Below are 72089 nucleotides of genomic sequence, written 5' to 3' on the forward strand. Positions count from 1 at the left end.
TATCTCTCTGATCAATAATGAATTGGAACACCTTTTCATATGACTAGAAATAGTTTCAATTTCTTCATCTGGAAATTGTCTGTTCATATCCTTTGGCCATTTATCAGTTGGAGAATGGCTTGATTTCTTATAAATTAGAGTCCATTCTCTATATATTTTGGAAATGAAAGACCTCATTTCTAAAATATATAATTGATTCAAATTTATAACAAGCCATTCTCCATTTGATAAATGGTCAAAGGATATAAACAGACTTTTTTCAAATAAAGAAATTAAAACCATCTGTAATCATATGAAAAATGTTTTAACTCACTATTGATGAGAAAATTATGACAGCTCTGAAGTACCACTACACACCCCTCAGAATGGTTAAGATGATAGGAAAAGATAATGAAGAATGTTGGAGGGGATGTGGGAAAACTGGAACACTAACACATTATTGATGGAGTTGTGAATTGATCCAATGATTCTGGAGGACAATTTGGAACTATGCCCAGAGGGCATACTCTTTGATCCAGCAATGTCTCTTCTTGGTCTCTATCCCAAAGAGATCATAAAAAAGGGAAAAAGACCTGCACTGCAAAAATGTTTGTAGCAGCTCTTTTTATAGTGGCAAGGAACTGGAAACTGAGTGGATGTCCATCAGTTGAGGAATGATTAAGTTATGATATGTGAATATTATGGAATATTATTATTCTATAAGAAATGATCAGCAGGATGATTTCAGAAAGGAGAAACTTACATGAATTGATGCTAAGTGAAGTGAGTAGAACCAAGAGAACATTGTACACAGCAACAACAAGATTATATGATGATCAGTTCTGATGGTTATATCTTTTTTTTCAACAGTGAGGTGATTTGGGCCAATTACAATAGACTTGTGATGGAGAGAGCCATCTACATCCATAAAAAAGACTATGGCAACTGAATGTGGATCACAACATAGTATTTTCACCTTTTTGTTGTTGTTTGCTTGCTTTTTGTTTTCTTTCTTATTTTTCCCTTTTTATCTGATTTTTCTTGTGTAGCATGATAAATGTAGAAATATATATATGTATATATATATATATGTATATATATATATATATATATAGAAAAATTGCATATGTTTAACATATATTGGTTACTTGTTTAGGGAGGGGATGGGGAGAAGGAAGGGAGAAAAATTTGAAACAGAAGGTGTTTCAAAACACAAGAGTGAATGTTGAAAATTGTCTTTGAATATATTTTGAAAATAAAAGAGCTATCATTTATATAAAAAAAGAATGATGCTCAGGATATTCAGAAAAACCTGGAAAGTCATTAAAAGTGAAATGAGCAGAATCAGAACATTGTATACTGTAACAGAAGTATTGTGCAGAAATCAACTATCAATGACTTAGCTATTCTCAGCAATACGATGATATAAAACACTTCTGAAGGACTCATGATGAAAAACGCTATCTACTTCCAGAGAAAGAAATGATGAAGTCTGAATTCAGATTGAAGCATACTTAAAAAAAACAACAATCATACATTGTCTTTTTTTTTTGGGGGGGGGTGAGGGTTCTATTTTTTTCTCACAATACAACTAATATAGAAATGTTTTGTATAACTGCATGTTTATAATCTATATCAGATTGCTTGTCTTTTTAATGAAGGGGAGGTGAAAGAAGCAGGAGAGCAAATATTTGGAAATCAAAATTTTAAAAAATAATGTTGAAATTTTTTACATATAATTAGAAAAATTATATTTTAAAAAGAGTAAATTGTGGATGTCCCAAGATCAAGTCTGCATTGTCTGCAGTGTTCCTTATAATTAACTGCAAATTTTTAGATTGCTAAGCTACATCTAGAAAACTATTATGGCAGTATGACAATAATAACTGGATTTAGAAGAAACTGAGTCATGTACTAGTCCTACCTCTGCTACTATGTTGCTGTATGATGGGCAAGTCCCTTTGCTTTTCCTGGCCTTTATTTCCTCCTCTATAAAATTTCAGTTTGGGACTAAATGATCTATAAAATCTTTCCCCCCTTTGACAAACATTCTATAGTATAAGGTGCCTTGTAGTTGGGAATTCCATATTCTAAAGGCCCGTCTAGTTCAGATATGTAAATCCAATATAAAATCAAAATTCCTTGTTGATTCCTGGTCAGAGAACATTAGAATAAATGAAATAAAGAATATGAACCCGATTGAGCTTTTCCAAAGCCAGGTGTGAAGTAAATGGAAGGTATTGCTATGATTATTATATGTCACCACATATTGGTTTTCTTTCCAAACTATGGCCTGGAGCTCTGTTATGAAATTGGTTTTTACCTTTTCTTTTTTATATTGCAGCTTTCTAAGCTCCTGTTCCATATTTAACTTGTAGGCAATTCAGCATTTGCTTCTTTAGAGATTTTCTCTTCCAAGTGCATTTAGAATTCCATGCAGTTGTAGTCACTTACATGTTCATATATGCAAGTAATGAAATGTCCTCTTACCCTAAGAAATGAAGTAATGTCTCCATGCTATTTTGGCTTGGGCTTGAGGCCATTTGTCTTATCTTTTTAGCTCCCTCTCTTTCACCTGGCAATCTCATCCTTTGTGTTATGGGAGGACTTGAGTGTATGTTTCAGCATTAGCTTGCTTTTAGTTTTGAGCAAATCACTTGATCTCTTCAGGGACTGCTGTGTTCATTATGTACTCAATAGAAATATTTGCTCATTTTAAGCATTAGAAAGGTTCCTGTGGATTCCAGGTGCTCACTTATCATTTCCTATCTTTGCATGTGACTAGTGTACCTTATCCATATCCTACAGATCCACTCCCATTCTTTGGAGTTTCTCATTATTTATTTATTGTAGCCTATTCTCAACCACCATATGCCTCTCCACTCACCATTCTGTGATATTCATTTTAAGTCTCCAAACTGAATAGTATCCTATGTTCTATTACAATACTATAATATTGATCAATTTTTAGTATTACAAAGATGGGTTTTTACTTTCAAGACTAGGGACAGGGACTTTAAGTGACAGATTCAAGGTCACACAGCCAATATGTGTCAGAAGTGGAACTTAAATCCAGGTCTTTTTTTACTCTGATTTTAGGCCATGCTATCTCTCCAATCTATACTTCCTTAGACTTACATGTCATTCTTCATCCACATGATCTTTCCTGTGTAGACCATCCCCTATGAATCATTATAGATTTCTGTCCAGAGATACTATAATTGGTTCTGAGCTTCAATGAAATTAGTATGATATTAATCCCAAACAGATATGTAGCACCTCATCATCTGTAGGGAATCCCTCTTTAATTTGGACTATATGCTGAATCTACTTTTATCCCATGGTGAATGCCCTAACAAATATATATCTACTTGTTCTATGCCTTGGCTAATATAATCAAAAGACCATTGAACAATATTATTTTTGTTATAATGAATTGTTATTCATTCCAAGGACTATTGAATAATTTTGATGTATATATGGGATTCACCTGTAATAAAAAAGCTTATAAGGTGATTTTGTTCTTACAGAATCAAACGCTTTTCATAATGAACAAATAAAACCACAATGTGATTTTATACTTTCTATATCTTGCAGTTAATTTGAAATGGTAACAATATGACCTATTGTTGAATAATGCTCATAAAACCCTCTTTGTTTTCTACTAATGCATCCATTACCCTACACAGCTCATCTATCAATACATATATCTGGTACAGGTAGTACAAATAGACAATGAGTTGGGCTTCAAATTGAACAAGAAGGAGGAAAATGGCCTAGATTACTTTTGGGAATTTGCAAAACTCCGTTATTGATCCAAACCTTCCCATGAAAGAAAAGACCCATCTTTTTAAAGCTAAAATTCTATCAATGTTACAATACTGTGATAGGGCATGGAATGCTACTCTCTCTGAAGAATGAAAAATGAGTGTCCTATAGAGATCAATGGAGAAACAAATGGTGGGTGTGAATGGGCAAATAAGTAATGAGGAATTCCGAAGAATTAGAATAAAAGACTTCATTAAGGAACTGTAGGATCTGAGGAAAAGATGGGATGGTTCCTCTGGTAAGGATGAGAAATGATAAATGAGAATCTAGAATATTCTATTGGCACCTTTCCAATGCCAAGAGAAATCAAGGAAGGCCTCCAGCTAGTGGTGAATTTAAAGGAGTTCATCCACAAAGGTGACTCAGGATGAGAAAGCATGAATGGATTTCAAGCTTTATCTTTGGGGGAAACTCTTGAATTGATGAGTGTTTAGGACCATTTGCAAATTATTTCTTATTGCTTCTCTTTATAGAACTTATATTACAGTCAAACCAGACCACTAAATCTTCCCTGAACTTAGGATGTCTTCTCCTACTTTTGCATATTTACATAATGTAGTTGCCATGTCTAGAATGTAACGCTTTCTCATCTCCACCTTTTGGAAATCCTACTCTTCCTTTAAGGTAGACCCATGCTATCTCCTCTTTGAAGCCCTCCCTAGCTTCCCCAGTTAAATATGTTTACTCCTTAATAAAAGATTTTCTATAGAAAATCTTTAGCACCTCTCCTTTGCCACCCATCACATTTTGTCTTGTATTAGGCATATATGTAAATAAATATATATGTGCATGACATACCTTCTTGATAGAATATATGTTCCTTTCAGGAAATGATTCTGATTTTAAAAATCTTTTATCCAGAATTTAGCACAAAAGACCATTCACAGATGTTTATGAAATTTAATCGAATGAGAAACTATGACTCAAAGAGGAGGAATGACTCCATTTGGATCACACAATTTATAACCTGGTGAATTGGGTGCCATGAGCCTGGTGATCCCCATTTTGTGGGTGAAAAAACAGGATCTGAGAGTCTAAATAGCTTACCTGTGGTCATGGTTTAACCTGAGTCTCCAACTTTGAATTTAGTTTTTTTTTTTTTTTTTCTGTATACCTTGACATTGCATAGGTATCCCTCTAGGGAAGTCAAGAAGTTCTGTGAGTACTGGGGATTCTGAGTTGGTACCCTTCTTATAAGCTCCACTTCAGAAAACTTAGACATGGTCCCATAAGACTATTAATGGGGGACTGAGTGTGAGATTGGGGTAATATTCCCTCCATCTATGTCTGTGTATTAGCCAATGAACTTTTTTATCTTCCCCCAACCATGATTATTGAATTTGTTTTAGAGGCTGGGCGATTTGAGGTTTCATCAAGGTAGAAGCATGATGGGAGGAAACTCCAAACTAACTGCCTCTCTTCCATGAAAGGTCAGCAGGCAATTAGACATGGGAAATCCCTGCTAGAGCTTGCCAAATGGGATTAGAAGCTAGTTGAAATGGGATTTTTAAAATAATTTAACTTATCACTGTGGCCAGAAGTTCTGGTATCTGATGACAAATTTAGCACATGAGGGAGAAGTATTTCACTCATTAAAGAAAATTTATTCCATTCCTCCAAAGGGCAAAGTATTATATTTTGAGACAAAGAAATAAATAAAGATCCCTGTTTTTTAACTAAATTTTGTCTAATTCAACTCGATTGTTGGAGACACAAAGGAGAGTAAGACCTTCTAGTTGATCTAATCCAATTCAATAATCCATTGTGTACTTATTATATAAGAGAATAGGCATATAGCAGTAAATAAACTATAATCTCTGGATTTAATACAATATCATCTAATAAGCATATATAAAATATATATATATAAAATATAAAAATATGCTGATTGTATCAGGTTTTGGGGTATAGAAAAGAATAAGACATGGCACTGCTTTAGTGGCAGCTAGATAGAACAATGAATAAAGTCCCAGAATAAAGTATTATGGGAGTCAGAACGTTCATTTTCCTGAGATCAAATCTGGTCTCAGAAACTTTACTAGTTCTGTGATCCTGGACAAATCACTTTATCCTGGTTGCCTCGATTATTCATCTGTAAAATAAATTAGACAAGAAAATTGCAAATCACTCCAGTATCTTCACTAAGAAAATCCCAAATGGGGTCATAAAGAATTGGACACGCCTAAAACAAGTGAACCATAAAAACTTCTTTCAGTGAAATTCTATATTTCAAACATTTATTAAGCATTCATTTAGAAATTCATTCATTCTATTCCAGGGGCAATCGTACATAAGCTTTTTGAGAACAGAGTTGTTTCACTTTTGATTTTGTATCTCCATTGCTTTGCACAGATCTTATCACATAGCAGGTGTTTTAATAAGTTCTTGTTGCATCATATCATTATCTATCCCTTTGATATTCCTTTTGCCTCTTTGCTTATTGTTTGACCCTCTTGTATTCCCAATTCAAATACTGCTCTGTTCTAAATTATAATCCTTTAAGCATAAGGAAATAAATAACTCAAATAGAAGACAAAACTAGTTGACTTGGATGGTAAATCAGGATCTTTCGTTGAGTTGCTGAATGAAAGCAACTCAATGACCCTGGTAAAATAATTTCTCACCATCCCAGGACTCTGTTTTTCTCATCCTTAAAATGGGGCTAACAATCTTTATCCTGACTCTCTTTAGGAGTTTTGTGAGGATTAAGTGAGGGCATAAAAAAACATTTTGAAAGGTCAAAAACATTTTATTGAAATAGTGTCATCTAAGTATAGATTGCTAGAAGGAAAACCTTCAGTGTCACCCAGCAATAAAACGAATAGCCATGGAAAACAGTGAATTCCATATCACTGCTGGTCTTCAAGCAGAGGATGGAAGACCTCTTATTAGGAACAAGCAGAACAAAGAAATTGCTAAGTTATTGACTGAGCCAAGTTAAATTAAAACCATCTGAGAAATAAATATGCCCACTGTCATTAGTGTTATTCACTGTTTTACTGGAAATCCTAGCAATGGCACTAAGAAAAGAAAAAGAAATAGAATCAGGATAGGAAATGAGGAGATAAAACTATCTTTTTTGCAGACACTATGATGATTTACTTGGAAAATCTCAGAAACAAGCATTTATTAAGCATCTACTGTGTGCAGGGTAGTTATCTAAGAGCTAGAGATTCAAAGAGAAATATAGAAAAAGTCCCTGCCCTCAAGGGACTTGTATTCTACTGAGAGGCTACATATGTAATAGATAAAAACAACAACAACAAAAAAAAAAAAACCAAAAACAAAAACAAAAGCATCCAAAATAATTGAGGAGGAAGAGAGTTTTAAGGATTTTGCAGATTAGGGCGGGGTTTTCACAGAAGTAGGAGCTGAGCTGAATCTTGAAGGAAGATAAGAATTCTGAAACATATAGGTAAGGAGAAGCATGTATTCTAAAAAAAGAGAGTACATTCACTATCTATGCTTTTCAACTATGCTCTTCACACTCTGAATACCTTTGCCCAAGTCACTCTGCTAAAAAATAACCCTTTGGTGATTGGCTCTCTGCTTTCAAACTAGTAAGATTCAAACTTATTAGACTGGTATTCAAGGCCCTTCATGATTTAATAAAACCTATCTTTCCTTATTTTGTATTACTTTCTTCCACTCACTCTATATTCCCCTCCAAATGTATTATGCTTTCCTCCGAATATGCACTGCTTTCTCCCTTTACCTTGATTTTGCTTTCATTGTTCCCTGTGTCTCTATCTTTTTATCTTTTGACTTTCAACCTTTTTTTTTTTTAAAGTCAAACTTCAGATTCTCTTCCAAGAAACCTTTCTTTAATCTACCTTAAAGAAAAGACCTTGGAACAGCTAGATGGTGCAGTGGAAAGAGCACCAGCACTGAAGTCAAGAGAACCTGAGTTCAAACCTAGCCTCAGACAGAAACTCACAGTTTCTAGTTGTGTGACCCTGGGCAAGTCACTTAACCCCAATTGCCTCAGCAAAGAAAAAATCTCTTCTCTTAAAAGTCACATAAACTTTTAAATACATTTCTCTATGCATTTACCATGTAGTATTGTATAGTATAACTATTCATGTTTGTGCATTACCTATTACTGCAGTGTACAGGGAGAAACCCTGGAGATAGAGAAATCAATTAGCAGGTTATCACAACAGTTCAAGTGAGAGAGATGATGAGGGTTTGAACTAAGATGGTGGCTATGTCAGTAGTGAGAAAAAGACAGATGTAAGATAAATTCTTGAGGTAGGATTTCTGGGGTGAAGTAAAGGAAAGGAAAGAGTAAAGGGTAACTCAAAGATAACAAATCTTTGTGAATGGAATGACAGTGAAGACTTCACTAGGAAAAAAAATTGGAATTTTTTGAAGAACGGCAGATTGGGAGGGAAAAACAACAATTTCTAATTTGGAAGTGTTGGACTTGAGAGAATGTCCAGGCAACTGGAGTGGGATTGGCAGATAGGGAAAAAGAGGAGAAAAGTGATAAATGAAAACTGAAAAATATCAATATTCTATGGTTTTCTCATCTCTTTACTCAAGTTTTTGCTTATGTTGTGTGGTGATTTCAGACTTGGTATATGCATTCAGCAGACAATTAGAGGTTTAGGCAATATTATTTTCAGAATGAAAGATTTAGAAAAACATATACTCATTTTGCCTGCAGAATGGGTTTCTGAACCCTGAGACAGGTGACTAAACAGTCATAGATTCTCTTCAATATATCTATTTAATATGTGGGGGAGATATTAATATATCTAGGATAGTTTAGCCCAGGACTTTTCTGTATCATGGGCTCCACTAGCAGTCTGGTAAAGCCTATGGACCCTTTCTTAGGACAATGTAAAAAAATAAAATTCATAGTATTATAGAGAAACCTATTAAATTGAAATATAAAAAACCAAGTTGACAGACTCCAGGTTAAAAACCTCTGGTACTCTGACCTGAAGGCTGAGACCTAGACACTGGTACCAGAAAGACTTCTAGTCCAGGGATGTACCAATTGCAGCAATGGAAGGCAGTACAGGGAGAGTCTATTAAAATCCACTCAGTTAAGAAAAGGTTCAATAGAAAGGCAGATAATGCTGTGTGACTCATGCCCTCTTGCTCACTTGACAGACTAAGTTTCTCAGCAATGGTCTGCTCTAGGAGCCCTCAGTGGCCTCTACCACTTTAACTAATGACTAAGTTTGCAATGCTTTTTCCTATAATGAATTGTGAGAACTAGTCAATTGCATTACTACTACTAGTCTACTACTGCTGCTGCAACTATGACTATAACTCAACAACAACAAATATTAATAATCCTTAATATACATATAATACTTTTCTTTTTTAGGATGAGAAAATGACACTAAGGTTTCTTCCTACTCTGACATTCTGTGTTCTATGTTCTTCTTACCTCTGAATTCTATGTCCTGCTATCTAATAGCTCTTGAGAGCTTAAAATTCTGTGGTTCTCACAAAGTGGGGAACAGGGGGAAATGGTTATCCAATTTGAGTTAATACTATGGTGAACTGGAGGTAGATATATTATGAAGTGTCATTAACTAGTTGGGTTGGCCATGGGAAGTCAGGCCTCATTTTTCATTTGTAGACTAAGGAGGGTAAACTAAATTTCCTCACCATAGTTTTTTCCACCTCTAAAATATTATAGAATAGAATTTAGAGCAAGAAGAGGATTTAAGAATTATCATGTTCAAACCCATTGCACAGATGAGGAAATAGGTATAAAGAAGTGAATTGCCTGGAATGACAAGACAAATTGAGTGAAAGATTCCATATCTCTTTGATTCCTATTCCAATACCAATCTGCAGCATCTACAACTTCTCTGAGTCCCCTCATCACTTTGGAGGAGCCTTTCCATTCTGATTTAGTCCATGTAGGCTTAGTTTAATTCAATTTGATTCAATTTATTTTGGTTCTATTCAATGAAGAGCAATATAATTCATCATAATTCAATGAACATTTATTAAACACCTTCAAATGAAGCTCCTGTGTCAGATTCTAGGGATATCAAGAGAAAAAAAGGACAAGGTCCCTGTCTTCAAAGAGCTTATTTTCTATCAAACATTAGTATTCCTAAGCAGTAAGAGTTGGCCCATAACCTTAGAAGGACCTCATGTTGGGCGTCAGCCCCATCTATAGTTCATTATGCAGTCATGAAGAGATGTCAAGGAATGTGCTGACCTTGTTATAATTAATGGAGAGTGGGGTAATGGCTCCGTGTGACTCATTAGATACCGAAAGGGATCCAGTGCTTCCACATTTAGTTTAATTGAAATTCTGAAACATTTATTACTTCAGGCACACTACAGTAACTTGGGTTTTTAAAACTTAAATTAATGATTTCAGCAATTTCCATAAAAGAAGAAAGGGCACATAGTCCAGATAGGGAGACTCAGAGTCTATCAGGTGATTCGAAACAGGACCCATCTTATCCTCGGAGAACAATTCAAGGTGTTATTAGGACAGACCACTGGAGAGGAACTCAAGAGACAAAGGTTTTAAATACCTTAATAACAACAATAACAATTTTTCTATAACACTTTAAAATTTACAAAGCACTTTACTCACAATATCTATGTTCACCACCAGTCTTTTTTTACAGTTGAGGAAACTGAGACTCAAACAAATAAAGAGACTTGCCTAGAGTTGTATTAGCCAACAAGTATCAGACTGGGATTTGAACAGAGTCCAATTCTATCACCTACTGTCGGTCTGACTTTTCATAAGTTTTCTCCCTTTTCTAGTCCCTAATTCCCTTATTTGAAAAATGTGATTTAGTGAAATGATTTCTACATCTCCTTCTGGATTTAGGGCTAGAAATAAGCCTTTAAATACACTGGTTTATTTGATTCTCACATCAATTTTAAATTAAAAAAATTAAAACTAAGTCCTCAGTTTAGTGAGATCAAGTACTTCCCCAATGTCACACAGAAAGTTCATAACAGAGATGGGATTTTAAAGCATGAATTCTGCATACCAGATTATCTCCTAAGAGATACCAGAAGGTAATATGAATCTCATAGAAAGCCCCACCTGAAATAAGCATTTTAGACATAGGATTTTTGATCTTTTCTGGGATTGCTTTACTAAGAGTCAGATTATTATGATACTATGGTGTCTCACTGATGGAATCAGTGCCTTTGCCAGAGCTGCACATATGATATAACAGAAAAAGAATAGACTTGGAGTCCAAAGACTTAAATATTGGGCTTTCCTCTGCCACTACTTAATTGGTGACCTTGATCAGGGTCTTTTCTCTGAGTCATAGTTTTCTCTTCTGTAAATTATTGGATGTGGCCTACATAGTTTTTAGAGTCCCTTTCAACTGCAATAATCCATGGCTTCAACATGACCATGAAAGAAGAAAAAAACCCAGCTTTTGGGGACCCAATAATCCAGTTTATTGACAGTATTGACAGTTCTACTTAGAGATTATTTCATGAATGTCACATGTAAAATGTCTGCAACTCAACATCGAATGGATGGATGAGGATACCCAGCCTATACCCAGGCTAAGGATGTTGCTGGCTTTTCTTCTCAGGGGTGGGGACAATCTTCTTGGATGTTCTCCATAGTACTGAAATCTTTCTTACATGATGCATTTTAGTTTTCCTACAACAACCCCAATGGAAACAATTTCATTATCTTTGCTGGTTTCTAATTCCTTGAATTAATCTTCTTATTTTAAATGTGAATTTTCTTGATTCTTGCCTGTCAAACCAGCCAAACCTTCTCAAAGCCACCATTGAATTTTGTTAGTTCTCTGCTCAAGATCCCCACTGCTCTGTTCAGGATAAAATATGTAGTAAATTCTTGTTCTTTCTTTTATATAACTAAATAACTCTGGAAAGGAAGATGAAACCTTATTGCTATTTTAGTAGAAATTCATTTCTTTCTTCATTCAGTAACCATTATTAAGCACCTGCTATATTTAGAACATGGTGTTAGGAGCTGGGGCTCATAAAATGTTTAGAAAGGACACAATCCCTGTTCCAATGGAGCTCACAGTCTAGAAGGGCAGTAAGATACAAAAATGTAAAACATATTTAATATTATAACAAATACATTATGGGTAGAAAACAAAGAATAGCATGAAGTCCCTAGTGGAAGGTCATTAGGGACAGATGAAATCATGAAAATTAACATGGAGACCTAGGCTTTGAAGGCTGCATGGGGATTCAACATCAAAGAGAAAAAAAATTTTGCTTTGTTGATGTCAGAGTCTGGGTTGAGAGTTTTAATGTATGTATAAGATTGTATCTCTTCCTGTAGAAATTTTAGAGAGTGGGGTAACAGGGGTGGTGGTATTTCAGAAGACTCATAGTATTGATCCTGCCAATATGTGATCTTGGGCAAGTGATTTCCCTTCTCTGAATCTGTTTCTTCACTTATAGAATGGAGACAACCCTCACACTACCTTGTAGTATCATTGTATTTTGTAAAGCTACAGAAATGGCAATATTATTTTGAGCCAGCTTAAACTTGGCCATATTTATTTTTCCTCTGGTCTTTCTGTAAGATTTGATGACTTTAACAAGTCAGAGCTTTCCAAATTGCTTTCCAGAAAAGGTATAGCCAACCTTTTATGGTACCATACTGAGAAAAATCAGATGAGAAGGAATAGGATCGAATATTTGGAAACAAGTAGTTATTTCTTTACTTCTTTTGGCCTCACAGGAGCATGGGTAATAGAGAAGTGAAATTGAGTAACTCTGTAGGATGTGGTAAATATTCATATGGATGGTTGTTGATTTCTTCTCTGTGAATACATAACATCTCTCACTGTAATTTTGAGCATGTTTACAAGCTCTGAAAATGTGGGAAACATGAAGACTGACCAGGCATGACCCTCTAAGTTTAAATCATCAATCAATCAGCTAATGTTTAGATCCATAAACTTAACATCAGAGTTGAGAAGTATTATGGACCAGAACTCTTGTTCTTAAAACAAGGATTCTTACAAGGTGTTAAGTCAGTGGGATTGATGAGATAATGGTTATCTAGTTTAGCAAGGTGCTTAATAGTTCTCCAGTTCAGTACATGTACTCAGTACTTAATATGGTTCCACAAGATTCATACCTATGATAAGGTAATTATAAGAGAGCATATAAGCTGGGAGCCTCAGCCAGATTCAGAACCAGAGAAGACAAGTGGAGTGGAGGCAGGAGCTCAAGCTCTGAGAGCTTGGTTCTGAGAGGCAAGGAAAGACAGATTCATTTCCATTTTCATCAGTTTTGTGGTGGTTGGCCTGTCCTCCTGCATTTTCTTCACTGAAACCAAGTCTCCTCTGAAGACCATGACAAAGCTAGCTGAGCACTAGGCAAAGGGTACAATAAAGACTTTTGGACTTTAACACCTGGCTATTCTTATGGTGATTATTGAACTGAAAGGAAGGCTGCTCCAAAGACCTCCAGAACCAAACAAGAATACTACAGAAAAGGACTTTATGACATAAAATATAAAAGGTTTGAGCTAGAAGGAACTTGAGAGCATAGAACCTAGGTGAGTTGGAAGCTTCTTTAGAAAACAGAAGACAAAATATTAAAACTAAAATAGGCCTAGGAATGTAGAAAAGTGATGTTAAACTCAAGTGGAAATTGGAGCCACTAAGTCATATATAGATAAAAATACTTGTGGACTGCATATTAACCATATATTAATATTATCTCTATTTTATTGTGTTTTATTTTTGTTACATATCACCCAATTTCATTTAAAACTATTTCATGCTTCATTTAGGAGCACTGTTGGTCACATTCCACCTGTGGGTTGTGCGTTTGATGTATCTACTTTCTACATTGTAGAACATGTAATCTCAGAATTGAAAAGGGCTAGAGCATAGAATATAGAGTGTCAGAACTAGAAGAATACCAAGAGATCATCTAGCCTAACTCTCTCCTTTACAGATCAGGAAACTAAATTCCAGGGAGGGCAAATGACTTGCCTAGGGACAATGGTTAGTAAGTGGTCAAGCTAATATTTCATACTAGGTCTTCTGATGCTAAACTTCTCTGTTCTTTGCTGGTTCTCTATTAGTGGAGTAACTTTACTGTGGTCTAAGGTTAAGTTACATACAATATACATATTTCAGAGGTTCAAATGAGGATATATGTAAACGGCTTTATAAGCAACTATGAAAGACTTGGAAACTCTGATTAACACAATGACTAAAAACAATACTAGATCATTTATGATGAACATGCTGATGACTTCTTGATAGAGAGGTGATAGGCTTAGAATTTGGACTTTGGAAAAATATGTATATATATAGATCTAGTTTCAGCTTGACTAACAATTTACCCCTCCACATATTAAATTTATCACCTCATACCTCATCACCATGCTGCTAACTCAAGTCTTAATTGACATTACTTCCCTCAGCCTCTTCTCCCTTCTGATTTGAGGACTTGAGGGTGAAGTGCCCCAATGCCCTTTATATGGGGTAGAAACTGAATTTTTGGCTCACTTTACTCTGCATCAAATTCTCTGTCTGATTTCAACTCCAGAGAATAAGATACCCTAGTATCTCCCCCTCTCATCTTTGCTTTTTTGTGTGTGTTTTCTCCTCCCATTAGATTGTAAACTCCTTGAAGTCAAGGATTACCTATCATTTTATTAATTGTATCACCAGTGCTTAGCACAGTGCCAAGCACCTAAGAAGTGCTTAAAATATTTGTTATTCCTTATTGGGGGAAAGAGGAAGATGAGGTGAGAGAAGGTGGATATTTTTTTGAAAAAAAAAATGTAGTTTTGAAAAAGTACATTGCAAGCCTTAAAGTGTTGTAGGAATACTGGCTATTATTTTTCTTGTTAGTGATTTGAACTATTATTTAATATGGTTTTTAATAGTTTTCAAATCTTCTTTGAGACTATTTATAAATGTCCTTTGGCCATTTATTCTTTTGGAAATTCTATTCTGTTTTGTCTTAAATGTTTGTTATCTATATATCTTTTATGTTAAATCTTTATCAGACATATTTAATGCAAACATTTTCTTTTTCAGTTGACTGCTTCTCTTCTTAGCCTAGTTGCATTAATTTTGTTTATGCAAAAGCTTTTCAATGTCATGTGTTTGAAATTATTTGTTATCTTTTGTAATCTTCTCTATCTCTTGTTTCATTAAGAATTTACCCTCTAGCCATAACTTTGAAAGTTAACATTTGCTTTGCTTCTAATTTTTCCCTCCAAATGCACTTTTGAATAAAGCTACTTTCTTTTTTCTTTCACTGTTTTATTTCTGGTCCCTCTTTGTTCTTATTCTCTAGGTCCACATCCATCCAACCACACCTGGGATAAACAGGGTTTTTTAAAATTTGTTTTTAAGTCATCTTGCCCACATGCCATTATCACTTGCATAAGATATTGCACATCCAAGTGCATGCACTAGAAATCATTTGGCCACATAAATAGAACTATATTCTGCTAATTGATTAAAAACAGGTTTCTAATATATTAGGGTAGCATAACTAATCATAATTAGATATGTAGTAAATCTAATCTAATTACTGAAATGTGAGTCAAGTAACATGGGTTAAAGTCTTTAACACTATCTTGAGGTTTGGTGCTGGATAATTCATTTTGCCTTTCTGACAGTTGAAAAATGACTAGGGAGGAGGGAATTTTTTTTTTATTATATATATATATATATATATATATATATATATATATATATATATATATATATATATATTTTATAATATTATCCCTTGTATTCATTTTTCCAAATTACCCCCCCTCCCTCTATTCCCTCCCCCCGACGACAGGCAATACCATACATTTTACATGTGTTACAATATAGTCTAGGTACAATACATGTGTGTGAATATCATTTTCTTGTTGCACAATAAACATTAGAATCCGCAGGTACATGTAACCTGGGCAGACAGATATTAGTGCTAACAATTTACATTCCCCTCCCAGTGTTTCTTCTCTGGGTGTAGCTACCTCTGTCCATCATTGATCAACTGGAAGTGAGTTGGATCTTCTTTATGTTGAAGATTTCCACTTCCATCAGAATACATCCTCATACAGTATTGTTGTTGAAGTGTACAGTGATCTTCTGGTTCTGCTCATTTCACTCAGCATCAGTTGATTTAAGTCTCTCCAGGCCTCTCTATATTCCTCCTGCTGGTCATTTCTTACCGAGCAATAATATTCCATAACCTTCATATACCACAATTTACCCAACCATTCTCCAACTGATGGACATCCATTCATCTTCCAGTTTCTAGCTACAACAAAAAGAGCTGCCACAAACATTTTGGCACATATATGTTTCTTTCCGCTCTTTAGTATTTCTTTGGGATATAATCCCAGTAGTAGCGCTGCTGGGTCAAAGGGTATGCACAGTTTGATAACTTTTTGGGCATAATTCCAGATTGCTCTCCAGAATGGCTGGATTCTTTCGCAACTCCACCAGCAATGTATTAGTGTCCCAATTTCCCCACATCCCCTCCAACATTTGTCATTATTTGTTCCTGTCATCTTAGCCAATCTGACAGGTGTGTAGTGGTATCTCAGAGTGGTCTTAATTTGCATTTCTCTGATCAGTAGTGATTTGGAACACTCTTTCATGTGAGTGGATATAGTTTCAATTTCTTCCTCTGAGAATTGTCTGTTCATATCCTTTGACCATTTATCAATTGGAGAATGGTTCGGTTTCTTATAAATTATGGTCAGTTCTCTATATATTTTGGAAATGAGACCTTTGTCAGAACCTTTGTTTTTAAAAATATTTTCCCAATTTGTTACTTCCCTTCTAATCTTGTTTGCATTAGTATTATTTGTACAGAAACTTTTTAGTTTGATGTAATCAAAATCTTCTATTTTGTGATCAATAATGATCTCTAGTTCTCCTCTGGTCATAAATTCCTTCCTCCTCCACAAGTCTGAGAGGTAGATTATCCTCTGTTCCTCTAATCTATTTATTATCTCCCTCTTTATGCCTAAATCATGGACCCATTTTGATCTTATCTTGGTATATGGTGTTAAGTGTGGATCCATATCTAATTTCTGCCATACTAATTTCCAGTTTTCCCAACAGTTTTTTCCGAATAATGAATTTTTATCCCTAATGTTGGAATCTTTGGGTTTGTCAAAGATTAGATTGCTATAGATGTACCCTTTTTTGTCCTTTGTATCTAATCTGTTCCACTGATCTACTGGTCTATTTCTTAGCCAATACCAAATGGTTTTGGTGACTGCTGCTATATAATATAGCTTTAGATCAGGTACACTTAGACCACCTTCCTCTGAGTTTTTTTTCATTAGTTCCCTTGCAATTCTTGACCTTTTATTCTTCCATATGAATTTTGTTGTTATTTTTTCTAGGTCATTAAAATAGTTTCTTGGGAGTCTGATTGGTATAGCACTAAATAAATAGATTAGTTTGGGGAGTATTGTCATCTTTATTATATTCGCTCGGCCTATCCAAGAGCACTGAATGTCTTTCCAATTATTTAAATCTGATTTTATTTTTGTGGCAAGTGTTTTGTAATTTTTCTCATATAATTCCTGACTTTTCTTTGGTAGATGGAGGAGGAGGGAATTTTGACTAGATCAGAAATTCTTAAATGTTTTTCATGGACTCCTTTGATAGTCTAGTGAAACTTACTGATTCCTCAGAATAACGTTTTTTAAAATTCATAAAATAAAATACACTGGCTTATGAAGGAAACCAATTATAATGATACAATTATTAAAGTACTTTTTAAATGTTTGTAGACCTCAAGTTAAGAACTCCTTCTGCTAGCTTGTTCTCAAAGAGGCCATCAAGTTTAACATTCTATGTTATATATTCTCAGGTCTTTTTCAGCTTCATTCCATTATGTTTTATTGTGTTAGACAGCCCTAAAATTCTATATTCTATGTTCTGAGATCTTTTTAGTTTTGACTTTTTATGCTCTATACTCTAAGGTCCCTTTCAGTTATATCATTTCATGGTCTAGCTTTATCCAGTTCTGATATTCTAGCCTATGTTCTAAGGTTCCCTTCAACTAGGACATTCTGTGATATCACATGCATATATATGTATATAAAGGTAAATATATACATACATGTAGCTGTATCTATCTAAATCTATTTATAAATAACTTGTACTTGCATATGAGTATGGATCTTTCAAACAAAAGCCACTATTTAGATCAGGCATTCTCCTTTCCCTGCCTTTTCTTTAGGGTCTCTGATCTCTTGTTGTCAGCATAAAGGATTCATGTCCCAGCTGGCCAAGGGTCAGCCCATCGCAACACAATTACTTTAGCTCAGGAGTTATGGGCTTGCCTGGGAATTGATTTGTCCTTCCCCAGCGTCACTAATTTATTTGAAACTGAGTCATTCCCAAGAGGCAACATCAGAGGACAGAGCAGAGCAGGGGCTATTATTCTGGGGGTCCCTGGGTGAAATCTCAGCTGGCAGCAGAGGAAACAGTGAGAACCAGGAAGGGTCTGCCATTCAGAGGTTCAGTGTGGGGAGCCCCAACCAACGCGGCAGCTGCAGTGTAGCGTGATGGGATTGAAATGCAATGGCAAGGAGCCGCCTGATAATGTGAACTGGATTCCAAACACCCAGAGACCAATTGGCCCTATATAGACCCTGGCTCAGGGCCAGGAGATGATGGAGGAGCATATCTCTAACTCTTCCTCCCTCCACCAAAAGAACTTCATCTACTCCATTTCCTTTCCCTCCTGCCCTCCCCCTCCTTCCTACACTGGAGTCATCAAACTCTGCAGTTTCCCCACTATAGCAAGCTCCCCACTGATGACTTTGTCTCAGCCAAGCCAGCCTGGACCTTACTACATCAGGCTCCTTAGACATTTTCCTTGTAGGAGGCAGCAAAAAAAATCACTGAATTTGGGGTCTAGAATCTAGAATTTGGGTCCTAATCTCATTCTGCTGCTTGATATCATTAATGTTACTTCAATTCTCTGGGCCTCAGTTATTCCATTTCTAAGATGGGGAACCTGGACTGACTGATTGCACTGGAATCCTCCAAAGCTCTGACATTCCATTATGAAGGTACTGACATCCTGAGGCTCGTGTACAGGCTGCATGCCCATACAATCTTTTCTACCCCTTTTTTATCCTGCAACTTTTATACTCTTTCTTTTACTGATCATTTTATCCTTCTTCTCAATAGGAGAGGTTTATTTTTAAGAAGCTAGACAGCTGTTCACATTTGTGTTTTTTTTTTTTTTTAATGAAGGAAAATCTGTTTTGCTTTCCCATGGAGAGCATGTTGTAAATTGTAGTATTTCCCCTAGCAGAACATATCCGCTCTTTCTCCTTTGTGAGAATCCTTGCTTGATGGTGATGACAGAGGAAAGTAGGCTAGGGGTTTGGGGTATGGAGGAGAGATCAAAGCTCTCTGGCAGTGCCACTGGAAATTCTTTCCTTATTGCTGGCAACAAGAAGGCAAGGGATTGATTTGATGGGACTTAGGAACGAGGCAGAAGGGGCTCATTAGCTGCTGCTAAGCTTTTTCACGTTGCTATTGATTTGTGAGGTGAATGGCTTGCTGTGGGAGACTGCCCAGCTCGGAGGTTCTCCTGTAAAAGTCACATGGAACATCCATCCAAGTACTGGGTTACAACCTAGAGGTTCTTGCAGGCACATCAGGACTGGTCTTACATAAAGAAGAATAAAAAAAGCTTACATTTATAAGTACTTTAGATTTTTAAAAAATGTTTTCCTCTGAGGCAAGGGGCCCTTGTTTATAACCTTCATTTTCTAGATGAAAAAATAAGGCTCCCAAAAGAAGAAATGTCTTAACCAAAGTCAAATAGCAAACTACTGGTGGAACCACATTTCAAATCCAGGGCTTCTGGGTATAGGTCCAGCATTCTATGTGTTCTGTCTTCTTCATGAATAGCTAGATCTAAAGTATGATGTAAAAAAGTTTTAGGTTTTATGAGGTAAAAAAAGTTTTAGGGAAGCTGTCACCTATAGACTGTTTGTAACTCAAAATTCCATCATTTAGAACTTTATTTCTTAAAATTTTAAGATGACACTCAAAACCATCAGTTAGGCAATGACTAGATAAATTACGATATATGAATGGAATGAAATATCATTGTGTCAACAGAAATTATGAATACAAAGTCAAAAAAGTAAGGGAAAGAAATATGCATTTATGTAGCACCTACTATGGGCCTAGCATTTTGTTAAGCACTTCAAATATTATCTCATTTGATCCATATAACAATTCTATGAGATTAAGCTTTATTATTATCCTTATTTTTACAGTTGAGAAAATTGAGGCAAACAAGATTAAGTGACTTGTGCATAGTTAGTAAATGTCTGAGGCTGATTTTAACTCAGGTCTTCTTAACTCCAGGGCTAGTGCTCTATTCATTGAGCCATCAATTGCTTTCATATGAAGGCATAGAACTGATTCAAATAATACAACAATCGAAAACCATATTAAAAAAAAAAAGAAAGAAAGAAAAGAAAGAAAGAAAAGAAAGTCATCACAACAGTATAAGTAGAAATTACAAGAAGAAACTTAAACTGAACACTATATAATTATAATGACCAAAATTGTCCCTGAAGAACTGATGAGAAAATGGAAGTATGGAAGTCTTCTTTACAGAGGTAGAATGACTATGGGTGTAAGAACACATGTACTGTCAGATCTGGATGATGTGTTCATAGTTTTACTGAACCACTTTCCTCCATTCTATTATTATTGCTATTATTGTCATCGTTATTTATTGTTATTTAAAATGATGACTCATTAGTTAGGGGATAAGGGATATATTTAGAGATGAAAGTGATATAAATTGATATTTTAAAAATACAAATAAAATGCTCATCAATCTGGAAAGCCACAAAATATCAGAGGCAAAAGGTACTACTAGCTCATATAATCTAACCCCTTTATTTTATACATGATTAAACTAAGACTCAAAGAGAGAAAGAGATGTACACAGGATCATATAGAAAGTTAGCAACTGATCCAGGAAGGGAGCTCAAGTTTTTCATTATAATAATAATTATAATAATAATAACGACCTATTTCTGATCTCTGGTCTAAAGGACTGAGACTCCAAGGCTGCTGTGACAAAATGAGGTGTGATGGACAAATTTTGTTGTGGGTGCATGTCGTTTGTTTTTGATTGCCTGTAGCTTGGGTGTGTTACATAGTCTACTGCAGAATTAGATACCATCCTACATTGTCCCCTAGACTTTTTTTCCCCTACCCTTTGGGCACTAATCTAGGACTAGGTATTTGGCAATGGGGCTAGCAATAATGATTGTTAAAACTCACTGCTTATTCTTGTTTTTATTTTTTTATTAGAATGTAACTGAAGGATCTGAGATATCTTTGCTAGAGTGGGATCGTTAGAAAAAGAACAGCGGCTGAGACTAGGGGAAAATATTGACAAAAGGGGTTAAAGAACTAGGAACTTATGTACTAGATGACTTGGTTTTTCAATGGATAGAATATTGGATTTGAAATCAGAAAGATCTGAGTTTAAATCCAGCCTCTGACAGGATTCTGGGCAAGTTTGCCCTTTGCATTTTCCCTTTTTATCACCTTCCTCATCTGTAAAATGGGAATAATGATAGCACCCAATTCATAGGGTTATTATGACAATCAAATGAAACAATATATTTAAAAGAATTTACAAACCTTAAAATGCTTTATAAATGTTAGTTATTATTACTAGCTATTGGAATGTCATGTATTCATTCTTCAAATGTTGGTCAAATTGTTAGGTTCTTACTAAGTGCTAATGAGATAATAGGTTCTTACTAAGTGCAAAGTCGGTACTTGACAATTCTCTAGTTCCGGCCTTTCCTGGGGAAGAGCTTGCATGCTTAGGAGGAGCAAGCTCATTGGTTGAAGTACTTCTTCCCAGAAGCCCTTGCATTATCCCACGCCCATTCTCTGGGAGGATAAAGAGGGCAGCTCCGGAAGAAAAAGTTAGTCTCTGCTTTAGACCAGGCTTGACACAGCTCTCTGCAGGAAGGGAAGTCACTTCTCTGGACGACAGTTAACGGCAACTGTCTGGAGACAATGGTTCTCTACAGGAAGAAGAATCTGTCCAAGAGATTTGAGTTGACATGGCAGATCTCCTCCCAGAGAGCAATCGGCAGCTTCTGGAGACAACAGCACGTTACATCAAATAACTTTTCTGCATATTGTATTGTGCTGGGCATTTTGGAAGCTACCAAAGTAATGAGGCATTGAGGTCCATTGAAACAGGTGCTGATCTCTTTTCATAGTGGCTAGAAACTGGAAGATGAATGGATGTCCATCAATTGGAGAATGGTTGGGTAAATTATGAAAGTTATGGAATATTATTGTTCTGTAAGAAATGACCAGCAAGACGAATACAGAGAGGTTTGGAAAGACTTACATCAACTGATGCTGAGTGAAATGAATAGAACCAGAAGATCGCTGTACACTTCAATGCTGTATGAAGATGTATTCTGATGGAAGTGGATACCTTCGACATAAAGAAGATCCAACTCACTTCCAGTTGATCAATGATGGACAGAAACAACTACACCCAGAGAAGGAACACTGGAAACTGAATGTAAATTGTTAGCACTACTGTCTATCTACCCAGGTTAGTTATACCTTCAGAATCCAATACTTAATGTGCAACAAGAAAATTGGATTTACACACATATATTGTATCTAGGTTATACTGTAACACATGTAAAATGAAATTGCCTGTCATCTAGGGGAGGGAGTAGAGGGAGGGAGGGGATAATTTGGAAAAATGAATACAAGGGATAATGTTATTAAAAAATTACTCATGCATATATACTGTCAAAAAATTTATAATTATAAAAAAAAAAGAAGAAACAGGTGCTGATTTGACATCACAGGATCTGGGTTCACATTCCAACCCTGCTACTTATTCTCAGTGTGACCTTGGTGAAATCACTTCACCTTGTTTGGTCTTATTTTTTTCATGTATAAAACGAAGAAGTTAGGATAGATGATCTCTGATGATATTCTTTCATTATTTGGGAAGAGAAGATACTCAAATGTAATACATTAGAATATTATACTGAATATCATAGTATAGTAGGCTATAGGGACCTTTGGAAACCATTTAGTCCAAACCTTTAATTTCACGCATGAGGAAACTGAGGTCTAGAGAGCTTAACTAACTCACCCTAAGTCACATAGCTAATAAGTGGCACAGGTGGTGTTGATACCCAGGCCTACTGACTCTGAGAGGCTCTTTCTGCCTATGATAAGTGTATGAGAGGATTACAAAATTCCAAGGGATCATAGGCTCACAGCTTTAGAACTGGATAAGACCAGGGAGATCATCTTATTTAATATTCTTATTTTTTGGTGAGGAAGCCAAGGTTCAGGGAATAAGATGAGGATAGGGTCACATAGTTAAGACATGTCAAAGATGGATTTGAACCTACTTCTTTCTGATTCCAAATCTAGCACTCTAATCCCCCAAACATACTACCTGGATAATTAAATGAGGGAGAAAGAACTTTAAGATAGAGAACTAGGAAAAAAAAGAAGGCTTTAAGGGGAAGATAGCATCTGGGATTAATTGTGAAAGACTAGTAGGGTTTCAACATAATTCAGCAACTTAAAAATTTGGCCCTTGGAGGGAGACTGTAAAAGGTTACAGAGCCCCACCTGATGAACTGGGGCTTGATGTTTTAAGTGAAAGAAGATAGATACTCAGCTGAGCTTCACATCTCCTCCAAGAAAACCCAGTTTCTCTGTGCTCCGGGATCCTGCAGGAACCCGACAATGCGGGCTGCAGACACTCAGACTCTGAGTCAGGGCTGGCTGGAAAGCTTCCTTTGGGAAGCTCGCCACTCTGATTGGCTGTGTTGTGGTGTGGTGCCGCTGCAGCCGGCAGTGCAGGTCTGGAAGAGCATTTTTGGAGCTGGGAAAGGACTGTGGAAGCCAAGGGTATTTTATGGCTGCAATGGGGCAGGGCTTTCTTGTGGCATTAGGGGGAAAATTCCATTTGCCATTTTCATTAACTATTCTTTCTTCAGATGTTTTGTTTTTCTGCCTCAAATCTGCTTCCTTGATCCAATCTTTCCAAAACACCAAGATTCATAGACTCATAACATGTCAATGATGAAAAAGACCTTAGAACATAGAATGTCAGAAATGGAAGGAACCAAAAAAAGAAGTCATATAATTCAATCTTTTATTGTAGAGATTAGGAAACTGAATTCTAGAGAGGGAAAGTAATTACCTAAATATAGCTGTTTAAAGCCTAAATCAGAACTCAAACTCAGGATTTTTGGCTTCTTGGTAAGTGTTTTTTCTACATTATCACCAATTGTTGGTTCTGATGCATAATCATGTATATGCATATATACCTGGTAGTCAATGAATATGAAGTGCCTACTGTGTGCTGAATTACAAGCATGTGAACATAAGGAGTCAACATTGACAATTTAATGCAACTTAGTTCAGTTCAATTCAATAAACATTTATTGTGTGCTTACTGTCAGCAAGATCCCCTGCTAGGCATTGGAGATACAGAAACAAACAGGAAAAGCAGTCCCTGTCCCCAAGGCACTCATGTTCTAGGAATATAATCATTGTAAGATAATGTTAGGAGGGAGAGGTCATTTATTATTATGACTGGTAGATAAGGTTGGATTGTGGGGGTCAGTTAAGCCTTCATAACATTTAAGCAGAACTTTAAAGGAAACTGAGGCTTCTAAGAAGCAGAAATTGGGAAGTGAATACATTCCAATGGGGTTGGCCATTGGTTGTTGTTTAAGTATTTCAATCCTATTGGATCCTTTCAAACCCCAGTTGGGGTTTTCTTGGAAGAGATACTGGCATAGCTTGTCATTTCCTACTCTAGCTCATTTTACCAAAGAGTAAACTGAAGCAAATAGGGCTAAGTGACTTTCTCAGAGTTACACAGGTAGTGAGTATCGAGGCTGGATTTCAACTCAGGAAGGCTTATCTTTTTGACTTCAGGTGGGTTACTCTATCCACTACACCACCTAGATATCAACTGGGCATTGATAGCATCTGAAAAAAGCATGGAGTTGGAATGCTGAAGCTAGGGAACCACAAATAGGCCAGTTTGGCTGGAAAGTTGGCTTCAAGAAGGAAAATGATATGAAAGAAGCCTAGAAAAGTAATTGGAATCATACCACAAGGGGCTTCAAATCAGTTTGTATTTTATTGTATAGACAATAGAGAGCCACTGGAGAATTTTGAGCAGGAAAATGGTGTGACAAGAGAGAGGATGAGCCCATGATGGAGTTTCATGAGTGCTTACCTTTTCTTAAGCCTACTGATTTACTTGCTGTTTGATCCTGGAAAAGTCACAGAAACTTTGTGCATCTCAGTTCCATTTTCTTTCTTTTTCCCCCAGACATATTACAAAAATAGCCCCTTACCAAGAAAAAAAAAGTTTCTGATCATCAGTTTCCCTACTCATATCCTTCAACAAATCTACTAATATTTGAATATCTTCTACATGTCTGTCACTAGGTTAAGCACTTTGGTAAATTAAAAGATATATAAAAGCTCTTTCTTCAAGGAGCTTACACTTTTGTTGGAGAAAGAAAAAAGAGAAAGATGGGTATGGTGTAGTATAAAGAGCATTGGATTTTGAATCAAGAGCTAGAATTTTGGCTCTATTGAATTCCATCAAACCAATTCCCATCTCTGGGTCTCATTTTCCTCATCTGCCAAATACATACCTCGTCAAATGATGTCATCGGTCTTAGTGTCGTGAATCATTCATTTATTCGCTATTTATGTAATAATAATTATTATTATTTCATTGATTGCCATGATAGATGGTTGTTTACTCAACAACAAAGGAAAGACAAAGATAAAATAAGACAAGGTCAATATTGTGGGTCCATAATTGTATGTCCAATAGATCCAAAGCATAGAATAGTAGAAATAACTCTGGACTTGGAATGAAAAGACCTGAGTTCAAATCCCAGCTTAAATATTTGTGAGACACTGAACAAGTCACTTCCCCTCTCTCAGTCCCCATTTCTTCCTCTGCAAAATGACAGATAATTTAATTAGTTTAGAGAATTTTTCAGGTCTTTTCTAGCCCTAACATTCTAAGAGGAAGTAGTATCAGAAAAATAGATTCATAATAAATAGATTGCATAATTGGTCCTCCAAAGGAAGTAGGATTTAAAAGTTTTCTTTGGTATAATATTTACCTATGGACTAGTTATATATCCTAATACTTCATTCCCAATGGGTTTGTGATTGCTAGACTATAGAAATTTTTATCATCTCATATTGCTAGAGTGATGAAGATAATAGTTTTCAGGTATCTATAAGAACCATTTCTACCTCCCAGGATGCCATGGAAGGGTGGGGCAGGGACTCATAAACACATTAATATTTTTACTTACAGAGCACCTTTTACCTGAAGAATCCAAATAATGCCTTTGCTGGGATGCATTCATTAGTGCTTCACAACACTCCTGAGACACAGGGTGAATATCATTAAACCCATTCTGCAGTTCTGCAAACAGGGGATGAAATGAATTGCTAAACCAAAGATGAAGGACTCAGCATGACACCATCTAGAAGCAGAGTAAAAAGAGCTTACATATATATAGCACATTTTAATTGAGAAGGATCTTTATATACATCATTTCATTTGGCTAGAATGGTAGACTTCCTCTCAGGTATGGGGGTTAGATATTATTATTTTCATTTTAAAAGAGCCCACAGCACAGAGCTGGACCTAGAATCAGAAAGACTCCTCTTCTTGAGTTCAAATCTGGTCTCAGATACTTCCTAGCTGTGTGACTCTGAGCAAGTTACTTAATCCTGGTTGCCTCAATTTCCTCATCTGTAAAATGAATTGGAGAAGAAAATGGCAAACCATTCCAGCAGCTTTGTCAAAATATGACCCAATAGAGTCATGACGAGTCAGACATGACTGAAAAATGACTGAACAACAACATCAACAACAGCAATCATTTTATAGGGAAAGAAATTCAGGAAGACCAAATGACTTGCTCAATTTCATATAGAGAGTGGATGTGTGCGTTTGTGTGTGGGGGAGTACATCTCAAACTTTGATGTCCTGACTCTATCAAGAATTCTTTCTATTATAGTACATTGCTTCTATTGTGTACTATACAATTTGCAGAAATGAATGTTATATATTTCTTACCTCAAAGTATTAGACAGTAACAACTCTATTTTATGGCAAAGGCAAGCCCTACTGCTCAGGGCTCATTTCTCTAACAATCGGATTTCTAAAAACTTCCTTGTAACAATTTTATATACTTCAAAACATGTTTTAACAATTAAATAAGTAAAACTTAATTAAATGCCTACTATGTCCAAAGTATTATGCTAGATGCTAAGGATTCAAGGGCAAAAAAGAAATAATGTCTACTCTCAAGGAACTTACATTTAGATGCAGGTAGATGCAGGGGAAGTGGAGGATAAATGTTATGCAATGATAACAAAATATAAAGTAATTTTGGGGGAAGACAGCCTAACACCTACTATAATTGGGAAAGGCCTCTTGTAGCAATGTTAAGACTTAAAGGTAAAAAAGGAGCGCATTCTCAACATGGAAAACAGTTTATGCATAGATAATGATAGCAGCTAGCATTTATATAACTTTAATGTTTGCAAAGCATTTTTGTAAATATTATTTCATTTGATACTCAGCAATTCCATGAAGTAGGTGCTATTACTATACCTATTTTATAGATGAGGAAACTGAAGTCGAGAGGTTAAGTGACTTTCCCAGGGTCATAAAGCTAGGAAGCATCTAAAATGGTATTTGAATTCAGATCCAGCTTACTCCAGATCAAGCTTAGATGGCATGCAAAGTTTGGTTAATAGTTAAGTAGGTTTAAACATAGAGAACATGAAGGGGAGTAAAATTCAGTAAGATTTGTAAGGTGGTTTGGAGCTAAGTTGTAGAAAGCTTTATGTGTCAGATTGAAAATTATTTTTTGGGATAGCTAGGTGGCAGGGTGGATAGAGCACCATCCCTAAAGTCAGGAGGACCTGAGTTCAAATCTGATCTCAGATACTTAACATTTCCTGGCTATGTGATCCTGGGCAATTCACTTAATCCCAATTGCCTTATCAAAACAACAACAACAATAATCACAACAAAAGAAAACAACAAAAAAAAAAAACCAAGAAAAATTTTTGTCATAGAGACAATAATCAAGCAATGAAGCACTTATTAAGTGAGTACTATATATCAGACAAAACCAAAACCATTCCTGCCCTCAAGGAGCTTATATGTATATGTATATATATATATAAATGTATGTATAATATACACTATAGGAATATAGAAAAAGACATGCAAAACAGACAGTAGTTAGTCTTGGTGGAAAAGGTACTAGCACCTGGAAAGGACAAGGAAAGGCTTCATATAGGAGGTGATGGTTAAACTGTCTTGAAGGAAGTTATTGCTGTTCAGTCATTTCAGTCATGTCTGACTATTTTTGATTCTATTTGGGGTTTTCCTGTTAATGATAGTGCAGTAGATTACCATTTTCTTCTCCAACTCATTTTACAGATGAAGAAACCAAAGCTAACAGGATTAAGTGACTTGTCCAGGATCATACAACAAGAAAGTGTTTGAGGCACTGTTTGAACTGAGGTCTGTTTGATTATGGGCCTGGCTTTTTGTTTATTTAGTCACTTAATTGCTCTTTAAAGGAAGTAAAGGATTCTTTTTTTTTAAATTTTATTTATAAATTTTTTGACAGTATATATGCATGAGTAATTTTTTTATATCATTATCCCTTGTATTCATTTTTCCAAATTATCCCCTCCCTCCCTCTACTCCCTCCCCTTGATGACAGGCAATCCCATACATTTTACATGTGTTACAATATAATCTAGATACAATATATGTGTGTAAATACCATTTTCTTGCTGCACGTTAAGTATTAGATTCTGAAGGTATAAGCAAACTGGGTAGATAGATAGTAGTGCTAACAATTTACATTCACTTCCCAGTGATCCTTCTCTGGGTGTAGTTGTTTCTGCCCATCATTGATCAACTGGAAGTGAGTTGGATCTTCTTTATTGTTAGGATTACTAGGTGAGAACTCAGGTTGTCTGGATAGTGACAAGGTGAGAATTCAGGTTGGACAATTACAAGGTGAGAACAGAAGAATTGCAAAGGTCTGGTCTAGCTCCTTTTGTCAGGATAAGCAAAAGTCCTTGCCCCACGTTGGGCGCCAAATGTAGCGAGCTGTCGTCTCTAGAAGCTGCCGGATCACTCTCTGGGAAGAGATCTGCTGTGTCTTCTACTCAAATCTCTCCGCCAGATTCTTCTTCCTGTAATGAACCGTTGTCTCCAGGCAGTTGCTGTTAACTCTTGTCCAGAGAAGTGACTTCCCTTCCTGCAGAGAGCCCCGTCAAGCCTGATGCAATGCAGAGTCTTCTTCTTGAATCCTGGCTCTGAATCTTCTCCAGCTCTTATCCTTCTCCAGGCCGATCTGCTCTCTGGGCCCAATGCTGTCTCTTTTATTCTCCCAGAGAATGGGCGTGGGATAATGCAAGGGCTTCTGGGAAGAACCACCTCAGCCAATGAGCCTGCTCCTTCCATCAAGTCAACCTGAGTTCTCACCTTGTAATTGTCCAACCTGAATTCTCACCTTGTCACTATCCAGACAACCTGAGTTCTCACCTAGTAATCCTAACATCTTATGTTGAAGATATCCAGGAAATAAGAGATTCTAAAAGATCAGGAAAGAACATTTTAGATATGGGAGACAGCTAGTGAAATGGATTGAAAAAGAGAGATCTCAGAGGTGAATAATGTAGAAGACTGCAAATGTAGGACAGTGATAAGTTATGAAGACTTTTAAATGTCAAAGGAATTTATATTTGATCTTAGAATCTGAGAGAAAATCAATTCAGTAGTGATATGAGGGACAAATTTGTTTTTTTCCTTAGAATAATGCATTTATTTTTAATATATATTACTTTATGAATCATTTTGGGAGAGAAAAATCAGAGCAAAAGGGAAAAACTATGGAGAAATAAAAAACAGAAAAAAAGAAGTGAACATAGCATGTTTTCATTTACATTCAGTCTCCTTAGTTCTTTTTCTGAATGCAGATGACATTTTGTGTTCAAAGTCTTTTGGAATTGCCTTGAATCACTGAACCACTGAGAAGAACCAAGTCTTTCATAGTTGATCATCACACATTTTTGCTTTTATTGTGTACAATGTATTCCTGGTTTTCTTGTTTTGCTTAGCATCAGTTCATGTAAATCTTTCCAGGTCTTTATAAAATAAGCTTGTTTTCATTTTTTATAGAATAATAATATCACATTATTTTCATATACCACAACTTATTTAACCATTCCCCAATTGATAGACATCTATTCATTTTCCAATTCTTTGCTACTACAAAAAGAGCTGCTACAAACATTTTTGAACACGTGGGTCCTTTCCTCTTCTTTATGATTTCCATGGAATATAGATCCAGTAATGGCACAGTTAGTCATTTGGGCATAGTTCCAAATCACTTTCCAGAATAGTTGGATCATCTCACAATTCCACCAACAATGCATTAGAGTCCCAGTTTCCCCACATCCTTTTCAAAATTTATCATTATCTTTTCCTGTCATTTTAATCAATCTGAGAAGTATGAGTTGGTACCTCAGAGTTGTTTCAATTTGCATTTCTTTAATCAATAGTGATATGTAGGATGAATTTATATAGGAAGAGACTTCTGGCAGAGAAACTAATTTGAAGGCTCTTTAATAATCCATAGGAGAGATAATGAGGAGAGATAACAAGGGTGTGAGTAGAGAGAAGGGGTTATATATGAGAGGTGTTGTAGAGCTAGAAACAATACAATTTGACAACTAATTCTCTTTATGTAGTTAGTGACACTGAAGTTATGAACCCATGTGACCAGAAAGAATAGTGATTCCCTTAACAGAGCTAGGAAAGCTTGGAAAAGGGAGATGTTGACAGTTTTTTAAGTAGAGAAGTGATATGATCAGATCTCTCTTTAAGAATCTAAATTTAGAAGCTTGTGTAGAAGATGAATTGGAAAGAGAAGAGACTAGAAGACCAATGAGGAGGTTATTGTAATAGCCCGGGTATGTAGGTTTGAAGAACAGTAACTATTATTTGAACAAAAAGGAAACAGCTGTGAAATGTGTTGTTTAAGTAGAATCAACAAGACTTGGAAACTGATTGGATATGGTAGGTGAAAATCACAGGGGAGTTAAGTATAACTCTGAAGTTGAGAATCTGGGGTACTACAAGTGCTGTGGTCCCTAATACAGATACATGGAATATTGGGAAAATGAAAAGTTTTTTTGGGAAAATACTCTATTCAATTTTGGATATGTTGAATTTATGGGATAATTCCCAGTTATCTTCACTGCTTATACCTTCGGAATCTAATACTTAACATCCAACAAAGAAAATGGTATACTCCAGTCATATTTTCCACCTCTGCTCCATTGGAACTTTCCCATTTCCTCCTTTAACCCACTGTTTATGTGTCTTCTTTCCCCTAGTTGAATGTATATGTCTTGAGGACATAGACTATCTTGTTTGGTTGGTTTTGTATCCCCATGCTTAGAACAGTGCCTAGAATCTAGAAAATGATTATTAAATGCTCTATTATTCATCTATCTATCTACATATTTCTAATAAATGATTGGTAATATGAGATAAGTGCAGAAGAGATAAGGCATAGATATATGTTATTTAGAAGTCATTTGTATAGAAATAATAATTAAACTCATTAGAACTAAAAAGATCTCTAAGAGAACAGAGGCAGAACAGAGACTACCCAGATATAGTTGGTAGAAGGTGATGGCAATCAATCAAAGGAGATTAATGAGACAGCTCAGAGAGGACAGAAGAGAACCAGAGAGCTACATTATTAGAAGCCAAGGGAGGGGAGGGTATCTGGTATGATGAAATAAAAGGTCACAAATTTCAGAGTGGTCAAATTGAATGAATAAAGGCAGCTAAGAGACCATTGGAGAGAAAAGTTTTAGTAGGGCATTGAGCTCAGAAGTGAAATTTCAAGGGATTTAGAAATAAATGGGAGGTGAGAAATAGAGTCAATGAATAAACTGTAATCATAATCTCATTGGATTCTCAAATCAGTCTCTGGGGTAGATAGTAGAATGGACAGTGCCATCAACTTTGTAACATTGTGGGGAAACATTTAATAATAATTCTCCATCTTGTGTTTCCAATAACTTTCCACATGTTGCTTTTTCTACCTCCATAGCTACTCTTGGCATTTGATCCCTTTTCTCTGCTCACATAGCTACCACATTAGTTCATGTTTCACCACTGCTCATTTGGATTGTTGTAATAGTCTCCTAATTGATTTTTCTGCATTGAATCTCCTCCCACTCATATCCTCCCTCCACACAATTATTAAAATATTCTTTCCTAAACACATGCCTATGTTATTCTTTTAAATCAACTCCAGTGGCTCTAGGATAAAATACGAATTCTCTTTGGATTTTAATGCTCTTCACAACTTGCCTCCAACCTATCCTTTCAGCTTCATTAATATATTGGTCTCTTTTCCAAACTCTGTTGGTTAGCCAGATTGGTCTTCTTGGTATTCCTCACACATGACAATCCATAATGGGCCATAATAATAATAGCTCACATTTATACAGTGTTTTAAGGTTTACAAAATGCTTAATCTTTCTAAGCATACATTTTTCATCTGTAAAATTAGAAAACTGGAATAGATGACTTTAAAAATCCTTTCCAGTTTGAATGTGCTATTTTAGAATAGGATGTTGATTTTATTTTTAAACAATAGACTATAGTGGGGTTGTTAATCTATAAACTGCTAAGCTTCATGTTGATTCCTGGGAAAATTTTAGAATGTATTATTAAAGAGAAGGCCTGTGAGTATTTTGAAAGGGAAGCAGTGATCACTGAAATCATATAAGAATCATGTGAAACTAATCTGATTTCTTTTTCTTTCTTTCTTTTTTTTTGTCAAAACTTCTAGACTGATAAATCAGGGAAATTCTGTGGTATGGTATATATAAATTTTAGTAAGTTATTTTAAGAGTTCAAACATATCATCATTATGGATTATATAGAGATATATAGGTTAACATGGACTAAATGATAGATAATATAATTAGAAAGGCTTAGAACTGATTGAATGTCTAAATCCAGAGAATAATAATTAGTAGGGTGATGGCAACTTTGAGAGAATATCTAGAGGTGTGCTTTGGGGATCTATAAATCTATCAACAAGTATTTATTAAAAATTATATATATTAGGCATTATGATAAATGCTAGGAATATAATGATAAAATAAATAATTCCTTCCTTCATAGAGCTTATGTTATTGGTAAAAGAAAATTTGAAATTATAAAATACATTCAAAATAAATGCAAGGTGATTTCTTTTGGAGAAAAGTCAGTAACAGTAGATAGAATCAGGATAGGGCTATCAGTGACTTGGATGAAAGCCTAACTGCTAACCAAGTTTATCAAATTTTCCAATGTACATAAAAGTGGGAGAGATACTCAAATCACCATATGTTATGATCTTCCCCTGAAGAAAAATTTCACCAAGGAAGAACAAAGGACAATCAAATCAAATAAAATATAACTGAGGTAAGTAAAAACAGATTTACCTAGGGAAAGTATAGCTAGGCAACAACTCCCAAGAAAAAGATCTGGCCTGCAAGCTCAACAAAACACAACAATGTGACTGAGCACTTCAAAAATCTAATGCTATCTTAAATTAAATTAACAGAAATCTAGCACCGAGAAAAAGCAGGTGGTATTCTTGCTGTCCTCTGTCCTGGCCAAACTGCTTCCAGAATATTGCATTTGACTTAGGTACCATATTTTAGGAAGAATGTACATAGGATTACACAACTAAAAGAGGGCAATTAAGTCAAAGAAGTAAGGTCTATGCCATGAGGATACTTGAAAGGACTCTGCTTGTTTAGTTTGGAGAAAAGGAGAGTTGGTGGTAGGGTAGGGTGTGTGATAAGATGGACTAAGGGGCGAGGGTTTGTATGATAAGTCACTTAGGGGATTCAGTACTCAGTGATTTCATGTGAAAGAGCAATGAAACTTGTTTTTCTTGAGCAAAGAGACCAGATCCAGGAGTGATGGGTGCAAACTGAAGAAGTAATCTGTAGCGAGCTGTCGTCTCCAGAATCTGCCGGATCGCTCTCTGGGAAGAGATCTGCTGTGTCTACTCAAATCTCTCAGACAGATTCTTCTTCCTGTAGAGAACCGTTGTCTCCAGGCAGTTGCTGTTAACTCTTGTCCAGAGAAGTGACTTCCCTTCCTGCAGAGAGCTACGTCAAGCCAGATGTAATGCAGAGTCTTCTTCTTGAATCCTGGCTCTGAATCTCCTCCAACTCTTATCCTTCTCCAGGCCAATCTGCTCTCTGGGCCCAATGTTGTCTCTTTTATCCTCCCAGAGAATGGGCGTGGGATAATGCAAGGGCTTCTGGGAAGAACCACTTCAGCCAATGAGCTTGCTCCTTCTATCAAGTCAACCTGAGTTCTCACCTTGTAATTGTCCAGACAACCTGAATTCTCACCTTTTCACTGTCCAGACAACCTGAGTTCTCACCTAGTAATCCTAACAGTAATCAAATTTAGGCTTGAAGTGGCGGGGTTGGGGGGTTGGGGGGGTGGTCAGGGGAGAAGGAAGAAGCAGAAAGTGCTAAAAATTAGAGCTGTCTAAAAGTGAGACAGCCTGCCTCAAAAGCATGTCTCTAAGCATAGGCTAATTGGATATATAGGAGAAGGGATTTCTGGAATTCTGGACTGTGTTTGATGTCTCCCACCCTGAGCCCTCCTAACTCTGAGATTCTAGAATGTCTCCTATGTTTTCACTCTATGTTTTAAGGTCCCTTCCAAAAAGAAAAATTCCATGAATCTTTCAGATTCTCCCCATTCCACGTGAAATTCCTAATTCTGCAGTTGCTTCATGATAATCTACTGCTTTCCAGATTTTTTTCTCATGTTGCCAGAATTCAACCAGTGTGTTTCAAATCAGTTGTGCAGGTGTGTATTGTTGTTAATCTCTTCCCATCACAGTTGCCTGTGGCATGAGTTAAGGCAAAATCATGCTGCTTGGAATTAAAAAAAGAAGGGGTAGATATCAGGACTACAAAACTGCAGAATTGATGAAATCTCATCATCTTTTTCTTCTTGGATGATTCCTTTCCTTTTTTATCCCTTTATTGACCTCTGTTTCTATCTCTGTCTCTGTTTCTGTGTTTGTCTGTGTTCTTTCTCCTCCCTCTACCCCTTTAATGTGTCCCATCCACTGGTTACATCTCTCCTGCCTACAAGCTATCTTAGGCTCTCTCATCTTTGAAAAACATCATTAATTCCTACCATCACCTGGTGCATTGTCTATATTTCTCCTTCATTTCTCAGCCAAGTTCTTAGAAAAAAAAATGAGCTATTTATACTCATTACCTCAACTTTCCTCTTTTCTCATTTATTTCTCAATCTCTTCACAGTTTGGCTTCTGACCTCATCATTCAATTGAAAATATACTCTTCACAGTCATCAATGATCTCTCCATTGCCAAATCTGATCTCATTCTTCTTGACCTCTCTGCAACATTAAAAATTACTGACCACCTTCTCTTCCTGTTTCTTTGAATTTTTGTAACATAATAATAGTAATAAAAGCTAGCATTTAAATGGTAATTTAAGCTTTGCAAATTATTTCATGAGTGTTTTATCTCATTTAATCTTCATAACATCTCTAGAAGGTAAGAACTATTATTATTCCCATTTTATAGATGAGGAAACTAAGGCTGAGGAATATTAAGTGGTTTGCTCAGCTAAGTATCTGAATTAGGATTTGATTTTGTCTCTTTTCTGATAATCTTTTTACTTATCTAACTGCTTCTCCTTTGTTAGTTCATCTTTGATATCTACCCTGTGGGTATAAGCAAAGGTTATTTCTCTGGATCTTCTATATTTGCTTATTTGGTGACCTCATCAACCCTCATGTGTTTATTATCTCTAGATAAGTACATCTTAAATATTTATGCAAAGTTTTAGCCTTTATCCTGAATTGTAGTGATATAGGACTAGAGTTCAGGATAAAGGCTAAATCTGTATATAAAACCTTCCTAGTTGTTCATTTCAAATTAGATGTACCAAAAATACTTCAAACTCAACATGTCTAAAACAGAACTCATTATTCTGCCCCTAAACTCATCTTTATTTTGAACTTTCTTTTTAATGTCAAGGGTGCCATCATCATTCCAGTCAACTAAGTTTATAATCTTGGTGTCAGCCTCAACTCCTCATTCTCAGCTAGACATCATATAAAAAACAATTGTTAAGTTTTGACATTTCTACCTCTATGTTATCTCTTGCATCTGACCTCTTTTTTTTTGCTCACACAGCCCACCATGTTAGTTGAAATCCCTATCACTGTTTCCTTGGACTAGTGCATGGACTTTCTAATGGGCCTTCCTGCCTCAATTCTCTTCTCATTCCAATCCATCATCCATACAAATATCAATGATTTTCCTTAAGTATAATCTGACCATGTTATTTTTTATTTATTTATTTAGCAAACTCTGGTGACTATTTCACCTAGGATAAAATATGAATTCTATTTAGCATTTAAATCCTTTTATAACTTTGTTCTAGCTTACAATTCAAGATTCTAACACATTACTCTCCTTTTCATACTCTGTGATTTATTCAAACTGGCTTTCTTGTGGTTTCCTCACGCATAACTCTACATCACCTGTCTCCATGGCTATTGCCCACTACTGGAGCATGCTACCTCTTCAGCACTGTCTAATATCCCCTTACTTCTGTCAAGATCCAGCCCAAACATCATCTTTTTCTATTCAGAGAGACTTTTGGTATACCCTATATAAAGTCTTTTTTTGATACCAATTCCTAGTGCTTTTTTTAGCTAAGCTGCCTTGTATTTGATATGTGTATAATTTTATATTCACATAATATCTCTACTCTTTTCCCCCTTCCATTCCTTAAGAGCAGGAATAGTTTTAATTTTGTTTTATGATACTAGAATCTAGCACATTTGACACCTAATAGGGAAGCATAATTATAATAAATGCTGGTTGATCAATTGACCTAAGCAAAAAAAAAAAATCCTCTTTCTCCAAAGAATGATAATGGTCCTGGCCATTCCTCAGTTAATTAGGACAGCATTTATAAACATGCTTTAATGAAAGAAATTACCTGAATGAGTTAATACATGTTCCCAATTGTATTATGTATATCCAGAAATAAGCTTTCTTATGAAGTCTGGTTTTTCAATATTAATTGTAATATTATAGAATCAAGTGATTCTGGATTTGGAATTGGATTTGGAAGGAACTTTCAAACAAGAACATAAAATGTCAGAGTCCGAAGAGATCTTAGAACAGGAAATATGAGAGTTGGAAATGTAGAGATCAGCTAGTCTAACCTTTTGATTTAACAAAGGAAAAAAAAAAAAAAAAGGGGAAGGTCCAGAGATTTGAAGTGACTCTGTTTTTAGGGCAGTTAGGAGGTACTAGGCCTGAGTTTAAATCTGATCTCAGAAACTTACTATCTTTATGATCACTTCATCCTATTTGCCTCGGTTTCCTCATCTGTAAAATATTCAAGAAAATAACAAACTATGATAGTATTTCTGCCAAAAAAAAAAGCCCTAGATGGAGTCAATAAGAGTCGGACACAACTGAAAGGACTCAGCAGCAGAAATAGCAGTATCAATTAGGAAAAGAGTGGAATCAAAATCCAAGTCTCTTATCTTATAGGCCATAGTTTTTCCTAAAACTAGACCCAAAATGTGTCAGAAATATCTTAGTGATAGCACGGGAGATCATCTTGACAATATGAGAATGAAGATGAAGATGTCTGGACCAGGGGTCATAGCTAGGGAAATTGTTCAGGGAACAACCAGTATGCAAGGACTTTCTTACAAACTAATCATAATTTTTCCAACAAAAAATTGGGATTGTGTTCTGGGAGGGAGACTAAAAAACAGCAGGCCTTCAAATCAAGGCATCATATACAACCTGCAACCAAGGTACAGAAAAGCCATTTTTCTTTACAGAGAACAAGAGAAACACCTCTGACTTTTCTCATGAAGAATTGGAAGAGGATGACAAGGTGGTAGCATAAAAAATTGACTCTGCAGAGTTCATAAAATTTTCAGCAAGACTGTGGGCAGGATGGGTTTTACAAGGGAGGAAAGGGGAGCTCTGGTCCGTGCCTGGAATCCCAATGGGTACTCTGGGATCTCTGTCATTAAAATTTGAATGTAGATCAAGAGTAAATATTTCCGGTGATAATTACTTAGTGCTGAGCAAACATCAAATTGTTCAAAGTTCCCGGTCCTTTTGGATGGGAGCCAAAAAATAAGAGTGTTTATCTAAAGCTTATCCAAATCATCTAAACTTCAGAAGGAGGAGCAGCTTGGCAGGCCCTCTTTGAGGGCTCATATTTTCAGAAGACTTGATCATTATGGTGAAATTTTCCCCAAGGGGACATTGCATATTCCTGAGATACTGTGGCTGGCAAAGTCAGCTCCCTCTGCTGTGTCATCCGAATAGCCACTGCAAGACTTCAGTTCCAAATTCTTCCATCTCCAAATCTGGCTCAGAATCTACAAAGCTAGACTTTCTAGATGTGTTTTTCTGAAGTGTACGTTCTGGACAAAGCTGGAACAATAGACATTTGGCAAAAGTGAAATATGTGATCATTGTGATCACTGAATACAATATTGGAGCAGGAAAGGACCTTAGAACATAGGATGTCAGTCTGAAGGGACCTTAGAGTTTATTCAAGTTTTTAGTCTCTTGTACCTAAACAATGACTTGAATAAAGATGGGCTGGGCTGATCTTTGGTACATCAGAAGTAAAAGCAGTGGAAAGGTAGTTTTCATATTTTTCTTTCTCCAGTAAATATAGATAAACCTCATGATGCTGATGAACAACTTTAGGTGCATTCCTCTGCTCATATATTTGATTAATAGGTAGAAAGGAAGCTTCAAGGAAGCAAATTTTGATTCCATATAAGAAAAGTTTTGTCCAAATTCTAATACTCTTATAAGGTACCAAGTTCCCAGTCACTGAAGATATTAAAAAAAACAAAAACAAAACAAAAGCAAAACAAAAAAACAAACAAAAACAAACAAAGAACAACAGGATGATAATTCATCAGGGATGTTGTGGAAGGAATTCTTCTTTAGGTATGCATTAGATTAATTGACCTCTGAGGTTTCTTTGAAATACAGGATTCTATGATTTTATGGCAGTAGAATGAGAAAGGAAAAGAGAAAGAAAGAGAAAATTTTTGGTACTATATTGTCCTAGGATTCTATGAGAGAAGTGCTTGAATTTAGAAGTTGAACTCTAGGAAGAACTGGAGATGTCTATGGGAGCTCAAAAAGGAGCTCTATTGGTACTCTAAAAGGATCTCCTCTGACAATGGATCTCATTAATGACTCTAATACTTCTTCCAAGAGGCAGGACCAGTGAATATTATTGAGGTTATGGGGAAGCTATATATAGCTAACAATCTCCAAGCAGAATTTGAAGTTTTTTTACTCCTTTCCTGGCCAGAGCTGGCTGGAAGTGTGGTGCAGTGAATAAGTCTTGGGTATAGAGTCAGGAACCAAGGGACATTTTCTCATCTGTAAAAGGGGAATAATACAATTTTCACTAACTTTCTCATGAAAATAATAAAGAAATTTTTGTAAATTATAAAATGCTCAAGAAATGTGACCTGATATTATTATTCTCACATGTACTTGCATATGGAACTATTAATTACTTTAGCTAATTCACTTTTTCTTCTCTTATTGGGCAAGTCAGGTACCTTTATTTAGGCAACTCATCTTTCTAATTTTTAGAGAGCAAGTTTCCAACTTTGTTCAAATTGTTCAACTCAGTGATCGGTAAAGGGCATTTCTGCTAACAGCTCTGCTCCACAGTCTGACAGATATTTGAATGAAAGGATCTTTGCTCTTTACTTCCTCTCTTGACTCTTGACTTATAGGCATAGCCCTTGCTCTGAAATGTCAATAACAAAAGTTATCACTGAAAAAAGAAAGAAAAGCTCCACATATATCTCTATCTAGATATTTGATACAGTCAAGATGTGCAGACCTGCCATTTTATAAGTGAACAGTCGATCACTGAATTAGAATTATCTCATGTCAGAATGGGTGCCTTTGAACTAGTGTTAGTGTGTCATGTGACCCTGGAAGTTTATGTAGCATCCCTCCAGGGTTAATTCCCCAGCTTTCACTCATATTGACTGGTTAGGTCCCTGGAAGATGGATGACTCCTCCTCTTCTCAAGATTCTAGAGGTAAACTTGAGAGACTGGGATTTTTACTATTGTCATTCCCCATTGACATGTTCTCCATTTATTATTACATTTCTGCAATTTATCATACTCTCTCCATCTCAGTAATTCTAAATCCCAAGTGTCAATATTTAAATCTACTATTCATCCCCTATGACCTATTTTATTCTCCTCCCCTTTCTACAGCTTTCTACAGCTCGACCCCTTTCTACTCCTTCCAGTATAATCTCTGCAATTACTGCTCCATAGAACTTTAATTTTTAACTTTTTCCTTTTCCAGTCTCTTTGTTATCTTTTGCTTACTGAGAGCTGGGTCTCTCCTGATGATAAAGAATCTCTAGCCACACTTTACCACACTGCTTGCATTTTCACTCAACCCTTTCCTGTTCATGGTGGGGGAGTTGGAATAATCTTTGCTCTCCATTCCCACTTCCAGACTCTCCTTTTACTACATCCACTGAGGAACATTTCTTCTTAGTGGTTCATTCAAAACGTATTTATCATTCTATCAAGATTATGACCCTTAGGATATTACTTTACTAAAGGTCAGTGACTTATTCAAAGTCTTATTTTCTTACCTAAAATCTCACTCTCATACTAGAGGACTTCAACAAACACCACAGATTCTCATTTCCTTAATTTATCTTACATATTTCCCCTGACATAATCCTTTACCCTATCTTAGCTACAAACAGAAATGGTCATACCCTTTATCTTACCAGCCCCCACAAGAGGGATTTCTGAACTCAGAAATTTTTCATCTGATTATGATCTTTTATTGTTTTATCTTTGCCTTTGCCTTACAATGTCTAATCTTTGTTCTTTTCCCTTACCATAGTTTCAAATCCCTAAACCTTTTAGTTCTTTTGCCAGTCTATCACTCCTATGATGATTATGGTCTCTTCTCTTCTCTATCCTGATTTCTTGGTATAAAAGTTCAATTCTATATAGTCCATTTCAATTTAATCCCTTGCCCCCTTTCTAATACAAGCATACCTTCCCAAATCCTCATCATTTACTGCCTTCATTCCTATTCATGTGCTGTTGAAGGGAGCTAGAGAAAGTCATCAAAATATGTTGTAATGAATCTACTAAAATGTATTTTAACTAGGTTTTCACTGCAGCATGGCAATTCTTTTACATCTTTCTGATTGATTCACTATTCCATTAACAACAGTGGCTTTTCCAAACCTTTTCATCCCTTCTTCCTTTTCAGCGGAAAACTTTGCCTCATCCTTTTTTGAAAAAATGAGCCATTTACTAAGTGTTTCCTCTTCTTCTTCTCTCTCTCTTCTCATTCAGATGTCTTCCTTCATCTGAAGGAAGACACTATCTCATTTGAAGGTAAGCCTTCTCTTTGCCAAGACATATCCTCAGCATGTTCCTTTGATTCCTTTCTATCCTGTCTTCTCCAGTAGTTTGCTCCCCTATCACCCATGCTCTCTAATTAATTTTCAATCTTTCCTTATTTGGTGCTTCCTACAAGCATAATCACCTCTTTCCCATCTTTAAAAAAGTCCTCATTTGCAGAACCAGAAGAGTACTGCATATTGTAACAACAACATTTTGGATGATCAACTATGTTTGACTTAGTTTTTCTCAGTAGTGCAATGATCCAAAACAGTGCCAAAAGACTCATGATGGAAAATGTTGACCACATAAAGAGAAAAAACTATGAAGTCTGAATGCAGATTAAAGTATACTAATTTCATTTTTTGTGACTTTTCCCTTTTGTTTTTTTTTTTTTCTTTCACAACATGACAAATTTTGGAATATGTTTTCATGATTGCACATATATATTGGAGAGGGGAGATGACAGGGAGGGAGAGGAGGAAGAAAAAAAAATTTGATACTCAAAATCAGGGGTCCTCAAACTATGGCCTACGGGCCAGATGCAACACACTGAGGATGTTTATGTGGCCCGCCTATGGCAAAATCAGACCCAAAGTGACGTTGGACCTAAACTCGAGTTAGCAACGCACACTTCTGCACTGGGCTGAGGCAGTGGAGAAAGAGTGTGAGGCGCTCCAACAGTCTGAGGGACAGTGAACTGGCCCCCTATTTAAAAAGTTTGAGGACCACTGCTCAAAATCTTATAAAAAATGAATGTTGAGGAGAAAAGAATAAAGTGGATCATCAATGGGAATTAAAAAATCCATTTATAGTAGCTATCATCTCATATCTCTCCTCCCTTTTGTGCCTAAAGTCATTGAAAAGTTCATCTGCAATCAGTGCCTCAAATGCTTCTTTTCTCACTCTTCTAAACCCTCTACAATCTTATTTTGAACCTCACCATTAGCTTTCTTAAAAATGATAAATGCTCTCATCTGGAACTATGCCCAAAAAGTTATCAAACTGTGCATACCCTTTGATCCAGCAGTGCTACTACTGGGCTTATATCCCAAAGAAATACTAAAGAGGAGAAAGGGACCTGTGTGTGCCAAAATGTTTATAGCAGCTCTTTTCATAGTGGCTAGAAACTGGAAGATGAATGGATGTCCATCAATTGGAGAATGGTTGGGTAAATTATGGTATATGAAGGCTATGGAATATTATTGCTCTGTAAGAAATGACCAGCAGGAGGAATACAGAGAGGCTTGGAGAGACTTGCATGAACTGATGCTGAGTGAAATGAGCAGAACCAGAAGATCACTTTACACTTCAATAACAATACTGTATGAGGATGTATTCTGATGGAAGTGGAAATCTTCAACATAAAGAAGATCCAACTCACTTCCAGTTGATCAATGATGGACAGAAACAACTACACCCAGAGAAGGAACACTGGGAATTGAATGTAAAATATTAGCACTACTGTCTATCTACCCAGGTTACTTATACCTTCAGAATCCAATACTTAACGTGCAACAAGAAAATTGGATTTACACATATATATTATATCTAGGTTATACTGTAACACATGTAAAATGTATGAGATTGCCTGTCATCTAGGGGAGGGAGTAGAGGGAGGGAGGGGAAAATCTGGAAAAATGAATACAAGGGATAATGTTATAAAAAAAATTACTCATGCATATATACTGTCAAAAAATGTATAATTATAAAATTAATAAAAGAAAAAAAAAGAAAAAAATGATAAATGCTCTCATAGTTGCCAAATCTACTAGACCTTTTTCAATCTTCATCTTTCTAGACTTCTCCTTAGGCTTTGACACTGTCAGTCATCTTCTGTATACTCTCTCTGCTCTGGGTTTTATGACACTGCTTTCTCTTGGTTCTACTTTTACTTCTCTGACTAATCCTCTTTTTTGCTAGTTCTCTATCCAGGTTATATCCACTAATTGCTGATGAACAGAAATTTCTTTAGAGTCTTCTATCTAGTTTTTCTTGGTGACCACATCCACTTATGGATTTGATTGTCATCTTTATACAGCTAATACTATTTATCCAGTCCTAATCTTGCTCCTAGTCTCCAGTCTTTCATTACCAATTGCTTATTTTTTTGTTGTTGGGTCATTTTTCAGTTGTAGCCAACTCTTCATGATCTCTATTAACCAAAAAATAAAACAAAACAAACAAATAAAAACAATATCACCCACTATGAGAGATGTGTTGCAACTGGATTTATTGAAATTAATAAGAACATTTATATGGAGTCCTATGCAAATACAAAGAACTCACTATTTAAATAGAAGCATGCATGTTTATGTGATTGCAACAAAAGAAAGAAAAAGAAACAGAACTCTCTTTTTAAATAGGAAAAGCATAGAAGAAGGAGAAAAGTAGAGATGAGAGAAAGATTAAATATCCTCTCAAGCAGAGGAGTAAAGCAATGACATTCTTTTGCCTTGGGAATTGCTGGACTATGAGGATAGGATAGTCAGCTTATCTATTAGGATTCCAGTTGTAGAAACTATTTCTTAGTGTAGTGGACATTGATGGCATCTATCTTGACTCCCATGGACACAGAGGGAGTTCAGTTTGGGGTGTAAAGAACAAATTATGTCTGTTTGGGGTGGGGTGGGGGGAATCTTTGTTCTCAACATAATCAAGAGTTTCTTGCATACTCTGTGTCCAGTATTTCTAGAAAATATGTCAACTCAAAAAGACAAATTCAGAGCACTCTTAAACTCTCCATTTGGATTTCCTTAGCAAGCATATTGGAGTGGTTTGTCATTTCCTTCTCCAGTGGCCAATGAAGTTAAGTGATTTGCCCAGGGTTACCCAGCTAGTATCTGAGCACAGATTTGAACTCATAAAAATTAGTCTTCCTGACTCCAGACCCAGTCCTCTATGACTGTAGTGTCACCTAGATGCTCAGTTGGCTATTAGACAGTAGAAATGGTTGTCCCAAAGAAATCTCCAATTCACTATGTCCAACTGCCAGAACTCATTATATTTTCCTTTTAACCTTTTCCTCCTCTAAACTTCTCTGTTACAATTGAGAGCTCTACCATCTTCCCAATAATTCAAACAATAGCCTAGGTTTCACCCGCAACTTCTTATTTGCACTTGTCCCACACAACCAAGTCCTGTGGGTGCTACCTTCATAGCGTCTCTCAGATACTTTCTCTTGTCTCCACTCACACAGATGCATATGGAAATGGACTCTTACCACTGCAAACCCACACAACTGCCATTGCCTACTTGCTGTTTGATTTCCTTGCCTTGTCTTTCTCCGTTCTAGTTCATCTTTCCCTTATCTGCCAAAGTGATTTTCCTAAAGCTTGGGTTTGACCATGTCACCTCCCTATTCAATAAACTCTGCTGGCTCCCAATTATATCCAGGATCAAATAGAAAATCCTTTGTTTGATTTCTAAAGCCCTTACAACTTGACTTCTTCCTACTTTTTCCCATTCTTATTATACATGTCTCCTCTACATTCTCTCTGGCTCTGGCTTTCTTGCTATTCTTTTTGAACATGGCTTTTCAATAATCTCCAAAAGTATAACTTTTTTACTGGCTATCTATGAGATCTGGAATATTCTACCTCCTTCCTTATGGCTCTGGGCTGTTTTGGCTTTTTAAAAAATTACCTCAATGGCAAAGAATTGGAAATAAGAGAATGACTGAATAAGTCATGGTATATGAAAGTAATGGTATTTTTTTCCTCTAAGAAATGAAGAACAGGCTGACTTCAGAAAAGTCTGGAAAGACTTTCATAAACTGATGCTGAATAAGCAAACAGAAAACATTGTACACCATAATAACAAGGTTGTGTAATGCTCAACCATGATAGACTTAGCTCTTCTCAGCAATTAGTGATTCCAAGGCAATTCCAATAAAATTTGGATGGAAAATACATCCTCATTAAGAGAGAAAACTATGAAGAGTGAATGCAGATCAAAGAATACTATTTTCCCTTTTTTTGTTCTGTCTTTTTTTTTCTTTCTCCTGGTTTCCTCTTTTTGTTTTGATTTTGCTATCTCAACATGACTCAAATGGAAATATATAAAAAATAAGTGTACATGCATGACCTAAAAAATTAAAATATATATTTAAAAATTTACCTCAAAGCCCCACTCTTTCAAGAGGCCTTTCCTAGAACCTCTTAATGCTAGTGCCTTCTTCTGTAATAATTTCCTGTTTACATTGTATATATCTTATATGTACATGGTTATCTCCTCCACTGGATTGTAAGTTCCTTAATGGGAGAAGTGTTTTTGCTTATTTTATTAGCACAACACCTAGAACAGTAATAAAATCATAAAAAATAGTAAAAAAATTAACTTTAATAAAGGCTTATTGATGGATTGCCTCCCCAATGCTGCTGCCACGAGAATCAAATAAGAAAATGAATAAGCAAGTGCTTTGAAAAGTATCCTACAAACAATATTCAGATAACATTTTCTGGCCATAACTTTAAAAAATATTCTCAAAACAACTTTGTAAGCTAGGTCAGTGAACAGTGTTATATCATTTTGGCAGCTGAAGTCAGTCACTTAATAAACATTTATTAAGTACCTACTATGTGCCAAACATCATGCTAAGTCTTGAGTATCCAAAGAAAGGTAAAAGGCCTTCTCTGTTCTCAAGGAGCTCACAATCTGATGGGCTAGACAATATTCAAACAACTATGCAATCACTTGTCTGCAGTCACACAGATCTGGGCAGAGTTGGAATGTAATTCTAAGTCCTCAGCCACCAAATCCAGGACTCATTCTACTGGGCAACACTGCAAAATTGGGGTTTATAAATATTCCAAGCCTCCAGGGAAGACCAATATCATGTGGATTCTCCATTTTTCCAAAAGTCCATTTGGATAACTTTGTCCTGAAAGAAGAAGGACTTTAAGAAATCTGCTTTGAGTTATGTCAATCCTCCAAGGGCTTGGAGTGATGTTTTCATTTTTGTTTAGTTTTGTTTTCTGAATAGTCAGCAGTAGCTCTAATTAATACCATCAAAAGCATGACATTTAATTAACTCAATAACATGTTGAGCCTAGTGGTAACATATTTCAGCACCCAGCAGGTGGTGATGGGCTCTCCAGGGCCATTCAAGAAGCCTGTGATTAGGTATAGGGAAATCCTTCTTGGCTGTTAATAACTCTTTCATCATTTCTTCTTCTCTTGCCCCTTTGCCTCATACACATACACCAAAAGCAGCAGGAGATGCTTTCACTATAGTAAGAGCCCTGGATGATCTCTGTTGTTTCCTGGGCCTGATTCAGGAGACATCTGGGAATAAGTCTTAAATATCATAGGAATATTGAATCTTTGAGTGACCTTGAAATATAGAATGTTAGCTCTCCAAGTGACTTTAAATGTCAGACCTGAGCATACAGAATATAAAACATGGAATTTCAAAACTGAAAAGGACCTTAATGACTATTTAGCCCAACCATTTTTTTTAAGCAGATAAAAAAAACTGAGGTCAAAGAGAGAAGGTGATTTGACTAATGTTGTATAGCTAATAAGTGTCTGAGTCTAAATGCCAATTAAGTTTTCTGTACCTTAAATAGAAGAGGATATAGTTTGGCTGGATGGTCTGTGATATCATGTTCTTCCTCACTTATTGCCTGGATCTTTCTACTAGTTGTCTCATTGATCCACTTACTCCCAGTCTCTTCCCTTTGATCCATCCTTTACAAAGCTTCCAAATTGATATTCCTAAAACATAGATCTGACTACATCATTCCCCCATTGAGACATCTTCAGTGGCTCCCTATTGCCTTGGGGATCAAAGGTAAAACTGTGTGCTCACTTGGCATATAAAGTCCTCCTTAATCTGTTTTGTTGATTGTCTAGATTAAAGAAAGTGATGGAGAGGCAGCTGTGTTGTGCAATGGATAGAGCACTAGCCCTGAAGTTAGAACAACCTAAATTCAAATCTGACTTCCTTATCATCATGTGTGACCCTACACAAATTACTAACCTCAATTAAAAGAAAGAAATGGAGAAAAATGCTAATAATTCAGAGTAAACTTAAAAGCATCATAATACATCTTTTCCTTTTCTGAAGTTGCAAAACATTTTCCAGCATATTGCTGGGGTCATCTGGTCTAACTCTTTCCTGTGTCTATTTTATAGTTGAAGAGAATGAGATACAGAGAAATTAAGAGATAAGATAGGCCTTTGATAAATATTTGTCAGATTGAGTTGTTGTCCTGCAAGAGAATGTCTTAGAATTAAGTTGTGTGGATTCTAGCCCTGCCTCTGATCTCTCCAAGATATTGGGGAAAACCTTTTTTATTTTAAAGTACAATAAGATCTGAGCTAGAATCAAAGACATAGGTTTAGAAGTGAAAGGAATTTTGAGATTATCTAGTCTAACAATATCATATTACAAAGTGATAAACTGAGGCTTATAGAAGTTTGGCTATGTGGTACAATGGATAGAACAAGGGCCTGAATTCAAATCTAACTTCAGAAATTAGCTGTGTGATCTTGAGCAAGTCACTTAAGCTCTGTTTGCCTCAGTTTCTTCATCTGTTTGGAGAAAGAAATGGCAAACCACTTCAATATCTTTGCCAAGATACTGGCAAATATTATGACCCAAAAGGGTCATAAAGAGTCAGATACAATTGAAAATGACTAAACAATAAGAACAAGAGCAATAAGTGATAGGATTGGAATTGGAGTCTAGGTCCTCTGAGAACAAATCCAGTGCTCTGATTCTTTGAATTTTAATTTCCTTATTTGTTGAAATGAGAATGCTAAAATGTGGTTATCTGCTTTACAAAATTGTGATTAGATTTAGAGCCAGAGATGAGCTCTCATTTGGCAGATGAGGAAAGCTACAGCAGAAAAGTTAAGTGACTTAGCCAAGATGGCACAGGGAGAAAAGAACAGGAATAGTATTTGAACCCCGTCCTTGGGCTCCCAAACTAGCATTATTTCTATTTCACCAGGTGTGATGATGCTCATGGTTTTAGGATGCTTATTTCTGATGCTCGAAAGTAATTAGTCATCACTTAGTTAATAAATCACCTGTTCTCATAGTCTTATTACTTCCTTTTCCTCACCAGTAAACACTTCAATAAAACCAGAAAAGGACAGAAACAAACTCACTTGGGGCTTTCTGCAGACTAATTGGTTATTTATCCAGCCCACTCAATGCTTAGTGAGTGGACTTGAGTGCCCTCTGCTGGCAAATGACAAATGTGCAGCCACGTTCACTGAGGCAGCCATCCACGTTGGTCAGCTGAGTTATCAAAGGAATTATGGAGTCATGTAATGCAGAATATTGGAAGTAAAAGAAACCTTCACAAGAGATTGCTAGGATATGCAACATAATATGTCAAAGCTAGAAAGGACCTTTGGAGGCAACTAGATTCCAGCTGCTTGGTTTTACAGAAATGGAAACTAAGGCTCAGAGAGCTGAAGCAGAGGGATGTTGTGCAAAGAGCCCTAGATTTACCTCAGATGACCTGGGCTTGAGTTATAGCTGGCACATATTTGTTTTTCCTCTCTGGCCTCAGTTTCCTTATTTGTAAATCGTGGGGGCTAGATTACATGCCCTCTAAGTCCCTTCTTGCTTCGTTTATGATTCTGTGGGTGATTTTCTCAAGGTCACACAGAAAATTAGTAGTGGAGCTGGACCAAAGTCTCCCGACTTTCAGATCAAGGCTCTTTCCACATACTGTGACTTTAAAATGAGATTGTTTGCATGAAACATATAAAAAGGCAAGAATAATTCCAAAAATGTTGGGAAATTCCTCATATTCCTGTTATATTTCCATCGAACTGTTCTCCTTTTCTCCCTTATTCACCAGTTCTCAAAATAAATCTATACTTTTAATTGTACAAGGTGGATGAATATTAGAGAGGAAAGACACCTCAGAACAAAGAATCTTAGATATGAAAGGAGTTTTAGAACACAGATTATCACAACTGAAAGATGTCTGAGAACAAAGCACATAGAACACAGACTATCAGATCTAAAAAGAATCTTAGAACATGGAATACAGAATTTAAAGTTTGAGGGAGGACCTTAGAGTCCTTCTATTCTTGCCTTCATTAATTTACAAATGAGGAAACTGAGTCCCAAGGAGGTTTTTTTCAAAGTCACTTAAGTTAGAGGCAGAGCAAACATTAGAATCCAGACCTCCTAGCTCTCTCACAAAGCTCTTCTCTATTCTGTCTTTATTGATTTGCTTATTATTAAGTTTGGGAAGTTATGTGTGTTTATTCTAGGTCTCTATAGGCTTCCATATTTGATCTATTGATGTGCTATAGACACAAGTCCAGATTACAATGATTTTTTGCTTTCTCTGCTCTGAGAGCTGAGAACTGTCATATGTAGGAAGGCTATTAGCAATGTCCCAATCTGAGGAAGCTGAGCTGTCCCAAACTAATTTCCCCCTTGCTCAATTAAGCTTGCTCAAATTGATCCCCAGAGAGTTTTCTGAGAAACCAATAGAATATTAAGAAATATCCACAGGACTGACATAGGCAAGCCACAGATCAGCATTCATGAGGCAGTATTATGAATTAGGACCAGAAAAGATGAGACATTGCTCTGCTTGGATCTCTATCCCCTTAGACCTTCTACTCCTTAGAATCTGAAATTTAAGGTCTAAATCTCGGAGTTATAAATGTCTTTAGTAGTCTTATAATTCCAATGAAACCTGCACAGGCATCCTTTATGTAATATCTCTCAAATTGGTGGCCCCCTTGCTCTTAACTAGCTTCAGAAATTTTTAATTTTACCTTCAGTCACTACAAATGATTAGTCAAGAAATCAATAAGAAAAAAAATAAATCAATAAGCATTTATTAAATGTTTACTATATGTTGGATACTGTGCTAAGTATAAGTGATACCAAAATTAGTAAAAAAAAAAAAAAAAAAAAAAAAAAAAAAAGAGATATTCTCTGCCCTTAAAAGTAGCTTATATTCTAGTGGGAGTAGACAATATATAAAAGAGACAAATGAAAATCTGGGGGTGGGAAGTGGAGAAGAGAAATTACTTGCCTAGGGGCATGATGACAAAGCCTGGAGAATGAAAGTTGGTTGTTCTTGGCCTTAACTCAAAGCAATTTCCAGGAAGAACTCCTCAGTGAGAGAAGGGAGCATGGGGCAGAGGGAGATGGCTGAGTCACGATGGCAAAGTCCAGAGAAGTCTATTTACAGTGAGCTGTTATTTGCCTCTCCCTTCTGATGGTAAGCTCCTGGAGGACAGGAACTGTCTTTTTTGTTTCTTTTTGTATCTCCAGCACTTAGCACAGTGTTTAGTACATAGCACATGCTTAACAAATGCTTATTGTTTGATTTTCCAGGTATTCCTAAGTTTAGTCCTTTGAGGCCAAAAAGAATAAGTCTAATCTATTTTTCATATGATAATCCTTTAAATATTTGAAAACAGCTCATACCTTCCCTTTATTTTCTTCTCTCCTGACTAAACAGCCTCAGTTCCTTTACCTGATTTTCCTATGATGAAGTTACTTTTCCTTTCACTCTCTGGATTTTTTTGGTCCTTTTTGTTCCTTCTAATATATGGTCTGAAATAGTTAAAGATGTGGTCTCAGGTGGTGCAAGGAGTGGGGAGGGAACCTTTAACAAAGTCCAAAGCAAGAATCTATATTATTGGTACTGGGACCAGTAGCCTAGCCACTACTGAAAGTAAAGCTCTGAAGCAGAGAGTGAATGATTTTCCTTAAATTCACTGACCATTGAACCATCAGGAATGATCATTAAGGGAAGCATGGGGTGTTTGGAGATGATAATTTTTTTGAGGCTTTTGAGGGGGATATCCTGTTCTTGCACTCCAATCTTTGTCTCCTTGGTACCACCCAAAATTTATTTCTGGGCTGGACAGGTTTTATTTATAATGTTTTAAAAGTCATGTGCCACAAGGCAAAAAAAAAAAAAAAAAAAAAAAAAAAAAAAGAGAGAGAGAGAGAGAGAGAGAGAGAGAGAGAGAGAGAGAGAGAGAGAGAGAGAGAGAGAGAGAGAGAATTGGAATCAGAAGGTCTGAGTAGAACACTAACTCTAATATTTATCTAAAACAACAATTAGCTAGTCAGACATTACTAAGCAAAAGTCACCGGAACTAGAGATCTTTGCCAATCCTTGTCCTTTATTTGCCCTCATAGGGTTGATGGTTTTTGGAAGGAAGGACAATTAAATAAATAAACATCTATTAAGTAACCAAACTTTATTTCAACTCTGTCTTACTACAATCTTAGGAGTTAGGTGCTGAGACAAGCAGAAGTTAAGTGATTTGCCCAAAATTGTCAGAGACTGGATTTGAATAAATATCTTCCTGATTCTAAGCCCACCTTTTAGGTTTAAATCTAATTATCTCAAAGCAACTTGAGCTTGTCCATCTACTCAGTAGGGAAACCAACCTCAGGTTCTTGAGGAACACATCTATTGTTGACTTTAGTTTATTTAGTTTAGGGGATCCTCATCAGCAAAGAGTGGGGGGAGAGGGCAGAAGAAGGAAGTAAAAAAGGGATCCAGAGTACAAACATCAATCACACGTGGAAAGACAAATTTTTGCTAATCAAAAATCATAAAATGGTTTCAGTCAGGTAAGAGGCTAGTTTTTAAGCCTCATTAGGATTCATTAGCTATTTATTGCACCTCCACTACCTAATTATTATCAGGTTCATCCCCCTTCTCTTCCTTTCTCCTTTCCCTTTTTCCTCCTCTTCTCTCCCCTTTTTCCCTTTCCCCATTCTCTCTCCCTTCTCTGCTCTTTCCCTTCTTCCCCTCTTCTCTCTCTCTTTCTTCCTTCCTCCCTCTCTCCTTCTCTCTCTTTCTCTTTCTCTCTCTCTCTCCTTCCTCCTTTCTGTCTCTGTCTTTGTCTCTGTCTCTCTCTCTCTCGCTTTGTCTATATCTCTTTTTCTCTCTCCCTTTCTCTCTGTCTCTGTGTCTCCTTTTCTCTCTCTCACACACTCTCTGCTCCTTCTCTCTCTCTCTCTCTCTCCTCTCTCTTTCTCTCTCTCTCTCCTCTCTCTCTCTCTCTCTCTCTCTCTCTCTCTTCTCTCTCTCTCTCCTCTCTCTCTCTCTCTCTCTCTCTCTCTCTCTCTCTCTCTCTCTCTCTCTCTCTCTCTCTCTCTCTCTCTCTCTCTCTCTCTCCTTCCCCCTTTCTGTCTCTCCCTCTCTTTCTCTAGCTCTGTCTGTATCTCTTTTTCTCTCTCCTTTTCTCTCTCACACACACTCTCTTTCCCCCCTTTTCCTCTCTCTTCTTTCTTTCTTCCCACCCCCCCTTTTTCCCTTTCTGTCTTTCTCCTCCTGTCTCTCTGTCTTTTTCTCTCTGCATCTCTTTTTTTCTCACTTTCTCTTCCCTTTCTCTCTGTCTCTCTCCCCCTTCTCTCTTCCCCTTTCTTTCTCCTACTCTCTCTCCCCCTTCTTCTCCTTCTCTCTCTCCCTTCTCCCTCTTTCTGTTTCTCTCTGTCTCCCTCCCTCCTTCCTTCTCTCTCTGTGTCTTTGTTTCTGTCTCTGTCTCTCTCTCTCTGTCTCTCTCTCTCTCCTTCTCTCCCCCTCGCTTCCCCTCTTCCCTTATCTCTGTTTTCCCTTTTTCCTCCTCCCTTACCTCTGTTTAATACTCTCTCCCTCTTTCCTCATTCTCTGTTTTTGGCTAATCTGCCTTCATGGCTGTTTTTACCATAACTTCTCCAGCAGCCAATTCCCCCTGAAGGGAAAGAGCCAGAAGTTTTCTATGATCTCAAAAGACTTTCTATAAAGAAAGGAGACAGTGCCATCCCCAACATAGGCTTGCCTAGGAGGCCATGACCTCCTTGCCTCTATCTGTTGGGATCTTGGAGATTTGTCCTTATGTTTCAAGGCTGACTGGAAAAAAGAATCCTGAAGCACAGAGATTACCCTGTTAGTGGATCATGAGTTCTGGCTCAACAATTAATGGCTGATAAGAAATTATCAGAAGCTTTTTTTTTTTTTTCTGCTCTCAAGTGGGAAAGAAGAAGAGCCCCACTCTCATGTAACCCCCAGGGGTTGTTACACTCAATTACCATCACCTCAACCTGTCATTTCAGGCTCTCCGAGCTTTAGTGTCCCCCTCTTAAAAATGGGCATAATGACACTGCATTTATCTCCTTCTAACGGCTGGGTGAGGATATTCTTTTGTAGCCCATAAAGCCCTAAAGGAATGGATGGCTTTGTTATTACTGTGTTGATGTGGAGGATATCGGGAACAGGCATAACATCAGCCATATCCTAGGAGGAGAGAAGGAGGACATGTGAGTCTGTTTGTGCTGTTTCCTCTGCCTTCCTCTCCTCCTCCCTCTTCTCAGTGGGGGCGGGCAGGACCTAGAACTGCAGTCCTATGCTCAGTATTCAGATCAGCCCACCCATTGTCGTCAAGGCGCCCCGGGAGGCTTCCAGGGGTGTCAGAGTGAAAAACGAGGCAAGCAGTCATGGTCGGCCAAGCAGCTGGGGCTGTGTGACTCCAGAATGAGGGCTCATCTTCAGTCTGGTCCTTTCTGCAGGAGTCTCTTCATGTGGATGAAGAGAGGAGTCAGGGGATGCTAGGGATGAACGGAATGGAAAAGAGAAGTGGAGGATTATAGAATTTACTGAAGGGACCTGAGAGAACATTCGGGCTAACCCCTTCATTTCATAGAGAATGAAACCAAGGCCCAGAGATGGAAGGTCATTTTCCCAAGGTCACACAGAGAGGAAGCAGCGGAACTGGCAATTGCATCCATATCCTTTGACTGTAAATCCAGTGGGACTATGTGGAGATCTAGATTGTGAGAAGAGGCTCAGGACATCTATCAGAAGGTTGATTTATTCTCTCTGATTTGCTACCATTTGCATGTTCCATCTCCTTGCCAGGGTCAGCCAGGGTACCCACTTGGGCATTATGGGGAAAAAAAATAGTTTGAGTGATAACTCATAATTTATAGGGAAGGGAACAAGTATTTATATAGTGTTTACTATAGGCCAATTGCCTCACTTTATTCATCTGTAAAAATGAGCTGGAGAAGGAAATGGTAATCACTCCCATATTTTTGCCAAGAAAACTCCAAAGGGGGTGATGAAGAGTCAGACATGACTGAAATGACCCAATCACCATGCTTTACAAATATTTTTTCATTTGACCTTAATAATGACCCTGAAAGGTAGGTGCTGTTATCTCTGTATTACAGCTGAGGAAACTGAGGCAAATAGAAATTAAATAATGTGTGAAGAGTTATACAACTAATAAATGTCTTCAGTCAGATTTTCACTTGGGTCTTCCTGATCCCAGGCCCATTGCTCTATCTACTGCACCACATAGTGATCCCAATTTTCCACAATGATATTTCCTCATTCTGGTCCCTAGATTTTCAAAGGTTGTATCCATGTGGTTCAAGCACTGGCCATTCCAGAACACTGGAAAGTTTTTAATCTAGGCCTGTCATAGATTTTATATCTGGTATCTGAGAACCAATCATCCAGACTGGTTTCAGACCACAGTAACTTATAAAACTATTTATTAAAGTATGAAGGTGTTATATTGGTTATTAGGCAGCTAAGTAGTATAGGGGCTAATGTGTTAGGATTTGAATCAGGAAGACCAAAGTTCAAATCCAGCCTCAGCTTCAATTTCCTCAACTGAAAAATGGGGATAATAAAAGCACCTATTTCTCAGAGTTGCTATTATGTAAAGATCAAATGAGGTAATATTTTCAAAGTGCTTAACACAATGCTTGGCAGATAACAGGTGCTATATAAAAGCTAGTTATTACCATTATAATCATCATCATCATTATTTGTATTAATGGACATTGAAAAATTCTCTTTCAGATCCCATCACTTGGATTCATAAGTTTCTCTGGTTAAAACATATACCTCTGTGTTAGGCTGCCTCTCTGAATTTAGCTAGGCTTATCCTTAGATAGAAAACAGACTGTCATCTGGTCCATATTCGAAGCCTTTCCACATCACTAGGCATTGTGAGATAGCTCTATATCACTGGTAGGTCACTTGAGGATTTCAATGGAGGCTTCTCTCCATACTGGATACACATATAGGCTTTCATTACCCAGTGAAGAGTAAGATTTGGAATGTAAACACATCTGGGAAAGTTTACCCAGAATAGCTAGATTATTCAACAGGTTTATTAGGTGTGGATTTAGTGAGTCTCCCCCCTTCCCCCCCCAAGTACCAGAAGTGATATGGTCAAAATATGTCTGTCTCCTCCTGGATTAGACAAATTTCCTTTAATTAGATGGGATAGATGCGGAGTTGGAGAGTGGAAATGAGAGCACAATATCTTTCTCTTTTTTTGTTATGTTTGGGTCTAGATTGACTCAAATTGAATGCAAATAGCAATTATTTCTGCTTTGGCCAGAAACCCGGAGGGTCTGGTCTTCCCAGATTTATTTTTATTTATTTCCTGAGGCTGGGGTTAAGTGACTTGTCCAGGGTCACACAGCTAGGAAGTCTTAAGTGTCTGAGACCAGATTTGAACTCGGGTCCTCCTGAATTCAAGGCTGGTGCTCTATCCACTGTGCCACCTAGCTGCTCCCCAGATTTATTTATTTAGATTTTTTTTTTTTGACTAGGTGAAAGAGGAGATTCTTTGTCTCAATTGTTACTTAGCTTTGATCACTGAATGAGTGGTTGCTTCAATCAAACTGAGACCTTTTGAAGATCTTAGTTTAAAAAGGTAAGGTCTCCCATTGCTTCTAGGGACATCTCAAGTCATCTTGATCTGTGTCTGGCCCCTGGATCCAGATGGCTCTGGAGGGGATAGTGAGGTAAGTGACCTTGCACAGCCCTCCCTCACTTGCAATCATGGCATTACTTCCCTGATGCCACAGTCCTCTTCAAGAATGAAGGTTTAAAAAACAACAGCAACTCAGAACCTGCACCTATTTCCCTGAATACCCTGAAGAAAGAGTGACAGATTGCTGAGGGCACTGCAATGAAATCTGTGGGAGAATAAAGTTGCACTACATAAACTCTTCAGTGTTGATACTACAAGCGGAATGTTAGATGGGAGAGATTTTCAGGAAAATCTGCACTCAGGTTGCAAGGGGGCAAATTAAAGCTTGACATCAAGATACACTTTTTAAAGTTTGAGCTAATTAAAAATGGACAGGACTGTTTAAGGAAATAGTGGTTCTCTCATGGATTTAAACAAAAACCAGATGATCACTTGTTGAATGTCATAAGGATAGTCTCATTCAGGTGTTGTTGAACTAGAGAGCTACTGAAATCTCTTTCAGCTTGGAGATTCTGTGATTCTCTCATTTTCAATTCCCTGTCCCCCATGAAATATGTCTAGTTTTTTTTTTTTTACCTCAAATCATTTAAATTTTAAAATAAAAAGTCTATAAATAAAAATGGACACAAGTCCACTTTTTTCTATTGGTATAGCATTAAAAAATGCTTTTTTAGCATTACATGAGAGGCAGTGTGGCACAGTGGAGGACTAATTTTGGAGAAAGAAATCCTACAAGTTGTCTATTTGAAAATTTCTTGCTATATAGTTTTGAAAAAATCATTCCTCCTCTCTGGGCCTTAGTTGCTTACATATAGAGTATTTCAAAGGTCTCAGTGCAGTTTTAAGCTTTAATAGCTTCATAGTTTTAATAGCATTAAAACCTGCAATAAGACTTTTGGGACATTCCATATTTTCAATAAGAATAAAACTATCTTCATCCTTGGCCTTATGGAGTTATGTGAAGATCAAATAAAATAATGGCTTCAGAGACATTATTTAGAAAGCTTTTTCTCATAATTTGTTATGTCTTTTCTAAGATATCTATGTCTATGATGTTATGATTCAAACTCTATGAAGTGCTATGTCTGCATGAGATATTATGGCATAATAGACATAGATATTAGACCTCTTCTACATTAGAAAAGACATGAAAAATGGTCAGGAAAGACATCTAAATTTAGGTGCTAAGGGAGCCCTAGAGAATTTTTAATTTGACAATGAAACCAAATACTCATGATTCAGAAAAAAAGAATTCTGAATTTCGAGATGGAAGTGTGTGTGTGTGTGTGTGTGTGTGTGTGTGTGTGTGTGTGTGTGTGTGTTTGTGTAAGAACCTTGATCTACTTATTGCTCATATGATTAAATGCAAATTACTTTCCCTCTCTAGACCTAAAGTTCCTTCTCTATAAAGTAAGGAGTTTGGGTCATCTCAAAGCTTTCTTCCAATTTGAAATTTTGTGGTTTTATGATGAACCTAAGGTATAAATGACAGATTGTTTCTTTCCTGAGAACAGAATTTGATGGAGGAGAAAGAATATCTTTAAAAAGCCAGTGGTGGGGCATGAAAAGGAACAAAAAGGAAAAAGGAACGGAAGCTTCTTAGTGGACTGTGGTTTCCTTTAGAACTGAATTGTGGCCAACCCAGGACAGCATTGAGTTGGTCTTAAACAGAGGATGGATCCAGCAACTCTTGATACCTTTCTATATTCTATATATCACTCTAGACTTGGATCTCTAAGACACAATTGTGTCATAACCATTGGACCAGCCACTGGGCTGTTTATCTCCTGCAAGTCTGATTAATGAAGTTGGGATGTCAGGAAATCAAGCAATACAAAATTGACAAGCATGTATTAAGGGCCTACTATGTACCAGACACTTTGCTTAATGCTGGGGATACAAAGAAAAGAAAAAAATGGATAAATTAAGCATTTTTTGAAGGTAGAGGAGACATGGGCATGTTGGAGGTAGCTAAATGGCACAGAATAGAGCTCTGGGCTTGTTTTTTAAATTATGTCTGACTGTGACTCCATTTGGAGTTTTCTTGGCAAAGATACTGAAGTGGTTTGGCATTTCCTTCTCCAGATAATTTTTTATGTGTGATAAAACTGAGGCAAGCAGAGTTAAATGACTTACCCAAGATCACACAGCTAGTAAGTGTCTGAGGTCAGATTTGAATTCAGGAAAATGAGTCCAAAACTCTATCTACTGGGTCACCTAACTGATCTGAGTTTAAATATGGCTGTGTGACTCTGTAGAAGTCACCTAATCTCTTTTTGCCTCGGTTCCTTAAATGTAAAATTGAGAAAATAATAGTATCTGTTTTTCAGGATTGTTGTAAGGATCAAATGAGATAATATTTGTAAAGCTCTTAGCACAGTTCTTGTTATATAATAGCAATTTAGTAAATGCTTATTTTCTGCTTTCCTTTATAAGCAGAAGGGAAGGAGCCAGTAGAAAGAGAAAGATTGAAGATTAGTGAGAAAGTAGGTATGATAAAGACAGAAATCTAATGAAAAAGATGGGATAGAATGGAATCATTTGTGCATCTAGAAGGATTTATCTTGTCAAAAAGGGCTACCTCTTCATGTGAAACAGGGGTAAAAAAGGAACTACTGAGGGAAGCCATCTGAATGATGTGAGAAGTATAAGAGAGGAAAAGAGGGAACTTTTATTGAATAGCCTAATTTTTTTCCCAGTGAATATGAGGTGTGGTTCTCAGCTGAGACACTGGGGAAATAAAGTCCCATGAGAAATTTAAGGAGAGATGAAAAGGTTGTGGTGAGTAGACTATTGACTCATTTAGGGAGGGTATAAAAGATTGTCCTACTGCACTGAGCACCCAGATGATATCTAGCATAAATTTATAGTGGAGTTGATCGCAGTTTGTGATTTTTACTAGCTTCCTTGAATGGGCAGCAGACGGGCTGAGTAATTCAAGGTAGAAGCTAAGCAGGGAAAGATCAGTGATAGGATAAAGGGCAAGGGACTCCAGAGAGGAGTAGTACTGGTTCATCAAGAAGTCAAGATATGGAAGGGAGAAAAATGTAGCCATTATGGGAATGGTGACCTGAAAAAAGAACTAAAGGTTGGAGGGATTGGAGGATACAGACAAATGGAAGAACAGGGTTAGTTTACAAGATTGAGGAAGAAGTGAAATGATAATAAATTATGGACAGATAAGGGAATTTCTGAATTCATCAAAATGGAAATAGAACCTTGGGTTCCCATGTCATGAGAAATGAACAATTTGAAGAACTGGGAGGCTTGGGGATTTTAGGAAGTATCTATCTATCTATCTATCTATCTATCTATCTATCTATCTAGAATTTCCCTAATATGAAGGCAGGAGTTGGGAAGAAAAGAAAGACTGAGCCAGGCATGGAATGTATTGAGAAAAAAAAGAGCATTCTGAAGATAATAATTACCAAAATTTTGACTGTAGTAAATTTATATTAAATAAGCTTTAAAGGAGGAGAAGCCTTTGAGTAATAATGGTAAAGGCAGATCCCAGAAGTGGCAATGAGGAACTCCCACTTTGTGGGAGTAAATGAGGGAACATGAGTGAAAGTACAGCCAATTCTAGAAAGGATGAACAGGAATCATGCCATTGGAGACAATCAGGTCTCAGTGAATGCAAGAAGATGGAAGGCATGAGAAAGGAAAAGGTTTAAGATGTAAGTACATTTATTATGTGTAGAACAGGTCTTTTAGAGGGCACAGTGAGATACTGAGAGAGGAATGGGAACAAGGGAGTGGGCAGTGAAGAATGGAGAATGAAGTTCAGACAAGAATGATTAGGGGTTCAGACTATCTCCTCAATTCTTAACAAGGTGATTTCTTCAACAGAAGTCCTTTCTTTTCTTTTCTTTCTTCCTTCCCTCATCAAATAGGTTTATATTCTTGACACAAAGACTATATATTAATACACTAGGTTGTCTTCTTCTTTGCCAAGGATGAATTGTGAGATGACCTTTCCCACAGGAGACATATTCTTTAGCCATTGGGACCTTCTGAAACTGAAAATTACTAATTGTTGACTCAGGGTATCTGTCCAAACTTATTTCATGCTCCTCCCTTCACATGCTTGCTACTTCAGTTAAACCAGGCTACTTGAAGTAGCCCATTTTCTTGTCCTTGTCCTCATGCTTGGAATAGATTTTCTCATTACCCTAGTTATTTCTGTTGAAATTTCTCTCTTTCTTCCATGTTGTCTCTCCGATTAAATTTTAGTTCTTTGAGAGCAGGGACTATTTTCACCTGTCTTTGTATCCCAATCACTTGTTCACTTTTTTTAAAACCCAATTTCCTTCAGGAAGCTTTAACCTGGATTCTGTGAATTTATTTTAAATTTTAGTAACTATTAATGTAATTGATTTCCTTGGTAATACTAGGTATTTAATTTTATGTATTTAAAATATTATTTTGAGGAGCCCATAAATTTTTCCATTCTGCAGAAAGATTTCATGATACAAAAAAGTTAACTCCTGGTTTAAAGAGAAGTAGAGAGTACATGTGGCAAGTGTATGTGGACCCCAATAACAAAAATAACACAAAGGAATGCAAAAAGGCAAGCTTCTTGAAAATTCAAAGAAATATGACTCGACTTCTTTCCACCTTCTCCCAGCAACATAAGCTATTCCTGAGGCAAGACCAGCTACCACTGCCTCTTTCTATCATACATGCAAGTCAGAGAAACCTTGAATTATTAAAGACACATCTTTAACCATTTGCTTCAATAAACCTTTCTTACCCTTCCTCCCCCAGGTAGAAAGGTTCTTTCTTTCTTCAAATTTCTTAAATAATTTCATCAGAATTTCTTTGCCCCTATTATTCCTTATCAATCAATAATTAGCAATGGTTATTAATTATTTATTAAACAAATACTATGTGCCAGGTACTGTGTTACATTTTATCCCTCCTTCAGGTTTCTCTGTTACCTTTATAGGGATTTCTTGTGTCTAATCTCCCTGAAATGGTTTTATTCTCCAGACAATGGTTTTGTCCTAAGTGTAGAAGATATGACTGCCTAGTGTCATTTAACTATTAAGAACTGGATTGGATTTTCATGAATTGATATTCATTTCTAAAGGCATATTAACAATTATACTCCACCCCTCCAAAGGAACAGAATCTTTCCCCTTAAACCATTTCAAGTCTTCGTGATGGGGAAGAGGATTAGGCACATAATTTGGATAAATTCTCAAGATTTCAGTCAAAACCCCAGTTTGGGCTTGAGTTCTAGGAATCCTGGCTCCTCGGGGATTCCCTGCTGGACTGCCCAGCTGCAAATAAACACCTGCCATGTTGACTTCAGGGTTTCCCATGGGTTTGGTGTTTATGACAGCCTCTACCTGAAATTGAGGACAAACAACAGAAAAGAAACAGCCTTCCTCATCCCCCAGCCCAGAGGTTATTTATTTGAGCTAGGCTACAAGAGTCCAATTCATGCTACTGAGTTATAGACGCATTGTGGTTTTCACCTTCTGGCTACAGTAGGAAATAGAGGGAAGGGAAAAGGGAGACTGTCTCAGTATGGCCAGTTTGTTTTAAAGTTATTGCCTTTTCTGGCTAAGCAAAGTAGGCTACACTCATTCATGTGGCAGTATGACAAAGGATGCATAGTGCCTCATGTTAGGTGATCTAGTCACAACCAGGGAAAGCCCCTAAGGCACAAAAAGCTAACTAACCAAAAAAATCTATTTTTCTAGTATCAAGTACTCCACTTTGTTTTTTATAGATGCTTAGTAAATGCTGATGAAACAAATTGAGTGGTCTGACCATTTTCTTTCTGAGTAAGTCCTCAGGAGAGAAATGTTATATAGGAGAAGGATCACTGGATTTGGAATGAGAGGACCTGTATTTGAAACCTGTCTTAGATAACCTTGAGCACATCACTTGCCCACTCTGAGCTTTGGTTTCCTCAACTATAAAATAAGGAAGTAGGACCCAATGACCAAAAAAGTCTCTTCCAGCCCTAAACTCACTGGATTCAGAAGCCTGACTTTCTGATTTCTTTTTTGCCTTAGCAACCAACATAGTTCCTTTAAGATGACTTCTGAATCTATTTGACTGCCACTAGATTGCTTTTTCATATTTTATTTTATTATTTAATTTTTTTCAATAGTATTTTATTTTTCCAAATACATGTTAAAATAGTTTTCAACATTCATTATTGTAAGTTTATGTTCTAATTTTTTTTCTCCCTCCCTTTACTTCCCTCCCCCTAAGACAGTAAACATTCTGATACAGTTTAAATATGTACATGGATTTTCTTTTATGTGGAGAGCTTGTTGAAGGCAAGTTAATGTTGTGCTTATTCTATGTGTATCCCCAGCATTTAGCACTAGGTTTATCACATAGTAAGTGCTCAATAAATGTTTTTTCATCCATTCATTCTAGTTTCTTCATTACAGTTTCACATTATCATTGTTCCCATCCTAGTGCTTTAGTTTCCAACACCTTTCTATTCAATCACTGATCTCTACTATCTTCTGTTACATATTCCTCTATTGCTTCCAAGATTTATTCATATGGAAAAAGTTATATCTTATTTATATGGTTTGAAGATTTGCAAAAGAAAAAAATTGCAGTTTCTTATTTCTTCCAGACAATACCTCTGTCAGGTAGTTAGTACAAATAAGAATGGTCCCCATTGATTGCCTGTCATCGGGGGGAGGGAATAGAGGGAGAGGGGGGATAATTTGGAAAAATGAATACAAGGGATAATATTATAAATATATATATATATAATAAAAAAAAAGAATGGTCCCCATTTTACAGATGAGAATAACAGCTTCCACTCAGCTGCTGATTACCCTAAAAGAGTAGCTAATTTGCATAGCTCTTTAATAAAAAGGGGCTTAGAGGCAGAAGGTAATTTTCTCACTGACACTGAACAGTAGAATCAAATTTGAATCCAGGTCTTTTAGTCCCACTATGTTAGCCATTTCTTAGGTTAGTATGTATTAGCAAATAAGGAAGTCAAAAGATAGGGCTTCTACTTCTGGTTCTGACATTTACTCATGCTATGATCCCAGGTAAGAGAGAATTTCTCTGGACCTCTGTTTCTAAAATTGTAAAATGAAGCAGTTGACCCAGGCTTTTTTCTACTTTATAGAGATTTCTTTCCAAACATTTAATGCTCTAATCAAATTGAACTACTGTTTGCTTCTTATATATGGCATTCCATTTTTCATCTCCAGTGTTTGTATAGACTGTCTCTTCCTCATATCTAGAATTCCCTCCTTCTTCACCCCCAACTCTTAGAATCTTTAGTTTTCTTTACACCTTAGCTCAAATGATTCTTTTACATGAAGCCTTTTGTAGTCCTCATTTGCTAGTGTTCCCCAAATTACCTTGTATTTATTCCTGAAAAAAATTTATTGATGTGTTTTGTTTTTACAAACATTTACAAATAACTCCTACTCTTAAATAGATCCCTTGCGACAAAATGAAAGTTAAATATAGTAAATTATGTGGTGACCTCATCTGAAAGTAAAAGCAATATTTCATACCTCTAACTTTTCTACCTCCTATTTTAAAAAATTAACAGAAATCTATTTTTCCTCCCTCCCATCCCAACCACATTAAAAAAGAAAAACAAATTCCTTATAATACAAATATGTAAGTTAAGCAAAACATTCCCTTAAGATCTATATACAAAAACATATGTCCTACTCTGTACCCTAAATTCAGTGCCTCTGTCATGGATGACATGAGTTCTCTAAAATCTTGAGTTGTCATTGTATTGATCATAGTTTTTAGAATGTTTGAAGTTGTTTATCTTTACAATGTTGTTTTTTTTATTTTTTAAAGCTTTTGATTTTCAAAATATATGCATAGTTAGTTTTCAACATTCACTCATCTTTCCCTTCTTCCTCATTCCTTCCCTTAGAAGGCAAATAATCTATTATCTGTTAAACATGTACAATTCTTCTATACACATTTCACAATTATCACGCTGCACAAGAAACAATCAGATCAAAAAGGGAAAAAAATGAGAAAGAAAACAAAAAGCAAGCAAATAACAAAAAAGTAAGCAATGTTGCAATCCACATTTAATCCCCACAGTCCTCTGTTATATATGTCCTCTGACTATCTGTTTCTAATAGTTTTTTAGTTGGTTCTCTAGGATTTTTTAAGTTTACTATCATATCATCTACAAAGAGTGGTAATTTGGTTTTCTCATTACCTACTCTAATTCTTTTAATTTTTCTTCTCATTGCTAAAACTAACATTTCTAATATAATATTTAATAGAAATGGTGATAGTGGGCAACCTTGTTTCACCCCTGATGTTACTGGGAATATTTCCAGCTTATCCCTATTACATATGATGCTTGCTGAAATGCTGTTATTTTTATATAAATTATTCTCTGGGTTCTGTTAATTTCATTCTTTATCAATTCATATAAATCTTTCTATGTTTGTATAAATCCTTAGAGGTGCATATCTTATCTTCACCCAATATAATGCACTGCTCTTTGAAGGCAGAGGATGTTGAATTTTTTGGCTTTTTATACTTAGTGCCTATAGGTGCTTTATAATTTTGATTGACTGGTTGATTAAGATACCCTAGGAGATATGTTTCAAAGATTTATATCATTTGACAGATGACTTAAATTGAGGTCATACAAGTTATTAGCATGCATAGCCCTAGAATCCAGCTTGGTGAAGTAGAAAGGGTGTCAGATTTAGAGATAAAAAATCTGAACTTACAGATTGGTTTTAATGCCTACTAGGCTATGTGATCATAAGCAAGTCATTTTACTCTTCTGATCCTTAAAGTCTTGCCCTGTCAAGTAGAAATAATCAAACTTGGACTGCTATCTGGAAGGGTCATGGGCAGGGCTGAGTTGGGGAAAAGATCTTTGTAGACTTTAAAAGAGACCTGTAAATCTGACTTATTATCCTTGACTATTAGTTTTTTATATTAATGCTATTTTAAAATTTATTTATTTATTTTTAAATAAGGATCTAGGGTAGCTGGTTGGCTACATTCTTAAGGGAAAGAACCACAAGGTCATGGAGTTTTGGCTTTATGTCAAATGGTGCCTAATACCTGTATCATTAACTGACATCTATATGATTGATTTCAGAGGTATTGGATCTCCCCCAACAGATGCTTATTTGAAATGCATTAAGCCTGGGAGACTTTCAATAAACAAGTCACTGAATGTGATGCTGTGAGCTCTATAAGGATTGAGAAAGAGTCCTCCAGAGAGGCCACAGGTCATCATTGTTATGAGAGTAGAGGCCTGAACTGTCAAGTTGGATATGACAACTTGGTAATGTTGTTCTCAATGTCAAGGAGAGGTGAAGGAAAGGTCCATCTGCATTTCAATCTTGGGTTTGCAAGTCTGGGCCATTGGCTTGGCTGGCTCCCCTGAGAACAGATGAGGTTGGCTGACATAGATTTAAGATAGATAGCATTAAGCAAGACCTTAGAAGCAGAGGAAAGATGGAAAAAGTAATGGATCTGGAGGTAGAAGATCTCGGACCAAATCTGAGTTCTTTATTATTTGACCCTAAACAAGTCATTTAACCTCTCTGAGTTCCAGTTTCCTTAAGTTGAGAGAATTGAATTAAACAATCTAGTCATTTAACCTCTCTGAGTTCCAGTTTCCTTAAGTTGAGAGAATTGAATTAAACAATCTCCATTCTTCTTCAGATTTGAAAAACCTTATATTTGAATCTCTTATAGGTAGTTATCCAGACACTGCTTGAGCCTTTCCAGTTATAGGGAGCTCACTACCTCTTAAGACAGCTCTATTTACTGAGATTTTTTTCTCCATAATGAGACTGTCAGTTTTCTTTGGATTAACTATCACTTGAAGCTATGCATTCACAGTCTGATGGGGACTCTTTCATCCTCTCTACAAGATATAAGGAACTGGGTGATGGGAACACTTAAGTTTTATAGGGAAGTTAGGGATAGCACTTTAGGATCTGCTTACCATCACAAAAAAAAAAAAAAAAAAATATGGGGAAGAAAAGACACTAGCTCTACACTCGAAAGCCTGGATTTGAATTTTGTCTTTAATACTTGCTACCAGGGTGACCTGGGACAAGTGCACTTAACGTTCTTCCAAGCTTTAGCTTTTTCATTTGTAAAATGAAGGAGTTGAATCAGATGAAATCTCTGATCTAAGTTTTTGCCCCATGTATAACAGTGCAAAGAGCAGACTTTGAAATTAAAGGAACAGATTTCAAATTCCAGCTTTACCACTTACTGTCCTATCTGTATGATCTTAGACAAGTCAGATTTATTCTCTTAGCCTCAGTCTTCTCATCTGTAATGAGGGGAAATGTAAAACAAAGTTCCTTCTAGATCTACCTTCTGATCTTCTGCTCCTCTCCAGTAAACACTTATCCCCTAATGTTGGGGCATAGCTGAGAGATGTTAGGAAGGCAGGCTAGGGACAGCTCTGCATGGTGTCCTTCATGAGATATTTTAATCATTTTTTCCAGCTGAAGCAACATCATGGAGTGGTAAGAACATTGGGCTTGGAGTGAAAAGACCTGCTTTTGAGTCCTGGCTTTAATTTGTTCTATGGTTTTAGGCAAATTGCTTTCTCTCTCTGGATCTCAAGAGTAATCTTCTATAAAATAGGGATATTTATCCTATTTCTGGTTACCATGAAATTCTGACACAGAGATCAAAAGAGATAATGGTTGTTGAAAGTATTTTGCGACTGTAAAGCACTTAGTACTTGTGATTAGCCAGTCAGTTAATAAATGATGAGCCTGTGTAATTTTTAATTCATTTGCTCAGTTCTCATAAACTTCAGGAGAAACATACATGAAGTACCTATTTTTTGTTTGGTAGTTGATTCTGGTATAGGAGAAAGACTTCTGAAATTTAGATTTTGAAGAATTTGGTTTGAATTCTGACTGTTGATTCTTACCTGGCAAGGTTTCACTGGCTAATGTTTAACAACTGTCTTTCCAAAAAGTCAGCCACACTTTTAAGTTTAGTCTTCATTAACATTGTCTCCATCAACAGTCAATCCATTAATAACTCAGGCCCAGTTTTATAGTGTTGGCTGATTTCTTTGTTATAAAGGCTCACATTGAGAATTTAATAATCAGTTCTTTAGAATAATCGTGCTCTAGCATGTCCCTAAACCTTGGATAAGACATTGCCCTTTGTGAACCTCAGTTTCCTGATCTATTAAATGGGGTGAAGGCCTGGACTTAATGATTTCCAATTTTTCCTTCAGTCTTAAATACAGTGGTTGAGAGAAAAGCCTTGTAACTGTCAAGGACCTTGGAGGTTAAGAGAACTGAGACTAAGGGAATTAAAGCTACCTGCCCAAAGTCACAGAACTACCACAGGAGAGACAGGATTTGAATGCAAGCCCCTAGTAGTAAATGTAACTTTTTCAACTGAATCATCCTGTCTTTCTGTGGCTTTTTCTTAAGGCTGGGTTCCTGTATTTACACGACACCAGTGAGGTGGCTAAATGTTTTGGGAGACAGTGACTGAAGCTTTGGCAAGAGCTGCCTAAAAAAGGGCTCAAGCAATGGAGGAGGGGCCTGGGAATGTGTCCTGAGCTGCCGCAGCCCTGGCTGTGCACAGGGATGTCATAAATCGCTGGGCCTTGGCGTCTGACAGGATATGGGATGTGATCGGAAAGCCAACAGGCCTGAGTGCAAAGACTTCTGCATTTCCTGCATCACTCTCCCATCTTTCAGAATGGGGGCCAGGGGAGTCAGCAGCATGGACTATGCTTCTCCTTTAGGGACTTTAGAACTGTATGGATCCAGACTCAGACTTACCAAAGTGCAAACTATTAACTCTATAAAAACAACAATAATGACATTAATAACAACAGCAATAATAATCCATTATGTTTTCTAGATTTTTCATATTTTTTTCTCATCCATTATCTCATTCAACCTCCAAAACAACCTTGTAAGGTAGGCAAGGCAGAGATAACTACTTTCATTTTACAGAGGGAGAAACTTAGAGAAAAAAAGAAATGTCTAGCTCATGGCCATGAAGTGAGTTTGTGAATGAATTGACATGTAGATTCACGTTTCCTTAATTTCACTACAATTTCCTTCTTCCTAGTCAGTTAGTCATTGTACATTTATTAAGCTCTTACTATGTGCCAAGTACTGTGCTAAGCATAGCAGAGTCCTTCATATCTGAAGGCTCAATAAGAAGACAGTCATTCATATATCTGTGACTCAAGTGAATGACTCAGTCATACCCCTATAGATCTAAATCCTGAAACCTAATTTCAAGGTGAGAAGAGTACTAATGCAATCCCTACTTAGAAGAATAATCTTCTCTCTGCTGCCTCCAGCTATCTTTATTTATTTCTATTTATTCTATTTCTATGTGTTCTGCAAACACACAGACACACATATATGTATATATATTTCCCCCATTAAAATGTGAGCTCTTTCAGAATAAGGATTGTTTCATTTAATTCTTTGTATCTGTAGTACAATGCCTGGCATATGATAGGTTCCAATCAAAATTTATTGACCCATTTCTTAAAGGTAACTGTACACTTATAGACCCTTTCTTATTTTAGATTTCAACTCTTTGCTATCCATTTTTCTTCTATCATTATTAGTCCAAAGATTTTTTTCTCCTTTATAATGAAAAGAGAAATGAAATGGGTTGAGCAGCATTTCCTTCTCCCTTGCTATTACTGTCTAATTTCACCCTAATCATTTTTTATTTCTCATTTGATCTTCCACTTGCTCTTCTCATAGTTTAAAAACAAACATCTTGTCCTGCTTTCATCATTCAGCCTCACTTGGACTCAGCTTTATTATTCCTGACACTCTTTTTATAGGTTTTGTCCTTCTTTTGTATTCTTCCTTACCATCACCCACAAGTGTTCTCTCCCACCAATGTTCCATTTCCATGACCCAGAATTCTGTAATTGCTTTATCTAACCATAATCTCATAATATTCCATCTCTTTGTCTCACTTCTCCCAGAATTTTTCTTTTTTTTTTTACTTTGAACTCCACTGTCTCCTTCCTATATTACTGTCCCAGATTCTCACCTTTGCTCTGACTTAATTTTCCTCCTTTACTAAGACTTTACAATGAACTAGTTCAACAATCAACCTTGGATTACCAATAACATTTCTTCAGATTTTTCCATCAACTCCTAGGGACTTTTTCATCCTGCAAGTTCCCTTCAAGTCTAGGATTTACATCCTAAGTACTTTCTGCCCCTAGGATCCCTCCCTCTGATTAGAGGATAAAGAGTTCTTCTTAGAACCTCCATTCAAGATCATCTATGCCAGTCTTTTTTTTCATTTTTTGGGATTTCTCCATCATACCACTGCATAGGTTCCTTACCCCAATTCCATCCTTTATCAGCTTTTTTTTGGGGGGGTAGAGAAATAATGTCATTGTTTCTCATAAGGTTGTAATTTTCTTGATGGGAGAAACTATTCCCCTATATTTATATTCCTAGTGCTTAGCATAGTGCCAACCTAGTACATGATAAGTGTTTAATATTGTTTGTCTTTCATTTTCAAAGAGGACCAGTGACATCATAGGGTTATGTCTTGATTTATATGTGAATTGGATTTAAGTGAAATAAAGCTGCACAAAACTGCACTTTCTCTTTCAGAATCATCAAGGTCCAGTGGCAAGACAGAAGTCAAAAGAACTGGTGATGGCCCAGGATACAGTAGATGACCTTGGTATCTTTGATGTCTGTGTAAGCTCTAACAGCTCCATAGTACCTGCTCTAGCTGCCTTCATGGTCATTGGAACAAATTGCTTTATCCACCAATTCCACTAAGGGAAGTCTTCACACACTTGATAAATGTTTATTGACTGACTGATTCTTGCCCATGTGCTACCAAATAGAACTGCAGAAAGTCACAGGATCTTCTATATATGTACACCATCTAAACATAATGGGACTCTAACTAAAGTAAGGCATTTCTTTTACTCCTCCTTCACTATTCTCTTACTTCCCACAGCTGCAATTCTAAACCTAGGTCTCTCAAACTGTTTCTTCCTGACCTTCTCACTTGAAGATCTAATGAGATAATTCATATTAAAATGCTTTGTAAACTGCAAATTGATGTTTATTACGCTTTGATGATAATGATATTGTTAATAATGATCCTAATGAAATGAAGACATTTTTAACTCCCTTAACAAGAGAAAAGCCACCTGGATACTGAGAAGAAGAAATTTTAAAAGAGTTAATTCCAGTTGGTTGTCTTTCAGATGATTCCTCTTGTTTATATAGCACTTTTCAGTTTGTAAAGATTTTCTTTCATGATATTTACAACCACCCTGGGAGGCAGGAAGGACAAACATTAATTTTAGTTTCTAGATAGAGAAATGGAGGCTCAGAACAACGATTAGGAAGACTTGGGGCTGGGTTTTGAACCTAGATCTTTTGTCTGAAGTCCAGGGCTTTATTATTAAAGAATGATGCCTCATACCCCACTATTTCATGGCCAGGGTGTGCTTCAAGTATCCACTGTCCCAATGAATTGAGGTTTTTTAAAGTCTTCTTGGGATGAAGGGAAGTTCATCCCAGACAACTAGGTGATGAAGTGGACAGAGTCAAGAAGACCCCACTTTCTGAGTTCAAATCCAGCTTCAGACACTTACTGGCTGTGTGATCCTGGCAAGTCACTTCACCCTTTGGTTTTAGTTCCTCATCTGTGAAATTAGCTGGAGAATGAAATGACAAACCACTCCAATATATCTGCCAAGAAAACCCCAAATTTGGTCGTGAAGAGTTGGACAGGACTGAAACAAATGAACAGCAGCAACAAAATATTTGTTCTCTTTCTCTTCCTTGAGGCAAAACTGGACTGTTGTTGGTAGGCAGAATATTAACATTAAGAGTATTGGGATAATTTTTCTAATCTATTTGGGGATAAGAGGGGGCATTCCTTGAGTTAACATGCCCCTTTCACTCTGGGCTAAAGACCTATTGAGGGTGATTATGGCCATTAAACTTTTTTGTGTCAGGCCAGGAACATGCAAAGATAATAGCATCAGAATAGTCAACGTGACTTCTAGAATCAGGATTAAAATTCAAGTTTTAAGATCTAAAGGTCCTAGAAAATAGCTGAAGTTGAAGAACTTCAGGGAGTCAGTCCTACATGGGGATAAACAACAGAGTAGATAATCTAGAAGAACATTTCCAAGCCATAGAAGTCCATGTTCCCATTGAAACGTATCAAGATGTGTGTTTGGAGGGAGGACTAGCATCTCTGGTATAAGGGCTGCTAAGTCCTTTTCTGGGCTGCTTGTTCACCTTTGGAATCCACTTGTAACTCCAGGAAGGCAGCTGAAGCAGGTGTGGTAGGGCACTTAGAGCTTGGCCAGAAAAGGAAGATGCCAAAGTCATCCACTGCTTCCCAGGCCACTGCCAGTTGCCTTGGCTTTTGTCTTGTGACTGGACTTTGAGGACTCTGGAATAGAGAGTAAGGTTGACAACTTTGTGTAACTCTGTCTCACTTAAATCCAATTTGAGTCAAGATCTCACCTTGTGATTTCACTGATTCTCTTTGAAAATGAAGGTCAAATAACATGGATTAAAAGTAAGAATAGCTGAATCTGATATTTGCTCTGTCACTAACTGTCCATGTACTCTTGGATAAGTCATTTGACCTCTATTGTCCTCAGATTTCATATAAAATAAATAAATATAAACGATGTAGAAATGCCCAATTCTAAAAGTCTTTGAGTATCTGGAAGCCAGTCTCCTTCAGATAGTCTTCCTAGATGAATAGCTCCAGTCTAGGCTCATTCTAGACAAACTGGCCTGTGTGAAGCTCTTTATTCACCAATTCTATCTCCTGTCTCAGTGTGCTTGCTTAGGTTATTCCCCATATCTCTTGTTTGTACCTTTTAAATTTCCATGTTTTCTTCAA

The sequence above is a fragment of the Sminthopsis crassicaudata genome, chromosome 2 (genome assembly GCF_048593235.1).
Source record: "Sminthopsis crassicaudata isolate SCR6 chromosome 2, ASM4859323v1, whole genome shotgun sequence".
In the NCBI taxonomy this organism is placed as follows: Eukaryota; Metazoa; Chordata; class Mammalia; order Dasyuromorphia; family Dasyuridae; genus Sminthopsis; species Sminthopsis crassicaudata.